Source organism: Echeneis naucrates, chromosome 18, assembly GCF_900963305.1.
Source record: "Echeneis naucrates chromosome 18, fEcheNa1.1, whole genome shotgun sequence".
NCBI classification, from domain to species: Eukaryota; Metazoa; Chordata; class Actinopteri; order Carangiformes; family Echeneidae; genus Echeneis; species Echeneis naucrates.
In genome coordinates this window covers 7,293,204-7,343,969 of record NC_042528.1, presented here as the reverse complement: position 1 = coordinate 7,343,969, position 50,766 = coordinate 7,293,204, and the positions used below count along the sequence as shown (strand labels likewise).

At 39.1% G+C, this 50,766-nt stretch overlaps 1 protein-coding gene across 2 annotated transcripts; it reads left to right on the top strand.

Annotated features, from left to right (window-relative positions):
* The first annotated feature begins 1,943 nt into the window (after nt 1-1,943).
* usp53a (ubiquitin specific peptidase 53a) lies at nt 1,944-30,547 on the top strand. Of its 2 annotated transcripts, none has more exons than XM_029526473.1 (17): nt 1,944-2,338; nt 9,464-10,111; nt 10,856-10,948; nt 11,116-11,250; nt 12,466-12,576; nt 13,437-13,519; nt 13,726-13,810; nt 14,031-14,177; nt 15,617-15,766; nt 18,029-18,167; nt 18,814-18,960; nt 19,899-20,045; nt 22,118-22,907; nt 23,718-23,785; nt 28,145-28,211; nt 28,315-29,030; nt 29,137-30,547. In XM_029526473.1, exons 2-17 carry the CDS (start codon nt 9,968-9,970, stop codon nt 29,211-29,213), a joined length of 3,099 nt encoding a protein of 1,032 aa, XP_029382333.1. In that variant the 5' UTR covers nt 1,944-2,338; nt 9,464-9,967; the 3' UTR covers nt 29,214-30,547. The 2 variants fall into 2 exon arrangements, with proteins under 2 accessions (XP_029382333.1, XP_029382332.1); XM_029526472.1 differs by having other exon boundaries at nt 28,312-29,030.
* The last annotated feature ends 20,219 nt before the right edge of the window (nt 30,548-50,766 follow it).

Below are 50,766 nucleotides of genomic sequence, written 5' to 3'. Positions count from 1 at the left end.
GAAAAAGATCTCATAATCACAAAAAAGAGAAGATAATTGAAAGGTTTTCATAAATTTTCAAAATTGCAAATACAAGCAAAGTCAGATATCAGGGGATAAAAAATAATTCATAGTGTCTAAAACCTGTGAGACACTATTTTGCAATGGTCATTCAAAGCCCACGCCAGCTGGACAGATATGTCAGTGCAACGATACAGTCATTTTTAGACTTTTGGCTCAGAGTCGGGCAGCAATGCTGACAAGGCAGAAATTGTCAGATCTAGCAGCTGGAGTGCAAACTGTCCACCAAGGTCAGAAAAAAAAACCTTAACAATTGTGGAACTTGTGGAAGACTTGATCTTTTTGAGTTGACTGATCAATAATTTATAAGGAGTTGGGAGTTCAGTTGGCTCTCTCAAAGAAAGGAGGCCTGCAGCCAGTTTGGGAATACTCGCCATCATTATGTTGAACTGCTTTCTGTAAGCTCAAAGCCCCACACTGATAACACAATACTTGTTATGTTAAACCTGTCAAAAAAGTTAAAGAAAGAAAAGGAAATCCTCCAAATGTCTTCAAGTTTGTTTCTGCAAGTCTTCAAATTTTATTTCCCAATATATGCGCTATCAGTAAATATGTGTTAAATCTTTGCACATCAAGATCATGAAGTTGATATCACTCAAAATCATTGCCTATTACACTGTAGAACATCATTTTCATGATTATTATATATTTTAACAGGAAGCATTATACGTCCCTCGAGGAAATGTGTGTGAAAGGAAATAGCATTGTCTCTCCAATGGACTCTTTCAAGTACTTCCTGGGGAAAGGCTGGCCCATGCTGATACATTGTGACCCTTCACTGCACACTGAACTAGTTTCTTCGGCCTTGATGATTGAATGTGCAGATTTTTTTTCTTACTTGAACACAGACTTGTTTGACTTTTGATCTGGTTAGGCTCATTATTGTGCTTGATTTTATACCTGAATTCACTGAATTCAAGGGTTTCACAGAAATTCTACCAAGAAGAAATAACACCAGCAGTATTTGGTGGAAATTGATTTGTGTAATGTTCAGAGTTTTGGCACAAGTTAAAACTATTTTTACCTCTAGATGTTGCTGAAAATAAACTAATGGATTTAAAAAATATAGTTTCTTACCCTGTAATCATATAACCTATATAATATGCCTTTTTGTGGAAGCCATCCAAACTACTTAATTTAATTAATGTAATTATTCCAAATGAAAATATGGTCAGCTTGAGCCATGAAACATAAGTGCACTCGCTGGGCTTCTACTTCTAAGAAAGGGAGATAAGCTTAATTGTAGCCTACACCCCTTTCCCTTGCTTTCTTTATATAACAGGATCAGGCAGATGGTGTTTGGGTAACAAGAGCCTTACATCACTTTCACCCTCTCTCAGTTGTTCATAATCATCATAGTCTTAAAATTGCCAACACATAGTTGAGGTATAACCATGTAGATAAATGTCTAACACCTCTGAAAGCACGCTCAGTCATTGCCCACCACATTTCTGCACAGATGTGCTGTTGCGCTTGTTGGCTTAATGGTATTTTTGCAGCCCTGGTTGCAGGAAATAAAGATTAAATCCGACATCTAAATGCATTTTAAGCCGCTGTCCCGTTTGTTTGAAAGACGGGCTACTTTGGGGGAAAAAAAAAAATTGAAAAGTGTGTGTGCGAGGCAGTTTTTCAGCGGGGAGATTTGTCAACAAACACTGTGCAGTGCCGTGCGCTGCAAACTGCACACCCCTGCATCATAAAACAACATTAACGAGCCTGCCAGCAGAGTTGGCGCTCTGCAAGTATTGTGTGTGTGTGTGTGTGTGTGTGTGTGGCAGTGGTGTACAGTAGCATGGCAGACTGCAGTAAATACAGCGTGGAAGAGGCGGGGTTTGACATCTCAGCTCTGAAAACATCTCTAATCCAGTATTTCAGGTGCCGAAGTCGACCGGGCGACCATTGCTCACTACCGCCGCGCAGCAGCCGACCGCAGCGGAGCGACACACGCCTCTCAGCCCGGAGTGGAAGGCAAGTGGACGGACACTGCCACTGCCGCTGCTGCTGTTGTTTTTACAAGTGGACTTTCTGAGAGAGACGAAAGAGGGAGTGAAGTTTCAATCGCGTGAAGAAAACACTTAATTTAATTTATTTATTTATTTGTTTGGGTTAGATTTTTTTAGGGGGGGCTGGTGTCTCAGTTTCAGCGGCTCTTTCAATGAGTTCATTTTAACAGCGACTCTTTCGGCGTCTCGGCCGAAACTCGCACCAGAATACTTCAACTTTTGTTCGGTCCATGCTGGAGGATATTATCACACTTTGGGTTATTATCAGCTGTCAGGTGAGTGGTTTTTTATCTCTTTTTGGTCACACAGCTCTTTAAACTCCACCAGTGTGTGTATGTGTGTGTTTACACGTTAGCAATTCGCGAGGCGGAAATGTAGCTTCACCTGGAGCACAGGTAAGTCGGAAACCAGGTAGGCCTAGCATTAGCCACTCCTCTAGCTTTAGCTGGCACACTTAATATGTTATAAAATACGGCACGAAACGCTTAAAACAGCAGGAAACTTGTTTTTAATCACGTTGACGGTTTATTTTGTCCGGCTGTAATGTTGGCATTTCCCGTTGAAAGTCGTCCACAGTCGCCTTGTTGTTGTTGTTGACAGCTAGCTGTCCAGCTACTTTCTCACGAAATCTGAAAAACACATGCAGCTAGCTGGGCTGAAATGGGACAAGTGTCTGAGTGCTTCTTATGGTTTCTGCTTTTCTTTTCACACAATATCCTTTTAATCTGCTGTAGTTTGGATTTAGTGGCTCATAAAGATGCCTTTCAAGGTACTTTTATTATGTGAAAACAATAGCTTTTCTCTATCTCCTACAGCGTTGTGTCACCTCAGAGTAAACAACCTGAAAGTTTTCTGCCAAGTTTCCTGTTATGTTTTGTTTTGGACTCAGAGGTTTGTTACTGGGTACATTTTTTTCCCTTTTCTATTTTGAACCAAACATTGTGAAATTTATAGGAACGGATTCAAAACCCATTGGCAGAGCCTGATTCAGTGCACCCTGTGAACTGGTTTCTCCCACTTTAATTCTTTCCAGTGATAAGACTGAGCAGCAGACCTCAGTCACACAAGCACAGTGATGGTGAAGCTGTGAGATCATCTGCCCCATAAACATCATGCACAGTCGTCCTTTATTTTCATGTGCATGGAACATATTCTGAAGGAAAGAGATGGTGATGTAAACATGGAGGCATGCTGAAGAACCAGTCCTGACGGTATAACTCCAGTCTGCTCTTTATTTGCAAGAGTATGGAGAAGAACGTAGTAGTGGTGCACTTTTATGAAGTGTTATATCCTTTTATTAAAATGTTTTTAAAACATATCCTGATTTGTTTTGGTTCAGTGTTGTGATGTTTGCAAGATTATGACAATTGAATAATTTAAAAGAATAAATTTTTGCTTTAAATTGAATGAATTCCCCGAATATATTTATACAAATTCACCGTCATCATCCTCAATATATATTGGCAAATGCCTGTCGGGGGACACTAAGGAAGCAATCTTAAGAGCAGAGAGGAGGATGTTATATTTCAGTCAGTTTCTATTCACTCTGAGATCCTGGAACATGTGCTTTTGTTCTTCCTCTTCCTCTGTTGGACACACGAAGGAATAATGGGTGACTCAGTGTGGTGTGGGTGACCTGTTCAGTTTCACAGAGTTGAATGTGGTGACCGTGTGTTGGAAAGCGGCAAGCCTTTGAGCAGGAAGCCCACACAGGAAACGACCAGTGCATTGATGCCTGAAGGTTTAAACCATGTCTGCAGTCTGTAGGGAATTTCATAGTCAAGTTCTACTGTTACTTTCGGGATGTAGCATGCAGGGATGGGTTTGTTGCATTTTTATCATGCAGAGGCTCCATTTTTTTTTTTTTTAGGCTCTTGTATTTCTTTCTGACTTTAATGTGTTTGCCCTGTCCCAACACTTAATTTGACAGCTCGGCAGAAGAATTTTGGAGAATCACATTGCATAAAATTTTAGAATATTAAAACAAGGAAATGTTTGTCATGATTTTCAAAAAGACATAAAAGGGGGAATTGCATATTTGAGTGGGTGACAGTCAGCTGTGAAGAATAAAAATGTGACTTCACTCCTACATTTAACAAACGAGTCACACTTCCAAGAACTTTGCATGATGATGCAAGAAATAGAGCAGGTTTTTTTAAACCCAAGAATAAAACTTAACCCCCCAAACAACAACAACAACTTAGTGACCACTTTTTAAATATCACTGTCCCACTGAATGTTTTCAGTTCACAGTAAAATTCAGACAGATACACCTTTTTGCCATTGTGTAGCTTTTGAAACTGAAATTACTAATTACAGCCACAAATCAGCATGTTTTATTACATTTTTGTTCTTTATCTTAAAAAGTCATCCAGGAAATTTTCCAATTTAGCTAAAATCAACAGTAAGTAATTGCTCATTTTAATTTTTTTGTGCATAGATCTTTGTATTTTAAAGTATTCATCTTTCTTTGTTACTTTAACAACAATTCACTTTAATATTAAATATAATTTGATTATGTTGTAAGGTCGGCGGCAGTTAAAGTTCAGGTGTGTTTTATATAAAAACCTTCTGCAGACTTCTCAATCAAGATAACAGGAGCTTTTTTTTCTCCAAAGATGAACAAAATTTTCTTCAAAAGTTTTTTTTGTTTAATGCAAGCCAAAGAGATGGAAAGAGAAAAAAATAAATCACGAGAAAAACGAGAGAGTGCTCTGCTATTTACTGAGTTTGGAGTTGCTGTCGAACCTAATCCCTAGTATGGAGAGCAATTTATCAACACTAAGTCCAATGTGAGAAGTAACAGGAGGGAAGACTCCACCTGCCTTGCAGGTGGATGATTCACCGGCTTGACGGAGAGATATATTGATCTGCATTGAGGACAAAAGGAAGATTGCACCTTACCTCACAGAATCTCAGAAGTTGCAACTGTGCTGTGCTGTTGGCACATTGGAATTTTTCAAGGGGAACGGGGATTAAGAATAATTTAAGGCCATGTATCCAGAGAGGACTGCCAACTTTGATGGGTTTTTGGAAGTGAAGCTGTAAACTAAATTGTTCAAACAAAGGTCTCATTGTATGCATCAAAAGCTCCTTTTCTCTTTGTGATGTTCCCACGGTGTATTCTTATTTTGACATTTTATAAACATTGAATTAAACATGACTAAATATTTCACTGTTTGATTCATCAGCTGCTCCTACCATTACCATATAAGGGAGATCAATTGAATCATTCTTAAATGAGGTGATCCATGAACAGATCACTTGTCAACCAACTACAGCATCTGTCCACATCTCACGGATTCTCTTGGTTTGTCAAAGCTGCTGATGCACAACACACATTTTGGCTGATTGCTCTGAGGTGCTAGCCTTAGCATTTTCCCAATGTCATTAGGGCTAAAGGATGGGCTGGTCAATCTTGGACTTTGATTGACAAGTCTTGAGAAATCATTTGTCTACAAAGGAAAGCTGGTCTTCCTGTGCTGGTGCTCCTGAAAGAAAAAGTAGTACAACTGTTTTTGTTCCATTTTCGGTCAGATTTCTATTACAGACTTCCATAACATAGGAACAGTGAGTATATTGCTGCTTGTCTTGTACATGCAGTTTATTACAGTACCAAAAAAAGTTTCAATGTTTCCGTTCATTTCTCATCTATTATACAAAGTCATTTTCAAGCTAAAGGGTTATGCAGGTAGATGCGGGCTGACAATGACGTAACAACTCAAGTAATTTCCAATTTTGTTGCTGTGGTACACTGGTACAGTGCTTTATTGAATCATTAGGTTACTTGTATTCAATTGGTCATGAACATATTAGTAACTTATGTAGTAAGACTGTAGCTGAACTGTGTGTGTGTCGTGTGTAGTTTGCTTTCCGATGGTAAAGACAGGGTCTTCCCTAGGAAGTAAAATTAATGTAATGGCTGGCCAGCTAAATTATAGAAATTATCTCTGGAAATTTGGTCTAATAGAGAATATGAAGTATTTCTCCTGTACTCTAATCACAAGAAACCATTGCTTTTAGATTTTTTTTATTTTAACATATATATATTTATGCTTCCAAATTTTTGTCCCATATAGAATTTTTCTGCTGTTTCTAGTGGTGCTTTTTGGCATGTTTAGATTACAGTTTTTTAACCTCTCTGAAATAACTTTTGTGTGTAATTTTTAATGTCAGTTCCACTCAGTGATTTCATCTTCTACAGCTGCTTTTGCTTTTGATCGGCCATCACTGCATGTGATTGAAGCCAGCTTCTTTCATGTGCATGAAAATATCACAGGATTGAAAACAACCAAGGTCATCTGAGTTATTTGTTATAGAGGTGATCACCAGTACACAGTTTACTAAAAGCAAGTAACTTAAAAATAACTTGCATGAATCCATTGCTTTGTAAGACCAGTGTTGAACAAAGAGCTGACTATTTTATGAAGATAATTTCATTTAGGATGTATGCTGATAAGCAGCTATATTGTTAATCTGGACACATGTGTGAAGATTAACCAGGCAAAGTAACATCAGCCATATGAAAACTGTGTAGTTTAATAAGCCTTAAAATGGAAGGGTGTCAACAATCATCTTGGCTCACATTATGTGGTGACATCAGCTTGGCTTCAGCACAATATTGTGACTAGTCTGTTGACTCATTTTCTCCACCTTGTTGTTGAAACAAAGAAGCGGATATTTCACGACTGCATTCAGTTGAAATTGATTATGTGGGATATGTTTTTTTTTTTTTTTTTTTTTTTAAGTTCATTTCAATATTATTTTCAGTTATAGGCTTAAATATGTAGTTATATGTAATGATAGTGTTTATTTTCATTTTATCATAAAAATTCTGAATATAAGCTCCAGCAACAATGTTTGGTGCAGACGATGTACATAATAGCCCTTTTTATCTTTAACGTTCACAAGTTAGATACAGTATGTGACACTTTAACCTCTCTGGATTATGCAGAAAATTTCAGTGGTGTCCTGCAGTGTAAACACGACATAGACAGGCAGAAATAATTTTTTAGCTCTCTTCAGCAATTGATGCAGCATTCGTATCACAACGACAAATTGGAATTGACAGTGAAAGTAATTTAATTGTATGAAAGAAACATGTTTAAAGGAGACCTGTGTAAAGAAGTTGTCTCGGAATATTTATGTCCTTTATTGGTCAGCAAGTGCCTATTTCATTTTAAGACAGCATAAGTGAGTTTGGCAGGGTTTTGTTTATTCTTTGTGTAATGCAATTAGATACCTAGGACCAGGGTTTGTTTTATGCATTTTTAATGTTGACTCTTGCTGTTGTCAGCAATGTCACATTGGTGGTTTCATTCTTCATGTTATCAAATTACTACTCAGGCATGAAAGGTGCAATTGTATTATCTTAAAAAATAATGATGAACATCCATCCATTTTCATCCGCTTATCCGGGGTCAGGTTGCGAGGTTAAGATCCACTATTTAATTTTAATTGTTGGCATCCCATCATTACTAGATGAAGACAATATCAATAATTAGAATCTAAGAGTCCTGATTATAGAAATGCATTCTGACTCCTGACTTGTTTCTCCAATCAAATAAATATTAGGTTATATCCCAGCACTCTAATAGTTGTCAGATAATGGGATGTTCACGTGTGCTAGAATATGGCTTCCAAAGGCATATCCCAGCATGTCACGGCTTGTGAAACCATAGCTAAAGGTGGGCTGTATAGATGGAGCATAGGCTTTTCTACTGACCCCTCCACCCATGAAACTAATCCGAAAACAGCAGCTCTTGACCAACTCTCAGCTTAAGTAACTCCCTCAGAATGCTTTTGTTATTAAGGCCACTGGCAAAGTACAGGAGCAGAGACATTAGCATGTGAAGTAACATCATGTGATGATGACTGTAAAGGATAAACTTCACCAGATTGCACCGTTAAGCTGCTGTAAAGTTACAAAGTTGCAACATCATCATCCCCTTGAGAATTCCTGAAATACAAAGATGTCAATGTGGTCCAACTGGTTTTGGCTGAGACTTTGTGTGGTTCTGGAACAACAGGGAATGTTCATTGTGTGCAAAGAAGTAGGGCAGTTTTTGTTTTTTTTGTTGTGTTTTTTTGCATGCCACTGAATCACAAAATGTTTGAGGTTTAGTCTTTAGTGTTATTTTGTTAGGTGTAAGGGATTTAAGGAAGATGAATCATCACAAATGATACAAGGAGCTATTGCTCATTGCAGCCCCTTTGTAGTTTTTTGGTGCTTGAGGTACGTCTGATTTTTTTTTTTTTTTTTTTTCTCTCCACAGCTTCACTCTTCCATAGTTTCACAACAAGCTTTGTTATCATTGAGAATGACACAATGGAATGTCCTCTAAAAAATCACAATAAATTTATAGGCTATGACAACATGTACCTCTTGGGTATTCAATAGTGTTACAACCAAGACACAGCCTCACTGCCTCCTTCACCACAAGCATATTCATCCATCAAACCCCTTCAAGTAGTCCTGGTGCAGTGCTGCTTTCACAGGCACATTCCCTGGAAATTTTGCTGGTGCCACTCACTGTGTTAAAGCTAATGTTTGTGGCTCTATTTATTAAGAAATGATAATACAAACAAAGACAATGCAGTGTAGATATAAAAAATAGACAAAAAACTACCTGATCGAGTAGCAGTTTTTCTTATTACTGACAAACATGCATTGTTGCTAAACAAGAAAATTCAAGGATTTTTGGCTCTGATGACATTCTACATGAATTTGTTGTGCTGTCTGGTATATGTAATGTTTAGTTATAAAACACACATTGTAACACTGCAGGTTGAGCAGTTAATATTTATGTATATGTAAACAGAGGCTGGTCTGCAGTTGTCAGTTCTGATAGCTGGGGAAGTCTGTTGTCACTTGTCACAACAGGTCTATACAAGTGATGTTGGCAGTTTATTTCTCTTGTGCACCAGTGGTTGTAAGTGAATGAAGTCAAGCTACACATCATATGTTTTTATTAGCACTTGAGTGGCACTGCTGTTATTTCTTTCAACTATTTGTGTTTGATGCATATGCATGAGCTAAATGTCAATACGCATTTATGCAAATTCTGCTTTTATTCAACACAAACAGTTTTTCCTTTGAAGTTTCAATGGTTTTTTTATTACCTTGATTGTTCAGGAAATTTAAGTAAAATTTCCTGAATGTTAATGTGCAACTGAGGCTCAGGCAAACTTAAGCTGACACACCTCCAGTGCAAAGGGTGTTTGTTAAAGTTAATGTATAAGCATTGTTGACACTACTTGTTTTAAAAAGTCCAGTTTGCCCTCTAACCGGGAATGCGTCATAGAAATATACTGAAATGTACTAGAAAAAGCATAAACTGTCAATAGGCTGCAGAATATCAGCTAAAATCTCATATAATTTCTCTTTTTCTCTAACATAGCCCACCTGTGTGTGCCAGCAGTCCAGCCTGGATAAAACTTTATTATGGACAAACCGCTTGATTGACCACAGCTGAATATCACAAACAACATCAGTACCACGTGGCACCTTCCTTTCTGAAGCTGCTTTGAAGCTTTTTGCTTAACCATCAAGACCACAGGATGACTGGGGTGTCCTCCCCTGTGGTCAGAACGGATTTCATCAGAAGCTTTACACAAATCCGAAACGAAGAGGTGGATTGTGATCTGTGCTGACTTTTAACTTTTAATCAGAAAGCCTTAAATTACTTGTGAAGGAGAAAAAAAAAAACAAAAAACAAAACTCCTATATGAGCTGTAGAAATGCCCTAGAAGCCCATGTGTAGCAAGAGTGCTGCTGCAGTTTGTGGAATAACGTAGCCCCAGACTGCTGGGAACTTCTTCAGGGGCTAAGGGATTGGATGCCAGCCCCAATCTGCCTTGTCATTTGACTGTCCTACCTGTCTGAAGGCAGACCCCACTATCCAATGGCATGGGTCAAATTCTTCAGGAAGCCGGGGGGCAATCTCGGGAAATCGTACCAGCCGGGGAGCATGCTGTCTCTGGCCCCAAACAAAGGACTGCTGAATGAGCCAGGTCAGAACAGCTGCTTCCTTAACAGTGCTGTGCAGGTAGGTCTGTCCTGGTACTCTTTTGTTGATTGTATCAGTTTGTCTTAAAATTAAAGCAAATGGTTTAAAAAAAAAAAAAAAAAAAATTCTGAGAAATAAATTAGCTTAAACCTGTGAGTGAATCGGTCATTTCAGAAAATATGATATCAAATGGTATTAAATTTCAAGGTACTCCTGCAATAACTTCTTTTGCAGCTTATTTTTTCTTGTTGAACCCTTCAAGCAGCAACAGTACAGATTCCACCCTCTGAAGTATGATCATCGTTTATTTTGAATTGTCAAAGCTTAGTCACTGTCTAAATCTGTCGTAGCTTCCCAGCAATTTATGAAGATACCGCTGTTGCTTTTGACTCGTGGGATTGTAGTTGGTCAGTTAGTTCATTATTGCAGTCAACCACACAGTGAGGTCACTCTTCCAGACTTTGACTCAGAGGCTGAGATAACAGTGGGTTAGGGTTTGAAGATTATAACCTTCATGTTCATCTTCCTGTTCTTCTCACCCACTCCTCATATTCATGACCTTGCCATATGTAACAAAGCACCCATGGATGTTCCCTTTACTTTCATAAAGAGATACCAACCCCTCAAAAAATATCTTATCCTTAATGTTATTTAGAAAGGGCAGCTGGTTTAAAAAGATGAACTTTGGCCTGGAGCTCCTCATGTCTGTTTCTTTTTGATGCCAATCTTCTTGCTGCTTTATTGTGGAAAAATTCCTCTTGATGACCTCTTTTCTTTGTGTAGGTACTATGGCATCTGGACATCTTCAGACGCAGCTTGAGGCAGCTACCTGGACACTTCTGTTTAGGAGAGTCATGCATCTTTTGTGCGTTAAAGGTAGGTGTAGTCAGCGTATTTAAGAGGAGCTAACAGTTTGTTTTATGGATGTGGTGACTCACTGGGACACCACATCCAGACTGTATTGAGTGGTGGGTTGGCAGGAATGCTTTTAATAAACATGTCCTATAGTGTATGTGCAAACATGTTCCTGTTTTCCTCTTCAGGGCATTTTCTCCCAGTTCCAGCACAGTCGGGAGCGAGCCCTGCCCTCTGACAACCTGCGTCACGCCTTGGCAGAGACCTTTAAGGACGAGCATCGCTTCCAGCTGGGCTTCATGGATGATGCCGCAGAGTGCTTTGTAAGTTCCTGTGGCAACCCTGTTGTCCTGAGGGAGCGACACTAGCGTATAGAGAGGGTTGTGTGTATGCATGTGTATTATCCTGCCACACAGTTCGAGTAATACACTGTAACAAACTGTTTGGCGAGGTCACTGAAAGAGCTTCTGTCCCTCCTTTCCCTTCCCATCAACCCATGCCACATTGCCGCTAAATATCATCATGACAGATTATATAAGCACAGAGTTGTGTTTGAACCTCTCTGTTTTGTACCAACATATTATGTCACATAATTTTTGTGCATTTTAAAAGTCAATAATTCATGCATCCTTCATAATTTCTAAATATCAGGTCTACATTTTATGCTCATTTTGGCACATGAAAGGGTTATTTAGCAATTTTTTTTTTTTTTTCATAGAAAGATACTGCAGCATTTTTATGAACCATGTTTTTTTGTTCATCATCTTTAATTAAATTATTTTCTTCTCCTGATGTTGAGAACCTCTGCCTAATGACGGTGTAAACAGATGCATGCTGATTTTTAGCCCACAATCGTTGTTAATCCACTTAGGCCCAATTAAGTCCAATTATGCATAAATGGATAAGCAAAGAAGAAAATCTAATGTCTCTGGATTTGGAAAGGACTTTAATATATGTGAACATTGGGTCACAAGTTTGCAAATAAGAAATCACCCAAAATCCTTCCACATAACAAAGTTAATTGCACAATCAACAACTTTGCTGTCTTTCTTTGTCTGCAAAATCAAAACTTTTGAATGACGCTTACATGCTAAAGGTTTTTGGGTTTTTTTTTTTATAGCCCGTCTTAATTCTTTATCCTGCACAGATCTTCACCATGTAATGTGCCAGCAGCAGAATGCCGGTGTAGAAATTATGTGGGGAGTTATTCATTGTCAGTTTAATAGGATGTGAAGTTGTGCCTATAACCTTTGCAGGCCTACGACACTGCCTTACTAATTTATAAAATTCACAAACACTCCATAGAAACAGGAGAGAGCTAAATTGGACAGTACTTTGCTCTTTAGATATGTTCCTTTTGATGTCAGGTTTACAGCATTCCTCTTAAATTGCAGTACAGTATCTGGCTGTACTACACTTTTGCTCTTTTGCTGGAGTAAAAATAACAAATAGCTCATGGTACCTTCAAATTGGCTGCTTTATAACAACGCGATGGGAATTGTTGTTTCATACCTGATAGATCTCCTATTCTTATGTAGGAGAACATACTGGAGAGGATCCACCTGCATATTGTGCCTGAGGAAACAGATGCCTGCACTTCAAAGTCTTGTATCACGCACCAGAAGTTTGCAATGTCACTTTATGAACAGGTCAGTAAACTGTTTGCATGAATCAAGGCCATGTATGTATACGCATTTTCTTTTTCAAGAAAAGGCAGTAATATAGATGTTTTAAGTTCCTACAGTGTTATTTCTTCTGCACATCTACATTAATGGGATAGCTTTACGAGCCAGTGCTAAGCAAAACATGCACACACGGACAAGAACATGAATCACTGTCTGAGACAGCAGAAATCCAATCCGTCATGTTTTGATACTGGGTCTCCCCAGTGGAATATTGAAGATGTTTCTGGTCCAATTCAACAGTGCTGCAGTAGCAATACCAGATAAATCACAGATGGTGTAAACATAAATTCCAGCACAACACAGGCACCACCCTGCCCTGTGGCTGTGTTGTCCATCACGAAGGCTGTCCCTGTTCCGAACCAGTTCTATCTCTGAATCAAACAGATAATACGCTTTTGGACTAAATCCCTTCCGGGCACAGATTTTGTTCCACCTTGTCTTCAGGGCAACCAAATCCTACAAATATTATCTAGCCTATTATCTTGCCTGTTTCATTGAGACATTGATAAGTTCTGAAATTACATAGAATCCTTATAATTAATCATTTGAATGAAAGGGAGAGAGACCACAGTTGATAAACTGCCACAAAAGCAGCAAATCCAGCATGTTCTAAGATCTTGCCCTAATTTATATAAAACTTATTTAGGAGTGTGGCAATTTGTAATTACCTTACTGTTAAGGAAAATGACATGCTGGGTTAACAGTTAGTCCTTGGCAGTGACGGTCTGCTGGAATTGCAATGTTTTATTTCCTTTATTACTTTTTCTTGTGTCTGTCACCTTCTTGGTCTCCATCTCTCTTTCGCTCTCTCTCTCCCTGTGCAGTCTGTGTGCCATAGCTGTGGGGCAACTTCCGACCCACTGCCGTTTACTGAGCTGGTACATTATGTCTCTACCACCGCACTCTGGTAAGGCATGGGCTGTTTGAAACTTTCTTTGCTCCCCTTTGACATTTGCACCACGCCACTGTTTTTGTTTTTACATTTCTGTCTGCTTATTTGTCTCAGGGATATAAATTTTACTTTTTAGCTGAAATTTCATGAAATTGTTTTTTTTTTTTTTTTTTTTTTATCCCTTCAAATTCATTAATCTCTCAGCATTCCTTCACTCTCAGTCAACAGATGCCTCAGCGCAGAGATGAGTCTTTTGGGGATTTGTTACAAGCAGCAAGTACGATAGGGGACCTTCGTAATTGTCCGGTGAGTTTTCAAAGTTCAGAAGTTGGTACAAAGTTTTTCGCTTTTAAATTATGTTTGTTGTAGTCTGGGGCAGTCCTCAGGGACTCCCTTGAATCTCAAACATCTAATTTTTGATACAAATTTTTATGGACCAACCAGTTTTGTAGTCTAAATGTAACCTGGGTGAGGTTGCTTTTTGGTGTTATCATAGGCTATTTCTTTTTCTTTGTAATTTTTCTAGAGCAACTGTGGCCAGAGGATTAATATTAGACGGGTGCTCATGAACTCTCCAGAGATAGTTACCATAGGCTTCGTCTGGGACTCTGACCAGTCTGACCTCACTGAGGATGTTATCCGCTCACTAGGACCTCATCTCAGTCTCTCTGCGGTGGGTATAATTTAATCAGCAGTTTATGTTCACTTTCTATCCAGTACTTTTTTGTGTACTCCAGCATTAGCGTTTTTTGAAAATAACAGTCGGCATCTTTGCAAAATGTATTCTTTGAATTGCCAAATTCAAGATTAAGGTTATTTCCAACATCTATTCTGAGCATTTATGGAACTTATTTTATTACTTATTATTATATTATTTATTGAACTTACCTATTATTTAACACTATATCAAAAGAGTCTCTCCAGACATGGTTATATTTTCAGTGACTTCTTGGACTGATACCATTCACAGCTGCTATTTAATGTTTTGCTTTTTTGGGTCAGTTTATTTTGGTGCAATCGAACATATGTAGGAAATAAAGTGGGGATTTATTTCTGTGTAAGTTGGAGCTGTTGCATAAGCAGTCAACGCCCAATACCCAGTTGGCCTGGACCACTGATCACAAAGCCCCTGCTGGCCTCGGTCAGCTTGTCAAAGAGCCCCTCCCCTCATGTCTGTGTTTTCATGAGTGGGTGTGTGCATGCCTGTCTGAGGGAACATGTGGGCAGAACAGAATTCACTGTGATGGGAAGAAAAAAAAAATATGTTGACGGCTGCTTTTATTGTACTGTAAATGGTCACACTTTCTTGATCATAAATGTGTAAGAGTGCGGTATTCTGTACTTTTCTTTCCATAAAATCCCATATATGTACGCATATGGTCAGGCTTTCACCTTTGGCACACAACTTACTAAATAACTCTCAGTAGCTGCTCCTGTCAGCCTGCTGTGTTTGGTGGCTGAGCTTCAGAGGCCGAAAAAAATAAATAAATAAATCAATCAGTGTAGTTCAGATCAGGGCACACCATGCCTCACACATTACATAACTTCTCTATTGAAGTATCCAGACTGTTTATTTGACAGCTCCCTCTCGTGCATTTCCAAAGCATACCATCATCAGAATTTGTCAGATCCCCTATACCCCTCTCCCACTAGTGTGCCACAAAGGCTTTGATTCATTACAGAGTGTTTCATGTGACTTTATTGGGTATTAAAGGGAGACCTTCACCCCCATCATTTTGCTTTGAAATCTATTGTCTCAAAGGGAGAGACAAAGAACTGGTTGTGCAGGATACATGGGTGGGCGAAACAAGGCTTGTCTTATCATCTCGGTTTATTTTCTCTCGCTGATATTTTCAAAAAGCAATAACATTGGAAAGCAGTCTAGATATTGAGGGCTGCCATCACAATGGCGATTTAAATCAGTCCTTATTTGTACTGGTTGCCAGTTCATTCCCTCGGATGTGAAGCTTTGAACAGATTAACTGAGTAACTGATTCCTCTATGTATCAACATCACTTACTTGCCTGCTTACTTTGTGTAGCAGGGATGCCAATAAGTAACAGGTATCTAGATTTATTTAGGTGTGTGTATTTATGTTTGTGTGGGACGCAGCTCTTCTACAGGGTGACAGATGAACATGCCAAAAAGGGTGAGCTGCTGCTCGTGGGGATGATCTGCTATTCAAGCCGCCACTACTGTACCTTCGCCTTCCACACCAAGTCTTCCAAATGGGTGTTCTTTGATGATGCAACAGTTAAAGAGGTGAGAAGGGTGTACAGCGGTGCTGAAATCTCTGTTCAGTTACTGTGGATAATATCAACAGAGTTTATCAACAATCATATTAGCCATCCTGTCAGTTTACAACAGTTAGTCATTACTCATTAGTCTTAATCTGCATTCTCTTGTCCTTCTTCCAAAATGTGCTGTTACAATCCCTGTTTAAAAAAAACATGTTTGTTATGATCAGAGGTGAAATTCAGTCTCTTATCTCTGATCACAAAATTATTTAATCAACCAGTAAATTTCCACGTAGATTGCCCCTCGTGCCTCTGAATTGATCGGCCAATGTGGCAGTGAACAGTGAGCAAAACCTTCACCCTCCCCTTCTGATTTCTGAATTCACAAATTCTGTCCTTACAAACTGTGGAATTCTAAGGATTTATTCACTTGTTAAAACTGAAAGTTCATACTGAGTTGCAAGGAGTTGGTGTTTTGTTTTGTGGTGTCTCGTCTGTGTCAGAAATGCGTTTATTTTATCTGTTATTTGCAGGGAAGTGGTTTTGTTTGTGTGTGTGTGTGTGTGTAAAGCATGTAGCTGATTAATCTTTTCATCCATTATTCCCTTTTTCTTGACGTTTGATTCATTGCTGTGGTGTGCACAAGTGAGCATACCTTTTGTCTCACACTCTTACACCTGGGGACTGATGTAGCGGCTGGCTGGTTCTGTGCCAGTCCATCAGCAGCTTGTGCTGTGTGTGCAGCCCCCCACTGCTGAGTGGAGGATGGAGAGCTACAGTAGTCAGCTCTTGCCAAGTCCATACCTATTGAAACCTGCCAGCATTTCTGTGACTGCCTAAGTCCTTGCCATTAAATGAAACCTGTAGTGTAAACTAATCATTTTTCAGTGCATACAAATTCTATAAGTGACAAAACACAGTTACATTTAAAAAGCACCAACAGTAATTGAGCCAATTCCATGGCCACTGAGAATACTTAGTGCAGTGGTATTTTTTAATGCATTCATGTTAAATGCAATAGCAGCAGTGATTTACTTAAATAGCAATAAGGTTATGTCATTGCATAGCATGTTATATATTTTGTTTGCATCAATAACCTGTTCAGGGGAAGATCATTAAAATGCTGTTATGCCCTCAGCACAGCTGTCGAGTTTTACTCTCAAGTTCATATCTTACAATTTATGTACAGGCTCCTGAGAACTGAGTGCCTTTGGAGCAACATTTAACATATAAAGGTGTTGGTGCTAGCATACATTCCTTTATGTCAAAACTATTTTCTTTTTTATTATTATTAATCTCTGCAACACTTGATCTTTCTTTTGTTTTGCTTGGTTCTCTCCTCTTCTATCGCTCATCTTTCTGTCTTTCCTTCCACCTTCTCATGCCCTGTCTTCCTGCATTATTTGCTTAATTGAGGGGCACACAAGCATCTGGTAGCCAGCCTGCCTTTACGGTGCTTCTGCCATAAAACACATCCTTATGCAGCTAGGTTTATGGGTTAGGTTTAGGGTTAGTGTATGGTTTGACCTCCAGTATGATTTATTAATTCACAAGTTAGACTGTGCACAATAAAGTTGGTGTTTTGTTTGGACTGGCTGACTTTTAGATCATTTTCTGTTTGACTGAGGGGAAATGACCCTCTGGTGATGCCAATCGACATGGGTATTAGTGAATATTGTTTCCAGTTGCAATAAGTTCTGCTATAAGCAGTCCTCTCTCTCTCCCTCTCCCTCCCTCCCTCCCTCTCCCTCCCTCAACCCAACTGGTTGAGGCAGATGGCCACCCTCCCTCAGCCTGGTTCTGCCTGAGGTTTCTGCCTCTTAACAGAAGTTTTTCCTTGCCACTGTTGTCCAGTGCTTGCGGCAGATCGGGGGATCTGTTGGGTCTCTTTAAATTATTTTATAAGACTTTGGTCTAGACCTGCTCTCTGTGTAAAGTGCCTTGATGTAACTTTGTTATGATTTGGGGCTATACAAATATATCTGATTTGATTTTGATTTACACAACAAAACTAGTTTTGATATCTTTAGGTAAAATGAAAACAGATGGCATCCCAAAAATTCTGCTTGCATTTTCTGTACAACCCATCTGATTTCTGGAAATAAATTGGACTGCCGTACCTTGATTTGTACAATGCACACTTCTAAGAGTGGAACATGTAAGGACCCATGAGGAAAAATCTCACAATGAAAACCTCCCTATCATGCAGAAGATTGCTGTAAAAAATCTTTTAGGTCTTCACATGCATAGATGCATTGGTCATTGTGCCTTGTTGTTTTGTCTGCAGATCGGCTCCAGGTGGAAAGATGTGGTCAGCAAATGTATCAAAGGTCATTTTCAGCCTCTGCTCCTCTTTTACTCCAACCCTAATGGGAGTGCCATCACTGCAGCTGATGCCTCAAGACAAACCAGTAGCCAAGTACAAGGTATGACATTGTTCACCATGGTTATAATTTTATTTGTTGCGCACATTTCCTAGAACAAGAAAACTGATGAGGAGTTGTTCAGGGTGAAATTTTACCCCCCATAAATACCCAGCTGTAATTAGTGTTTTACAAAGAACTGTGCAGATGAAAATTAAAAACATGGATAAACACAAGCAAACAAAAAGTAACTCTTGAGAGGATGTGTGAAAGTCCCCATCATATTAGTTGCCTTTGCAGGGTGTAATGAAAATTTGTTGATGACAGCAGCTGGACATCTCTCCTGGTTGGATTATATATCCCTGGATTTGTTTGGTTGGGGAGGTTTTTATCCCTCCAACTCTCCATGCTGGCCGTGCCCCAGGTCCAAGCTGTGGCAGCCATTCACAGCCCATCATAGCTGACAGGGCGCTGGACCAAACAGGATGATCCTCCAAAAACCATGAAGATCATTGTGTAGATTTTGTACTTGAAATTCTGTCCCTTACTTTCAGTTGCAGTTTATAATTTGTTTGTATATCATTCCAGTTCTGTCAATTAACCTAACAAATTAGGTCAGCTCTGTCTTTGCTCAAAGAAGAATTAATAGAAGTAGCTTGAAATTTAAAATTCTGCATTTTTTTTTTTTTTTTTACACCCTTGTCTGCAGGCTTTGAGTCTCCAATGCCATCCCCTAAGAAACTGGACCTCACGCGGGAGAATCTGAATGCCCTGGTGAACCAAGCCTCTTTAAAAAAGAAAACCCCTTCAACCTTCAGCAGGAGCAGTGCTCAGACCAGTGAAGGACGTGGACCAGGTAAGTGACAAAATGTAATGGGACTGGAGAAAATCCCTGCCTGATGCTTTAGATATTTTGACTTGTTTCTAGTGCAGATTAAAGTTTTTGTTGTTGAAAAACGTTCCAACATTACAAACAAGTATCAGACTAAACACAACTGTAGTTTAAACACAAAGTTTTTTGCTGAGAACGAGAAAACATGCAAACATAGAGATGAGTCACATCACATTGAAAGATGGCTTAATTTCTAAATATGTCTGTCCACAAACAGTTATGATGATCACAGATGTGGCAAAGCAGCTAGAAGAAGAGATAATTAAATGTCTTCACTTTAAAACTAAATCTGGCTATGTTAGTAATACAGAGTGGATTAGAGACCCTTGTTGAGAGGAGAGGTCATGAAGAGCTGCCTGTTCCCTACACTGAAAAAATGCACAAAAAGCTCCCTGAAGAAGAAGAAAAAAAACCTGCCAATGTTGATATTATCATGTGCTCCATTGTTATCTTTTGACTGCTTTAAATGTGATGTCCTTGAGATCTGTGCGTCAATGTTTCCCTCCACTTTAAAACTTGTAAGTTAAGCTGTGTTTAGAAAGCTGAAGTCATTACTATGAAAACAAAGCACTGAAGTCAAATTCTTAAGCTGTGGTTCATCATGTTGTTAACTGCCACACATACACTTTTTCAAGGAAGTTTTTCCTTGCCACTGTCGCCAAGTCCTTGCTCATCGGGGGATCTGTTGGGTCTCTTTCAATAATTTTATAAAGAGCATGGTCTGGACCTGCTCTGTATGTAAAGTGCCTTGATGTAACTTTATGATTTGGTGCTATACAAATAAATCTGATTTGATTTGATTCTCTGTTGGGTTGGAAAGTTCCACCTGATTCGATACAGTTGGCATCAATGCTATACTGTCTATATACATCTTTTTCTTCATTCATCTTTTTGTTCTGTAGTGAAAATTGCTGCAAGTGATCCCAAGAGCCGCATCAGGGAGATTTCTCGAGAAGTTGCCCACAGAGCAGGAGAGGTGTGGGGGATGCATCCATCCAGAAGAGAGCCTGATAGAAGTGGTCAACGGAGGCTGGAATCACGATACAGAGGTTGGTTCACAATTATACCGTATAGTATGTGGCTCTAAAGAAGACTGCACATGCAGACCAACACATGCACATTGGAATTGTCAGGCTTTATATTACAAAAGGCTAGCCCTGCACTTCCCCATCCCTTATGTAACCCTCAGTTCAGGAGCAATGTGTCAGAAAGGGGATTAAGTGCTGACGTCTGTTAGAGCCTGCTTTGATCCCACTCTCTCATATTCAGAGGCACTGGTTCCCCTCTCTGTGGACTGCATGAGCTTGTACAACAAACACGCAATAAAAATAAGCAGGCGGAACCAAATAGTGGTTACAATTGTATAATTTAATTAGAAGATGAATTTAACTCCCAGATTTTGAAACTCACTACTAACTTATAGAGTCAAATCCTACTTCTCCACCTTGTTCTTGACAATTGGGGTTTGTATCAGTTCCATCAGTAGGCTGATTGGTCAGCTCCTTTAAACTCCTTTAGTATGTAAGTACTGTCAATTAAGTATCAGTGAGGGGATTATAGAAAACAATTGAAACATTCCCAAATCCTCCATGTCAACAGCAGTAGCCTGTATTAGCATCAAGCTCACATCCCATTCCGATTGAATGCACTACACTAAGGGAGGCCAGTGTTGTTGATGTAATAAATAGCAGAGTAGGAAGTGACACTAGATTTAATGTTAACCAAGAGGACATGGTCATGCCTAGAGTAGCCCTTTGCTATATACAAAAAAGTCTTCCTGAAAATACTTTTTAAATTTTTACTTTTTAAATACTACTAAATAAATATATTTTGTGATATATCTTTAGATTTCGAGATAACCCATATACCATAAGATGACAGCACTGAGCTGGGAGCAGAAACTCTTTAAAATGTGGGATCCTATATGCAAGCAAAGCATAGACAGCATTGTTAAAAGGGATACAATTTTGGCAATTAATCAGCAAAATCTGAAGCAAAAGGGACTCCTCATGAATTTATATTATATGATTTGGTGGAGTGCAAAATTCACTTCATTTTTTCACTTAAAAACATGTCAATATAGATGTCTACTCCAAGTGCTAAAGACTTCAATACAGAGCATTACGTCCTGTGACTGAAGCAGTCTTTGATCATCACAATTTATTTTTAACTGAGCGCTGGTCTGTGCCATAAAAATAACTTTTTCGCCTTTTTCTGATTCCATTCACTTTGTCTTATTTTGAAAAGGAATTTCAATTACTTACAAAGATTGTTATGTGCTGAAGGGTTCTGGTAAGTAGGGGATTGTGAGAGCACCTATAGCTATGCAAGCAAATCCATTATGCAGGAAGGATGTCTCCCCTTCTATTTTAGAGTGTCCTTGGAATAGTGGCCGCATTTCCGTGTTCAGACATGTTACTTCGTATATTTAGGAGACATGCCCATGCATGCTTGTTAACACCATCATGCCTGATGCCTTTAGACTAGCTGGCTACCCTCTGAGTACACAACATGGTAGAAAATCACCCCACTACCCCACCACCATCTGCAAACACAAATGTCTGTAATCCTGTTTCCATTAAACCTTTCCTTCACTTTTCTGCCCATCCTGCTGTGTTTTTTAGTACAGCTTTGTGACTTGGTGTCATGTTGTCAGCGAAAGCAAATTATTGCTCTATTCTTGACATTATCTTCAGCATCAACTGCAGCAGGAAAGGTATAATATTCAGATGAAATGCAATGAAAACCTTTAGATCGGTTTAGTTTTGATATTTTTTTTCCCCTTCTCAAAAGTTATATTACTTGGTGTTGTATTATTCGTATTATTACTAGTACTATATCTTACTATTACTGTATTAAAAGCAAATTTGATCTATTTGAAATTTTTCAAAACAACTTGTAATTGAGGGGAATCTTGCCTTTTTTGGTGTTTATAGGTAAAAAAAAAAAAAAAATTACATTTTTTTTTTTTTTTTGGATTTGCTTACTTTGTATTTCCTATTTTGAGTTTTCAATAAAAATGGTTACACTATTAAAGTATACTATCAAATCTTTTTGGAATATTGTTTCTCATTCAAGTTCTTATCGTTTAACTTCTCACACATCTTTTACTTAATCTCAGATCCAGGTCAGGACAGGACCTATTCTCGCTCTGCCTCCCCTCCTGAGAATGGTTTCAAACAACACATGGATACTCGACTTTACAGTAGCCAAGGAAAGGGTCCTACTCGCACTGAGCGAGCACCCTATCATGGTGGTCGGTCCTCCCATGAACCAACTCGGTCCCACTCCAGAGTCCAAGTGCTTCCCAGTGTACCAAGCATAAGCAGTGGTCATCATAGTCGGAGAGTAGACCATCTGTCTAATGGGTATGATACTGACAGCAGCCAGGACTCACGAGAGCGCCCTGGAAGTGGAGCGAACAGCCGGAACAGGTCTAGCCGTCCATGGAAGCCAATGCGGGAGGCTCTAAATGTGGATAGTGTTTTAAGTGCCATTGGTGATGATTATTTGGCTAGTCAAGAGAGAAGGCAGCATAGCCCTCAGACGAGAACCAGCAGTCAGTCACCTTCCCGTGACCGAGAACGAGACAGAGATTTTACATGGGGTGGCCGGGAAGAACGTAAACCCAAGAGCCTGATGACCATCTATGAGGATGAGCAGAGAAATGAAACTGGGGGAAGCAGAAGCTCACTGGACTCAGATGGCCGGTTCAGTCGCAGTGACAAGGACAGGTCAAAGACAGCAGCAACTCTCAAAGTACGACATGACAACTGGAAGATCCAACGAACTGAATCTGGTTATGAAAGTAGTGACAGATTAAGTAATGGCTCAACAAATCTCGACTCACCTGTTGTTGAGAATCTTTCTTCCAAGGACCTGCACCCTATACCAGAGTTACACCTGTCAAGGTAAGATTACCAGTTCTGATCTATATCTTAAATCCAAATGAGCAAAAAGAACTAAGAACTGCAAAGTGTGCTGCAGAATGACACAAATGAACACAGTTTTTCCTTTGTGATGCCAGCTGCAGAATGTTGCTTTGTCATTCCATGGCATATTCATGTCAGGATTTGAGTCTCAAAAGTGCTGCCATCTCTAAATAATTAAACACTACAAACAAACTGTTCTAAGAATAGCAGGACCCATTTAACATAAATGCACACAAGGCAGATACACCAACCTTATTCTCTTGGGCTGTCATTTGTTGGCTTTGTAGTACAGGTCTTGTTTGGAGATTATGATCCCAACTAGCTCACAACTCCTGTACTCAGAGGAAGGAGCCAGCAAATAGCTGACTTCCTCATCTCAAGTGCATTATTCAAGCAGACCTCCTGACAGTATACTGCTAAAGTGCCCCTTAATTATTAATTGTTTACTCTACAATTATGATGTTCTGTGACTGGGCTTGATCCTGAAATCATCAAAAATATACGTTTGTGTACATATCTTTGTACATTTTTCAGGAGATACACAGCTTAGCACATATGAAAAAGGTGTCACAGTTTAATCCAAGGAAAAAGGAAAACTTTTTTAGTATTTTACTTTAACAGGAGCAAATTAGAATCAGATTTCACCCTTGTAAATCATTCATCCTAAAAATATATATTTAGACTGAGCTCATGAGGTTTATTTTAATTTATTTTATTTTAGTACTCTCAAGTATTAAGATTGACCCTAAGATGCATTCCATGAATAATTCAATTTATTTTGTGTTTTAGGGATCAGTTCACTCAGAAAAACAGCGATGATTTGAAGGCTGATATACTGCGCTCCACATTTTCCACTGGTAAGTAAATTATTCCCACTTTACCCTATGTCCTATTTCTGTACGCAAATAGCTTTGTTGAAGCAATGTCTGCTTATTCTTTGTGTTACTGGTAAACACTCATATACCAAAGTAGAGAGATATGAAAATGTAAAACGATTGAATATTGGTTATATTTATATTTACCCTTGGTGATTTCAGTCAGACATGAGTATGAACGTTCTACGTATGCAGGCATTGTTTTTCAGCTTCGCACGCATAAATCCAAAAGTAATATGCCTCCTTTCAGTTGCAAAGTGGAAATAAGTCACAAATTAAAGGATCAATCTTACATTAAGGTTTGGCCCTGACATTAAAGAAATTTCCACTGCTGAGTAGACTTCCGTGTGTTGTAAGGATCTGAAGCATTAAGATAGTACTCTGCAATTTCCTTGATTTATTGTTCTATCAGTAGTGTTAAGGTCACAGCCTGAGTGAAGGGATACTGTATTGAAATAAGTATGCTCCAGTTCCTCACTGACCGGCCTTGACCTTTTTTCCTGAGTAAAGTTTATGTTATGCAGCACAGTGGGAAATCTTCTTGGGCTTAAAGGAAACAGCAGCCCAAGCTGAGAACAGGCTTCGTCTCCCAAAATTCATGAAAACCTTCATGGGAAATTGTCAAAAGTTCACTTTTTTATTAATATTTTTTCTTATTTCACATTCCTTTTAAATCAAATTAATTATCTCATACAAGGCTAAGTGAATTACTGCTATGATGGTTTTTAATATTGATTGTATTTGTCCTTCCTTACACATTTAGTGAAAAGAAAAGAAAATCCCAAAGATCTTCTTACACCAAGTTGTAGATCCAAAACAATACAAAATCGGTTTGAAAATTAGAGAAAAACAAAACATGATGAGCTTCAGATAAAGTGCACTAATGGTTATTTATATCTACTAGACAGGATGGAGAGCGATTAGATGAAATTCTTCATCTAAAATATGCTTGCTTGTGATCCACATTAGCACAGAAGAAAAAAAGGCAAATATCCTTTAAAACAAAGAATTTCTCAAAAATTCTGTAATAATTCCCTCAACAGGGATATACAAAATTAATCCGGAAGAAGAGAGAGAGATGAGTGAGCATGTAGGGGCCACCCAGCTGTGCCCAGTCGGGCAGAAAATGCCATGACTGGGACTGTCAGAAGGTGGTATTTTAACACGAGGCAAGTGAAATGGCATGCTGTAGCACTGCAGTTTTTTTTTTTTTTTGAGGTCTCCGACAGCTTCAGATTAAGCCATAGGATAGATGCTAAAAGCAGCTGCAATTTTGCTTGTCTTTAGTTTAATTCACAACTAAAAAATAGCATTGACACAAGTATGGAGATTTGAGAAACAATGTTAAACACGTGTTACTGGGCTGTGAGCATCTGCACATGCAGAGTAACTCATGTGGAACAATCTCTGGCAAAGGAAGAAACACTTCAATGGCAGCTGCAGTATCCCAACTAATATCCCTTTAAAAAGGAAAAAAAAAAAAAAATATATATATATATATATAACTAAAGCTAAAAATGCATATGCCTATATTTATTAGTTATATATGTGTGTATGTGCGTTTTTGTTTACATTTCTCTGAAGGGTTTTCCCAGATATTCACTTTCTTCTGTAGTGTTTTCATAATTGACTCTACAAAGAGAGATTTTGTGCAAAGGTTTGGGTGCTTTTTGCCCCCTAGTGTCCTAAGGAGATATGACAGTCTACAGAGCACATGAAAAGCAAAAATGACATACTTAATCAGGTTCATTCACTTGTCTCCTCCTTCAATTGTATACTTCTTTTTTTATTTCAAAGTAACTGTGTCTTGTGCTAGTTTTCTAAAAATGTTCATCTGTTGCTATTTTAAAATCAGTAAGGGATATTTATGCTCTGCTGTCTGCAAATTGTATCGACAAGCTGCAGTAAATGTCTCAAAAGTCAATTTGGCCTGTGTTCAGCTTTGGTAGTCTGGTGTGAGCTGCAGTTTAGAGAAGCCTGAGCAGATTCCAGTAGTCCATTAAAGTCCAAAATCCTTTCTAAAGGCATGTTCATGTGTGAGGGCAGTTGCAAGGAATACTGCAGAGTTGACATTATAACCACAGGCATTCATTCTAATTGTTTGTTGCATCAAACAAGGAATGGGAAGTCTAGGTCGACCTCTTTTGCTCACCTTAATGGTCACCTTTGGATCCTGTTGTGGTACCAAAAAGGAAATGGTGGCAGAACATCCTGCTTTGAATTTGAAATGTCAGAAGTGTGACAAATTGGGGTGGCAATTCCAGACACTTCAGCCTTGGAAGGGTTTCATAGACCATAGAAACACAGTGCTCGCACAATGCCGCTCAGCTTAGTCGACTTATTCACACCATGTAACAAGCCAGCCACTGATGTGAAATGTTAATTCAGTGGAAGGAGGAAACATTCATATTATGTCATTGGTGTGGGAACAGTATGTCATTTACCACATCCACACACAGTGAAACAAAGGCTGTTCCAAATGACTTTTAATAAATGGAAATAACTTTTTGTAGTTCTGGCTTCTGGTGAATAAAATTAATGAAAACCTGACACTCTTCCAGGGTTCCAGACTAAACTGCAAATACATATGTTGGTCTTATTGAAGAAAAAAATTTAAGTACCCCAGAGCGCAGAACACAGAACTACAAAACTTGTTAGTCTCAGCACGAACTGAAATTTGTATCCTTTTTTTGTCATGTCGGTAGATTTTTAAAGACGTGGGGAAATTTAACTTTTATCATTTCTGAAAAAGTAGTTCGAGTTTGCTTTCATGATCTGAATTCCTCTGAGAGTTTCTCTTTCTGAGTTGGAAGAATAGAAATTCTGTCAAATTGCTTCTCTGTTCCCTACGTTTATTAGTACTGAATAACTTTTTAGTTAAGAACACAACCCACAAACAGGTGGTTCTCTTGAACTGTATCCAAGCAATCCTTTTGAAGTGGAAGGTAGACAGAGATGGGTCTCGATTTGGTTTGAGTCAGGAGAAGATCGTTATAGGTCCCAACAAATTGGCTGCTGATTGATCAGTTTTTGAAGTTTAGAAAAGCGTGTCTCTTCAGTGTCTTTAATGGTAATTAAAGTCATCTTGGAAATGAAAGGGAAAGAAGTTAAAGTGTGCAGGGTACAATAGCTAGTACATTGAATGCAGCTGAACCATGGTCTAATCCAGGCAATTACAGTACATGGATGGTTTCCCAGGCAAGTGCAGAAGGCCATGTAAACAGCAGGATACCTTGAATACATCTGTTTTCCCGGCTTTCACAGCAGCAGGAGGTCTGACAAAGTTCGCTTGAAATGAATGTTTTCCATATATCAGCCAAACCCTGACCCTGAAGAACTGACTGAATTTAGGTGGAGTTGTAGTTATGATTCAATACCTTGTCTGAAAGCTGTTTCGATTTCAACACTAGCAGATCTTGCAACCTCACGTGGCACTTTTTTTCTTCTGATATCGAGCTGCTTTCTCTTGGAAAGAGTATATGATAGAGATGTGGGAATTTTCCAAGGAAAAACATTGTAAACAGCCTTTTTTGTTTTGGAGAATGATATTTTTACAGATGCTTGCCAACATTGCAGTTTAGCAGCATCAAATTGTGAATTGCCACATGGACTTAGCAGCTTAAAAATTCAGTAGTGTTGTGGAGGGGATCTGGAGTCTGGAGTCTGACCCTGGTGTAATTGCATGCCAGCACAAAGGATTTAGCCACTAATGCTTTGAGAGAGCACAGGAGAAGAAGAGGGTGTGCTGACACATCACAGATGGTCCTCAGCCACTCACTCTCTTCCTTGTCCTGTTAGTCAGCTGTTGTCTGTCTCAGGCCGTGTAAATCACACCCACCCTGCAAACTTGGCTAAGCTCCACACCAGCCCCCCACCCAGGGATGTGACGCGACTGAGTTAATAGTTGAAATGTTTTTCTACTTTTAGTATCATATTTCCCACTTCCAAATCAGCAAGAGTTCATTTGGGGTCCTATTGTTTCATTAGTGCTGTTAGTGCAAAGCTCATAGGGCCTGGATATGAACCCAAATTCCCTTTGAGGGACCGTGTTCTTTGGTTGGATCAGACAGAGTGGTACACTTGGGGCCTGAGGGCGCTCTGCCAGACTAGCTGCTTTGATACTTCCTCTCCCAGCACCAGGCAGAGGGCCTCACAATGACCCCTGTTAGATAACATGCCTTTGCTTGAGAGGGGAAAAAAATATTGTAGCTGTTTTTAAATAAAAACCCATGACAGATGTTACCTACCTCGACTTTTTGACCATCTGGTTGCAATGACCATGAGTTTTACAAATTAGTGTCTGATTATGTAAAATGTTCAAGAGGCTTCATTATGTTCCAGGTGAACAAGGAAGAAAATCTCCTGATCTACAAGATGCAAACGTCCTGTCTGGTCACCCGATACAAAGGTAAAAATGCTTCAACTGTTAAAGTATCATTTTTCATTCAATGGGGCATAAGAGTAAGTAAAGCACTGATGTTTGTGTTTGTGATTTCACTCTGTAATAGAAGTAGAGCCTTTCGATACACTCCGGGGATCTTAGAAAAGAACAATGTTCTGGACAGCGAACAAGAGGAAAATGTGGATGGGAGTCCTGTGAGCCCTGTGCCTCCTTACTTGGCAAAGACCAGCAGTTCTGAGTGGAACAGCTCAGATGACCTTGCTGGACCCTTCTCTGAGCAAGAAGAGCCTGGCCACATAGATGCGGCTTTCATGCACAACAACCCCCCTCCAAAGACCTTTGGCACCAGTCACACTGACCCATCTGGCGTCCACTCCCAACCCTGGGAGGTGCCAACACAGACAAGCCCCCGCAATGAACCCAAAAATGGCTCATCTCCTCTCTTGAACAATACCCTCCGTCGGTGGATTGAGACACCTGCCGAGCACAGACTTTCATCTGGCGCCAGCTCCAAGTCGGGGTCATCGGACCAGGACAGGAACGATCTGTCGGCCAGTGAGAGCGATGAGAGGTTACCGAGTCCAAAGCCTGGATGCAATGACGGTACTAGCTCCCCTTCTCTGTCAGATATAGTTCTTCCCACCACCTTCTTTTCTGTGGATAACTGTATGACAGACACTTACCGGGCCAAATACCATAAGAGGCCTGCCTTGTACATGAAAGGAGAGGACCCTGCCTCATCAGGGGAGAGTGATGCTGAGGGGAGAGGGCTCGCTTTGCAAGATGTTCAGCCACCAGAGCCTTCCAAAAGTCGATCAGAATCAGGTATCTATCTGTGCAGTATAACATTTTTAACGCATACAATTTGTGTGACTGTTTCCTTCTTGTGTGAATATTTACATTGATTCAGTGTTCGACTTTTGTCTTGCAGGCTATTCTACCACTAAGACTACTGCAAAGTGGAATCCAGTTACTCCAAAAGGACTTGATGAACATGGTTTCCTATGATTTTTAGGAAAGCAACACTGGATCTCGACTGGATGCCAAAAGGAGTGGTTATGCACTAATGCTGTTCAGTTTGACTCCATTTAACTGGGGTGTGTATTTGCTTGTCAAAACAGAAAGTAGGACACAAACTGGATGCCGAAGAGATTGTGAAAAGAATGACAGGTGTCCTGAATAGCTCTCTGGCTGTTTTTGGCATGAACTACTTAAAGTTTTGATTGAACAGTGAATTTGCACAGTTGATCGCACCAGGAAGGTACAGAAAAGAAACTTGCCTGAAATATTTTGCTGTTAATCATGCTTGGGTTTAGAGAACTCAAAAGCATTGGATTAGGTTCGTAAAGAATGTCATAAAATGTAACTTTACCATACAAGAGATTAAAGGATTTATTTTCCATAAAGAAATAACCAATGCGTTCTCACTCTCTGTGGAATGCTTTTATTTGTTGGTTCAACTCCTCCCCTTTCAGTGTTATCAGGCTTGTTTCTGAATTTGATGTTACCTTTCATTGGATTCTAAACAACTCAAGGTTGCAGTCATTTTCAATTAATGTTTTGTTGATTTTGGAAAGCAAATCCACATACTGGATACTCCTTTGGCACAACTTCAAAATGAATACAGAGGATGTGTCTGCATATGAAGCTCAGAAACACCCAGATTGTTTTGACCGAGTGGACTCTTGTTGGTACGTGGTTTTTAATGACCTTGGCACATAACCAGCAAAGGTTTTTCTTCTGTGTCACTCTGACAACTAATGACCACTAATGGAGTGTATTCAGGGGCTATAACATGATGGGGATATATGTTAAATTGATTGGTTATTCAGTAAAAAATGATGTCACATCCCTATCTCCTCAAATGCACACCTCCACACACCCCATTAGCATGTGTTATGTTTTTGTACTGTATTTCTGGTTCTCTTTTCACACTCCCTACAGTTATATCTTCCCAGTTTTTGTTTTGAGCAAAAACAAGAAAAACAAGTTTTGAAGGTTTCTGCCTCACTTTCTCAAAGTAGTTCCTATTAGCAGCAAGTCTGCACTGGTTTGACGCGGACATGTCAGGATCTAAAAGCTTCATGTAGAAATAGAGAGGGCTTGCTTTTTATTGATATAATTAACATGTTGTAAACCTGAATTGTGGACCAGTTTTGGTTCAAAATGTTTCATAAATGCAGCAGACTAATGCAGTGCCTTTTTGTATTTTTCTATGTTAATACGAGATTAAATTGGAGCCATGATTTGTACAATTGTTTGATTTTAAAAAGTTTTTGTAACATTTCATTTTATTTTTATTGATTAATGGTGGTTAAATAAAAAAAAAAAAAACCATTAATGTGTCTAGCCATGTTATTCTAAGCAGCACCAAGTTTAGCATGAAGTAGTACTGACCATATGACTTAGGAAGAGGAAACCTGGTACTCAATATTTTAGTTTTAATCCAGGTAAGTCCTAAATAATCTTACTGAGTTAATATTTTATGCTGACAACACTGCAGGCCAGCATGGGGTGCTTTTATGCCAGGAAATATGGTGTTTTGCTGCCATCTGCTGTCCTGACTCCTGAAGATGCATTTCCAGTGGGGAAAAAGGGCTGACGACACTGAAATTAAGTGAAAACTTCAACACTCCCAAGCTGCTGTGCGCCTGTTTGATGTGGCAAAATCTGTAAGGGTTCATTATATTCTGAACGCTACTTTTGTTCTTTTAGTCTGTGTTTTACAAATCCAAATAGATACTTACAAATGATTGCAAGACATATCAGCTTTACTTCAATGAGCACTTGTATAATAGGGTATATTTGATATATTTGAAGATAATTGGCACTGCAATAATAGAATTATTTATTGATGAATGATTACTAACATCTGGTTATGGGGTGTTATGTTATTTAACTGGACTTTACAGATGTGTGACCCTCTGATACAAATTAATATTCAGCATATTACAGTGAATTTGTACTGTTCTGACATTCCAAAATGAAGGACATATCCTGTTTCTGTTAATTAGCTACTGTAATTTTGAATGAGTCTCTTTGCTAATGTGGAATATTTCCTCTACTACCCTGATAAATGACAGTAGATAAGAGAACAAACTTTTTTTTCCATCCTCAAGAGGGAAGTAGAGGACTGCCAACAAAATAAAAGGTTCCGTATAAGTCTGCATTACAATTTTGATTTCATTTCATTACCCCATCACCACCTAATCCCAATTTATGTACATTAGAAAATGTAATGCATCATTCTGTATGTAAGGAGGATTTCTGGAAACAATAAAGATGCTTTGTGGCAGGGATTCAGGATTTTCCCACCTTATTGTTAGAAATAGAGTCTTTAAGCATGATGGAATCAAACAGACGTTCATGCTGATACCAAAATATCATCGACATAACTGACAGGTCAAGAAACTATTCTTCACCCCACCTAATCTGCATTAAATAATGAATTCATTTCCGCTTGTTGAAACACACCTCACAAATGAAATGTTGATATTTTCTAAATGCCAGCCACAGACTGGAAAAGATTTCTTCCAATGATCAGTGGAAGAAAGATGCACATCGTGCAGCGTATTTAGAGAACCCTGAAGGTACTGTCATTCACTACTAGTATTCAGTTTTGGTATGTTTAGATGTTTGATGTTTGTGTGTGTGCGTGTCTTTGTGAAATGTCAGAGTGGGACTCAACTTGTCAGTGTGGGCTCCTCCTCTGCAGCTGCTGTACTTCATTAGGGGCCATCAGCTGCACTTAGTGCTCTACTGTCACAGTCAAACTGCTGTTTTCTCATTTCTCCTCCCTTTGCAATCCCTCTCCCTCAAACACACACACAAAAAAAAACTGCCCCTCATGCTGTCTCACATTCTTCATTCTCACACATCTTTTTTCACTGTCAACTTAATTCAAGCTTGCCAAATTTTACGCTGTCCTTACTCTGCACCCCCTTCCTCACACACACACACACACACACACACACTCACACTTCTGCTTCCCCCTTTCTTTGCTAATATCTGCCGTTGAATCAGAAAAATCCTTTCCTCATGTTTCAGAATACTCTTACACAGTTGATGTACTCAAAATGACCTGATCATGACATATCAAATCAAAGGAATGATTGCATTGCTTCACACCTGCTTTGTGTCATTATAAATGCTCTCAGAAATACATTGTGTATGATTTAAATCCGCATAAATCCACCAATGAATGTGATTTGGAGTGTGGAAACTGAGGCCTGACATGCGGCTGGAGTGAATTCCCTTTTCCATCGCTTCTGCTTGTGAGAGATTCATTTATGTTGTTGGGTTGAAATTTTCACGATTCGTCTGATAATCAACTCAACGCCAGATGCGTTGAGGTGTTACGGTCGTCAGTAAATAGGACTCCACAGCCGGTGCACCGTGAAGTTGCTTTGTTATGTTGATGCTGTGTTTCCAGCACACCAAGAAGCATTTTGATCTTATTTTATTTATTTTTTATATCTAATTTATTTTCCCCGAGTGCGATCGAGTTCATGGTTTGTTTTTTGTTTGTTTGTTTGTTTGTTTTTTTTGTGTGTGTTTTTACGGCATCAATTTTGTTTCGGGGAAATTTACAGGAAGTCTGTAAATGCAGCATTGGAAAACTAAAACTCCAGCCGCAGTGCTGCTGATTGGGAACACCTGGTGAGGCCGCCATTAGTGAAAACCAGCAGGACTCATTTTAATTTTACTGTCCACGGGAAAAGGACTTTCAACTCAAAGTTGGAATTTGATTACTCTTGATTAAGAACTTTTTCAACCACGGACCGACAAAACAAATTCGCCAAAGTGGTGAGTCAACTTTCACATTTCTTCATTCCTTAAAAAAACAAAAACTAAAACAAAGAAAAGAAAACAGCAACAAAAAACAAACACACAACAAGAATAAAACAGAAAACGGTGCAATTCAGTTTTACTTAAAGAAGTAAAACCTGCAATTACTGCTAACAGGTTTATTTAGATATTTGACTTTAGGCTTCGTGTAAGTAGCCATTGCGACCAGCTTTAGAAAAAAAATGGCGCAGTAACAATTTCTAAATCACTCGTTAAAATGTGAGAAATGCTTCATGAGATACACCTCCTGTGTGAAAGTACCAACAGCTCTGCAGTGGGCCGAGTGCGACTCTCATTGGGTCATTTTGGAGGATCTGAATTGTGGTATTGAACTGTTTTTTTTTTTTTTTTTATCTGCTCTGCTGCCTGCTCTTCAGATTCTGACGTGAAAGGAGGCTGATGTTGATTTAAAGCTATCACTGGATCAAATGTGCGTTCTGTGTTTGATCCAGGCGCATGTGGAGGTTTCCAGCAGTATTTGGTGATGATGGTTGCTCCTTAGGTCAAAAAAGGTTTTAACCTTAGGTTAAAAAAAAAAAAAATCTGAAGTAATGTTTGGGTCAGTATTTAAGAGTTGATCACCCGTTTTCTCAGTCCCAGATAACCACATGGCTGCAGTTTAGTGATTTTTTTTTTTTTTTTTTTTTTTTTTTTCATGGAAGTTCTTACTGAACTTGAATAGTATTAGATTTAAATATTTTTACACGTACCCTTAAACAATTAGTGTTAATTATTAGTGCTTTTATTCAGTTAACACAGTTCACGTTTGTTTCCTCTCACCTGTCTTCCTGAGCCCCCCCCCCCCCGGATTTATTCTTATCTTGTCTATTTCTTCTAGAGCAAACCATAGTGTGCCCAGATGTGTACACATGGTGTACACAAACATAGTTGCAAGCACACACATACCCCACAGGCTCCTGTTGTTGTCATCCTGACAAGCAGTAGGAACAGGATTATGGGCAGAGGCCCTCTTACTTGGGGCAGAAGAAAGTATGAAATCTGATTGCTTCGGAAGATTTAAAAAATAGGAGCCTGCAAGTTCGGTGGAACCCCAAATATGAGCAGTCTGATGAAGTATAGCAGCAGGGTGTTGTCTGTTCCGGGGATTTGCTAAATTTTCAGATCTGAGAGGGTGGTTTAAGAGAGGACACGGAAGAAGTTGCAGGGTGGCATAGGTGGCAATTGCTACTTTTCTTTTTTTCGCATCTCTTTTGCAAGTTTGTTTTTGTTAACTCAATGCATTTAACTTCCTAAAGACTGTTTTGTGATCTCACAATATTTTGGCAAAACAGCTTGAAACTAGACATCAGCATAGTTAGTTAGACTGATATTGTGATGTTTGCTGGCTTTTTAAAAGAGGGAAATGAATATCTTCACAAATGCAGCTCTAATATCAGAAAAGTTCAGACACATGGTATGTTTTCTGTAGTGTTTTAGTAAGTGAGCACTAGGGGGCATTAAAGCGTTGTTTTCGTGCCACCCCACCCTGAGGCTGTTTGGCAAAGACCACTTGCCAGTTTCCACCACTTTCCACTTTCTTGCTTCTTCTCGTTGCCTGCAAGAAACACAATAAGTGCATGGCGCATAGAAATGGCTGAACAAGACTGAAGGGGAAGGGTGGTCTTAAGGGAAATATAAAAACATAGCACACTTTTTGTTTTTGTTTTCCTGGCAGTGGAGGAGGTGTGCCACGCCAGGAGGATACACGCTGAGACTGGTGACTTAGTGCCAAATGAATGCCTTGTGGAAAGCCGAAAGAGGTTGCAGTTACATAGATGGTACGGTGTGAATGGTCGGAAACTTTGGCATGACATCCTTTGCAGCATGATTATTGTCACTTTGGTGTATGCCTTCCCATGTTTCTCTGCTCTGCCATCTCCTTTTCTTTGTAAATCAATTTGTATATCATGATTTCTCTTCTGTATGTGAAATTCTACCTGAGAGGGCCTTCTCATGACAAAATAATATTGGTCTGTTTCTGTTTGTTTTTGGTGCTTTCATGGGACTTGCTGTTTGTTTTTCTATATTTGCAACAAACTGCAATCGGCTTTCCTCACCTGCAACAAATCAATATCATGCAAGAAGGAAGCTTCGACTCTGTAATACACCAAATGCTATTACAAGGATTAGAATGATGGAAAAATTTACAGAACAAGAGCAAGACAGCACTGAACTTGAAATGTCTTTCTTTTAATGTGTTCCGTCAACTTTTTCCTTCTGACTTCTCGGTGTTTTTAATTGTAACTTAAAAAAATTGGTTTCCACGTTTTTAAAAACTAATTGAGACAACTGTTCATCTTTTCTTTTTTTGCTTTGATCATCAAGCTCTCTCAAGTTGTCCACAATAAATTGTCATGTAGACAAACACAAATGTCATGATTGAGGCATTTTGCGTCAAGGTAGATTGACTGTCTGACTTTAACTTTCATTCTTGTCATCCAGTTTAATATAAAAATAGCCTGAAATAGGATTATTACCCTTGTTTTTTTTTTTTTTTTTTTTGCTTTGTGTCTGTTAACAGGACAGTTAATAGTCGTATGATAAAGTTAGAGCTTCTTTTAGGATATAGTTCTACTTTAAATTAAATTAAAATTAAATACTTATGAAAATCATAAGGATTTAATCATTCTTATCGAATGCCTCTTTAAAAAGTACAGAGGCAGGAGTGACCAGGATTGAGTTTAATCATTAAAATGGCCATATATGGTGGAAATGCTCAGGTGCACATCTGTGGGTGCTCAATTCCTGTTCTCACTGGCCAAGATGATGTGCTAAACATGGGTTCAAGTAGACGCTTGCTGGATATGGGATTCACTGGCTTTTTCCTGAGAGCAGAAATGGGGCGTAACACATTGTATCCTTGTATGTTTAGAAGCCCTGCTTCTGCTGTCTCCCTGGAAACCATTACTGTGCTGCCACGGATTCAGGTGGAAACACAGGCATCTTCGTGTGCCAGTGAAACGAGAAAGCAAAGTAGGAATGGGGGGAGTGTTTGCAAATGGCTCTGATGTCTGCCGGCTTAAAAGTGTTGATAACCGTGGATTAGCTCTGCCTTCTCCCTCAAGCAGCTTTAACTGTGTGGTCTCTTTTTCTGCCACCTCCCTTTTTGTCTGTACATACACTGCAGAACTGTACGTGTACACAAAAACCATATGAGCAATGTTTTTGTGAGGATTGTTTTGATCTTTTACTCAGTTTTATAATTAGTTTTGTCTTTGTTTCATACATTCGCTTGGTGTTTTGAACTATACTTAAACCATAAACATTTTGGGCTGTCTCCTGCTTTGGAAGGACATTAATTGTTTGTTTTGAAGCAGTACAACAAAATGTCGTGCAAGAGTAAAACCTTGAATATGAGGTCAACAAGGTAATCTATCCTTCAGTCCTTTTAAAGCATGCTCAATTTTGCTAAGCATGAAATGGCTTTGCAAGTTTGTCATTTGTTTGATGCCAAGGAGGAAAAGCAACCTTATCTTTGACACTTGTTTAAACAGACCCTGGATGCAATTTGTAATCTCCAACATCCTCTCCTCATGTATTTGTGTGAACAGCTTTGGTTGCAAGGATCAGTTGATTGACTTTGTGCAAGCAAACACAATTAATGCTCTCAAAGACTTTTAGTTTAGAGTTGCTGTTTTCTGTGGTGGTGCTCTGTTGCATTCTGAAATGGGGTGCAGAATTCAGTGGATCTGTGCTGATCTTAGAAAATGTGCAAATCATTATTTACCCCAGCACTGTAAATATTTTCACTTGGTAGGCAGGTGGTTGTACAGTATGACGATTGTCCTATGTAGTGAGGTTATGGGTATGATTATTAGGTCATCCTTGAATTACATAAACCTGTGCAGAATTTCAAAATTGTAACAAAACATGAATACAACCCATAAAAAAACAACAACAACAAAAAAAAAAAACAAACTACACAATCAGAAGGTATGTTGAGCCAGTACACACAAACGCTGCCATGATTGATGTTGCCTATATACTTTGCTTGAGTTCTTTTGGGGAGTTAACTGTGTGACCGGAGTTGCTCCTTTCCAAATGGCACAAATCCCACTGCTCATCTCAAGTGCCTCCAGTAAAAGGGAGATACCCTTATAATCATGCACATCATAAACAACTTCATTTTCATTAAGTCTCTTTACGCTTTATGGTAAATTTAATTTAGACTATCTGATGATTAATGTTCTCAGCTGATTGTACTTAAGAGGAGCAGTGGGACAGCATGCATTCCTCTCAGCACAGTGAAGAAATGCACTGAAGAGGAGCCAGGTTTGAGCAATAATGTTACAGCATGTGATAAGGATGCACAATGAATATGTTTATATATCTTTAATAATTTCTCTTGTGAATTCTAATATTAATCATTATCAACCATGGGCAAGGAATTAAATATATTGATTTACTTTGACAACAGAAGCTAATATAGTCTATAGTTAGTTTTAATTGGAATTGGTTTAAAAAAAATATTTTTTTTTACTCTTTGAGGTCATAAATTGAAATTCCTTGTCATCTGTGCAACAAGCATCTAATTGTGCTCTGCTCATGGCCCCTTCCTGTCTAAATCCTACAGTAATAGTAATGTCATGCTTATTTCATAGTGAAAAGTACAAATAAATATTCTTTGACATTTGACAGAGGCATGCACACAGGCAAACATGTGCATATACAGAAATGGATCACAGCCCCCACTGCTGTCATTAATTCATTTTGGATTTCACAAATATGACCTGTGATTGCTGGTTGTCAGTGGGGGGTGGTAGGGGGGTCAGTCGGCAGCTGATACATGAAATGATTGGGAGAGTGCAGTGTGTTCTCATTATCTTGTCCCTTGCATTGTAATTATCACTCCTGCTCTTTCTGCAACACTGCTCCCATCTCTTCTCGCCATTGTAATCGTGATTGACTGGTGCGGCGGCCAAAACAACGCAGTCTGAAAAGGCATCAGCCACACATCTCATAACCGCCCTGCCATTTGATCTCCTCCTCCTCCTCCTCCTCCTTCACACTGACTGCTCCTCCATCTCTCCATCCCTCTGGGTTTTTCATGTTGAAGGAAAGAGGCAGTCAGATGATAAAACATACTTGTAGAAGAGTTCAACTTTGCAATTGTAATCAAACGTGTAAAAACAAGCAACTTCTTTTAGCATGTCAGTTTGATAACCCATGCATTCACTGGCACATCAGTTTCTACATTGTATACTTTTCTCAGTTTCTCAAAGTATATTCAAAACTGAGATTTATTCTGTTTCACAGAAACCCCGCAAGCGTAAGCATTTGAGGTGGTGGCATCGGATCCCAAGAAGAACCAGACGGGCTGCCATCTGCCTTGACCGGTTGGGTTTGGGGAGAGAGGCAGAGATTAAAAGAGAGATCAGTTGATGAGAATTCATTTATAAACACAAATGTGTAGTGTGCTCAGTTTCCCTCGAATAAAATTTTTGGCCCTCACTTTCCTTGGTGCTTTGAAATGCCAGACAGTCTTGCTTTGAGACAAGTTTGAATGATACACCTTGTCAGAGAGGGAAGTTCATCAGCAGCCACTGAGAGTGCCATCGATTGAGCCGCCCTGAGCCCCGACAGGTAATGGATTGGATTTATCCCTCTCTGGATAAGGCTTGTGCTCAAATGTGTACACACATGCACACAGGCACACATCAACACAAATTACAGTAGTACACTTTGAACATTTGTGTGTTTTACACACAACCATGTAACTACACATTACATCTACACACACTGCAAACATTACTCACAATGTTTGTTGACACACCACACTTCGACAACCTGTCTGAAAACTTGTGTGACATTCAGCAGACATTTAGACAGTTGGGATCAAAGGCAGTGATATATTTTCAGCAGCTGTATGGATAGGAAAAACAACAAGACAAGGAGAGAGTACTTTGATAGATATCAGGATATTTGTCAGGCATCTGTCTATGTGTATTTTGGGAGTGAGAGATGAGTATCATCAAATCCATATTTTGAGAAGGAAAAATGACTTGGAGTTGGTGGGGAAATGGCTTTGATGCAGAAGAGTCACAGTGGCTCAACTGTTTCTGGTGTTTTCATGACCAAGCTCTTTCAATCAAATATTAAACAAATCATCAATAAATCGTTTTGAGAGCCATTAAAGCATTTCAAGTCTCATTATGATAACAAGGGTAAACAGATTGGAAGATGTAAAACACTTGATTAAAGTGGAATTCTACGTGTTCTCTAAATTTTAGAGGCATTGCGTTATAAATGTGTCCAACCAAAGATGAGCGTACTACAGTTGAAGAGAAAACTAATTAGACTAATCTTTTTGCCAGGAGGCTCACCTATAATGGTTATAATCTTTGGGCTGTATTATGATTCAGAAAACGCTTAGTGGCAATCCATCTTCTCTTATGCCTCAAGGCACTTGTGTATGTTGTGTGGATGCATGCATAAGCGGAGTTTTGTGAGGTCTGAACACGCGTTGCACACCCACTGTTAATGAAGAAAATGCAGAACCTTGGGGAAGCCTCCTGTAGCGTTTATCAATGAGTTTTGTGTCATGTCGATGTCATAACGTGTGTACAACTTCTTTTGTATTCTGCGTTTGAAGAAATAAGTTTGCTTGAACTTTTAATAAACATTTTTTTTTTTTAACTTCAGGATGCTTTTTAAACAGATCCATGATGTTTTCAGAACACAGATGGCTGTGGTTAAAGTTGTACTTACTGGTTCACAACCTTGATGGCCCTTGCTAATGAGTCTGTGTGGCTGAAGCATCTGTCTGGATATCTAATGTAGCTCACCATGTGGAGAATGTCATCCGCCGTCTGGCCTCCAGCCACAGTGAAGTCTCTACCGGCAGGGTTAATTTTATAATTAGTCAAAGCATCTTGAGGTTCAGCTTACTTTGTGCTGACCATGACTTATCAAAAGTGCAATTTTTTTTTTACATTTTTTTTTTCTCAACGGGAGATTTTTTTTTATGTGTGACTAGAACCGTAAGAGAGATCAAAACGTTGTTATGGATCAGGTAGATTTGTGTTGCCTTACTTTTGTGGAAATGAAGAAATCCATTGGATAGTTGGAGGGGATCTGGAGGGGATAGTTAAAGTGGAATAAAGTACTGTTTTATCAGAGGACAAACATTTGTCATGTCAGAGCTGCAGGGTTGTGTTGTTTTACTAAACTTGTCATGATGTTGTGGATAATTAATAATCAATTATTATATCAATAATAATTCTAAGGTGTATTATGTAAACATGTTACTGTTGAAATGCATGGTACTGAAATAACTCACGTTCTTTGCTTGGAGTGAGATCCTGCAACTTACTACAGTTTGAGACTTTCCTTCACATAGCCAGCATACAGACTGTTCTCTTCCAGGGCTCTTGGAGTGACTGTTCACTCTATGAAAATCAAAAAAACTATGGGCAAATACAGGCAACTCGGCATAAAAGCTAATGAAGCACCCATGTACCCGTGGTTGCAAGGTAATGAGTGTACTGAGGTCTAAGGGAAAGGACATCTCCAAAGGATTTTCAGTGTGCCCACTTCCCAAGTGCTTAATCATGGTGCTTGATCATGAGCAGCCATTAGAAGCCTGAGAGTCAGCCCTACTCATACACTCCAAGGAATTATATGTGCATGATTGAAAGCAACATTCTTCTGCCTTGATATATGAGATCTTGCTAGGAGATGGAAAAAATGCCTACAAAAGCTTAGCTTATCATGTTATGAAGCATACAGGCTTGTTTGGAGTGAGTCCCCCCCCCCCCGAGATGCAATGCACCTGGTACTGGGTTGCTACTCATGATGCGACTCGCTCATGTTTAGAGGGCTGCAGAGCTAATGCCTCATTTCAAGATCTCAGCCAGTGCTGAGGGCTGTTCTGATTTCTGTTTCTATCTTCAAATTAAAACTCTTTATACCTCACTGTACAAAATTAGTTGTTTTACAGTGCCACAGAAATAATTTTGAATGCTAGCTATCCTTAAACAACGAGGATTCCTATTGTCCACCTGGACTTTTTGCTTAGTTTAACCGTAAATGGGCCCAAAAATGTCCTGTACTTTTTTCCAGAACACTTACATCCTTCAATATCTGGCAGAATCTGTGCTCGTCCCCCAGTTTTATTTATTTCAATAAATGTGTACAAATAAACAGGAACCCTTCTTTCCATTTTCCTGACCTCAGATTTTAGTGCCAAGGAGTGGTAAGAATTAGTTTGCTTTAAAAATAAATAAATAAAATATCCATGCCTACTGTTTCATGCCATCTTCTGATCTCTCTGTCCCTCTCTCCTTTTTGTATCACTGTGCCACTGTGTCACTGGGCACACCTGCTTCATCCAGCTGTCAATTACAGCACAGAATTACAGACTGGCACACAATTAGGGTCTGCCTCATGCACTGGCCAACGCTGGTAATGAGTTTCCCCAGTCATTGATCAAAGTCACAATCGCAGTCTCACCCAGAGTTTCCCAATTAATTTTCCCTTTTTTTTATCCATAGGGCATCTTTGTTGATCTGCCAGGGACTGTGTTTTTATATGCCAATACACTTGAGTTTTCTGCAAAAAAAAATAAAATTTTTGCGTTGGGGGATAAGTGTTCATGCCAAGTCTTGAAAGGAATTTACGTTCAATAAATTGTGTTCCTGAGTTCTGAGTTTGTAGAAAAGCTTATGAGGAAACTGGCAGATGTTTTTTCACTGTCGTTCTGACAAAATTCTTAAATGTCTACAAAAGTGCTATCACTGCATTATGTGAAAAGTATCTAAAAAGCTCAGGATTGCAGCTGCAGATGATATTTGCCTTTGTTTGGAGCAAATATCCACATATTCTACTCGTGTATTTTTCTGTATCCAACAAACTCATCAAAGTCCTCAGGCTGTTGCTGCAGATCATTTAATAGAGCTTTCATCTGAGAAGGGACTGCGTGTACCTCTACTTCTCATTATGCAAGTGTCAAGACTTGAGTAGTGGGCTTTCTGGCAAACAATGGAGGAATGACATTGCTTGTTTGTTTTCCCTTGGATGTGAAATGCACTGAAGCAGGATGGAAATAGGGGATGGGAGGGGTGGAGTGATAGCAAAAGAACAAGCTGAGCATGGTCGCACACAGTGTTCAAAGCCACCAGGCGCAGGTTTGTGTGACTGACAACCTGCTGCAGATGGGAACCTCCAAAACACACTTTTCTGTCTCAGTGAAATTGCCTCATTGATACTGAGACAGTATGTAGTGATCTTCTTTGCTGTATTCAGTCATGCAGTAATATTGCGCCCTGACTCTACTCTGTTTCAGCTTGGTTATTCTAATTAATCTAGGTGGGTTTTGTGATTAAAATATGGGAAACATCAAATGTTTGAGTTTGAAATGAGGACCCAAATCTAGCAAGATGGAAATCTTGTGGTGAGGACAAGGTAATGAATTAATTTTGGTTCATGGCTCAGTAGTGAGAAGAGCTAGGATGAGTAATGAGAAGAGGAAGCTGTGATAATGGAAATCTAAATGATTAAAGTGTGCATTTGTGTGGGGTGGAGGGCAGGGTGTTTGGGGACTTTGCAAGAGAGTAAGGGTAGTGTGATAATATGTGAAATTCTAGCAAAAGCAGTTCTCTAGAAGTGATGCTGTCATTTTTGGCAGTACTGCCTGCAACCATTGATCCATGCAGTACAAAAGATGATTTTTGTTTCAAATGCAACATTTACTGTCCTCAAAAGCTGCTGTTTCAAATGTAGCTTGAATTAATGGAAATGTAAAATATATTGGTTTAAGGGGGGGAGGAAAAAAAAAAAAAAAAAAAAAAGCTTGTGCAGGAGGCCATATCATCTGTGTCATATCATCTAAATGCGATCTGACTGTGATGAAGCGTTTGGCACCAGCATCAAAATGTCATCGCTGTATATAAGGTAGCAGGCAATGTGATTCAGTACGCATGCTCATTAAAAATAAGATTTCTGATAGCTTTTATTTGCCTTTAAAGTGTTATTCATCACTCAGGTTCCCAAGTAATATGTCCTGACCAGACAATGAGTTATGGCATATTAAATTAAATGATTTTAGTGGCACATGTCTAACTGGATATGACCTCAGCCACAGCCATACGCTGCTTGCGTATGCAGACCACGTATATACACACTGGCACATGTACGTAAACAGTTATACATAAATAAACATACAGTACCTCTGTTGGCAGGACAGAGTAGAAATTTCCCTAATGGAAAAGCTCATTGAGAAAAAATAACTGTAAAAGCAGCCAGTTCTCTGTCAAACTATTTTACAGTGTCAGCACAAACGCGGCAGTTTCTCTTCACTCTGCAATGAAATTTATGGCCATTGATGACTGATTGCATTTCTCCCCCTCACTGTACTCTGAGCCTTTTGAAAGTAACCCAGCAGCACATTAATTTCTCCAAAGTCATCATTTCAAGTGCAGTAACTTGCTGGAAAAATAAAAACTTGGATGAAGAGAATCTAATTTTAGCTGCTCTTATCATTGCCAGTGATTAAAAATGTTCCTAAATCAAACATTTAAAAAATTTATATTTTTGTACAGATGGACAGTTCGCAGAAATGTGTGGGTAGACTTTTGTTTCTTTGTAGTTTTATACACAATGTATGACGTGTCACTACTTTTGTCTTTATGGCATCAACCACTTTCATCTCAAATTAAAGGTCCAGTTATGCCATTATGCTTGCAGGAGTAAGAACAATCTAAGTGCCTCAGTGCATTCCCAAGAACATCAATATGCAGCATGCATATAGTGGAACCACTGAGGTAGAGCCAGTGGCTCAAAAGTGTGCCTCTGATTAAAGGTCTAATGTCTCATCATGTGCATGTCTGTTCCATTTCTTTTCTTGCCTTTCCTGTTGAAGGCAAGGAATGCTCAAGCAGAGATGGACAAAAAACTTGATGAAAAGACAATGATTAACCTGTCATGTTCAAGACAGGTATCCATTAGGCTTTTTAATCAAAGTCTATTTGGCATGAAATTGACATTTTCAACCCACCGTAATACCTCACGAGGAGCATTGAACTGGACTGATACTGCTTTGTACGTCAGTGCAATTGTGACTGCTCCAACCTGTACTTTCATTTGCTGTCTTCACGCATCAGTGCTTCTCAAAGACCCTTTGTTTTGCCAGTTTGCATTCAAAATAAATGTTTCTTGCCTCGATTTTTGTTTAAGGATCTTGGCGGTAGAGGCACATGAGTAAACAGACTGGTCCCTTGTATAGTCTCACTGATTATGAGACATGAGCAAGACAAGGTCATTGTCCCTCCTTTTTTTATTTTTTTATTTATGGAACATTTAGTGTGCAACTATAGCGGTGCCTTTTTAAGCAATGTTTTCATGTGTACTGGAGCAGTAATTTGCTTTCTTTGGTCATAGTCAAGTTATCCAGGATTGAAGCCGGAGTGCTTGTTCACTGTCCACGATTCCCCCTGTTCCCTTCACTGCTGTTATTTCTTCCCCTCCCTTGCTTCTCTCTTCTGCTATGTCTGTCTTTAAGTCACAGAAAGAGGGAGCACAGTTGTTTTGATGTAGGATTTGATAGATTTGTTTGCTGCTGCATTCATTTGCTCTGTATCAGGGAGGTGACGGGCCGTAAAATGAAAATTTGCGTTAGATTTTCAGCATGACTGTTTGGGGGCAAATGTGAAGGGACTCCTCATGCATTCTAGATACATATTTTTCTCTACTTTAAAGTGCATGTGTGTATACTGGGCCTGGCAATTAATATTGAGGTTTGTAAGGTTTGTACTTACTGTTTCGATATTTCTAAAAGACAAACTTATTTCTTATATTTTCAAAATAGCAATTATTGACCAAGAGGGCAGTGCTATGGTGATGAGAAACTTCCAGTTCCACCTATTTGGTTGCTCTTTTAAAGGAACCTCATGATTAAAAAGTGACGGTAATGGATAGAGTCCTGCTTTTCAGGTAATTAAATTAAATTAAAATGCATGCTGTCGTTGTGCGATGCCCACAATATTTAATTAAAATGAATGTGATGCAAACACCAAGAAGGATTTCCTTGTTGGAGAGAAAGTTGAAGGAGAGAAAGTCAAACAGCAGGCTTGCCTTTTGAGTGTAAACTACTTGTGTTCGCTGAATTATTTCCTAAAGGGGTATGACCTGGTGATGTTGGTGTATAATCCTGTGAGACTTTCCAAAAATCTTGGCTAAAATGTAAAATTGAAGTAGATCTTTAATTTTGTGGTAACTTTGAATGTACAAATAGACATGAGAGAAAAATACTGCAGATGTTTTACCAGTCCATTGTGCCAAATATATTCTATGGTGCATTCTGCTGGAAATGCAGCATACAAAAAAATAATTCAAGGCGGCTGGACAAACTAGTGGAAAGAGCCTGCTCTTTGATTGGAACCAGATTAGACTCAGTGGGGGCTGTGGTGAAGTGATGCACACAAAGGAAGGCGGAGACCATCTTAAAATACTCGAACCATCCACTTTGTCGTGGATCAGAGAAACTACAGCAGTGGACGGTTAATCTATCTACGATGTAGGACGGAAAGATGCAGAAAATCATGAACTCCACCTGCCATCAGACAACTCCTTAACTATTGAAAGATAAGCTACCAAACAGAAAAAGTTCCCTCTAGGGTTCAATAAAGTGTTTCTGATTCTCTTTCTTGTATAATGTCAACAGCCATAATGGCTTTGATCATGAGCAACCACTGAAGTGTTTCCTCTTTGTTCATGTGCAGTTGATGCGTGAGCTGAAGCCAAAGCAGGTCCGATTGCGCCACAAGGAAGGTGCTTGTGGGAGAGCGCGACACCCCATTGCTCTTTCCACCCGGTTACCCAGCTGGTGTCACAGAGCACATCGGATGATGGAGCACTCTCATTTCGAGTTGAGTGCTGAAGGTGAGAGCCAGCCATAGAGCCAGTTCTTTAACTCTGTCCGGTTTCTGCCACCTAGTTCAACAAGATAAACGGACTTTTGACACACACATCACACACTGGCCCTGCTTTGATAAACAAACACTTTTATTTTTTTTCCCATCTCTTAGAGATATTATGGATCATCAGTGGAATTCAAAAGCAGTGAAAAGCATAGCTTTAACAGGTTATGATGTAAAACAGCAATGCCATGAGTACCAATTCCACAGCAAGATTGAAAATAGGCAAAGCTATGCATGTAGATATATCAACACACACCCAAAACATTTCATAGCAATTATATAGTTAGGGGAATTCTGATGCTTGTCAAAAAACAAGTCTGTTCTCCATGGCAAGATGTGTAAACATGCTTTCATGACAGTTGTAACTGTTGGTGGGCTTTATGGAAGTCCAGGTGTGCTACAGACAGGCAAACCATGGGGGGCAATTAGAGAGGATCTCCACCACCTGGGTCCGCAAGTGAGATGTAAGCTTGAAAACATCCCAGGTGACAGTTCCTACAGAAATATTCAGTTGACAAAGTGTGGTTCATACATAATTAACTGCCCCGCTTTGTGGAAAAGTATGCTGGATACTTGATCTTGTATTGCCATCATAATGCCCATATCTGATTGGAAAAACTGTGTTCCGAAAAGGTGACATTCTGGTCAAACAACCATTATCAGCACAACTTGGACCATGTCATTTTACAGAGAATTAGACTGTTGGACAAATAACAATGACTAATCAGGAGACAAATGAGAACTGATGAGCAACACTAGGAATTAATAACAGAAAACAGTAGGCATCAACTACTGTCTTGTCTGTTTCGCTCTCTGTAATATACAACTGTGAGGTGAAAATTGACTTGTACTCTTACTTCCATGCCACATGAGTGCTTGTTGATGAGCTGTAAGGTCCAATTTATAAAGAGCATTTTTGCAGCCTTACTCGCCTTAGCACTGTGCAAGCAGTGCAGATAGACTTCTAAAATATCTGAATGATCAGTTTTTAAAAAAAAAAAAAACCATAATGGATAACAGGCTATGGTTTTGCCTACATAAAAATAGAATCAAGCCATTTAGATAAATAATACTTATCAGATTTTTTCCCCCATATTCTTATTGTGAGTGCACACATTTGATTAATACCCACAGGACTATACTAAATTGCACAGTCTATTCCTTTGCAGTTTCTCTCTGCCTTGGCTTATCACAACAAGATAGGTCAGTTTGGATTTGCTTGTAAAATAGAGACAATGATTGTAGCTCATTCTTTTCATATGAGCTAGCCAGGCTAGAATGGCTGGCTTTAGCAAACCAATGTGCGAACCCCAAGGGTTTCAAAATGAGGATTTGCCTTGAAGTTGATGTATTCAACAAGCGCATGTGGCAATCAACTTTTTTTTTTATATTTTACCACATCAGAAAGTATGGCTGTCTTTACCAATTGCATGTTATCTATACCATGGATTTTTACTGGTAATAAAGGAGGTGGATAATTTAAATGCAACACCCACATTGATATGAATTCTGAGTGTGTTTTGGACTGATTAACCATTGAGAACCCAAAATAACTGAAATGTAACAAGCTCCGTTGCTGGTTTGGCCGAATAACACCATTACCACCACTATTTACAATTATCCTTCTATTCAACTTTTGGATTTCCGTCGCTCTATTTTAACATTCTCTTTCCTCCTGGCTTGTAGCAGAAATGAATTTTCATGCATCATCTGACCAGTTGTATTGCAGTTGACGGAGTGAGGACAATGATGCAGATTCAAGTCACATAGTGCCTTTCCTGTACCTTTCTGCCAATTCCCTCCAATTCCTTATTCTACTGTCAGCTCATCCCTCTTTTTCTATCTCTATACCTCATTCTTTGGGTGGTTCCTTTCTAATATAACAACACTGCTGTAATGGTAGGGTGTCTCTATGGCAATATTATACCTCCCATAGTGTACATGTATTTGAAAAATTAGACCATATCTTGAAGAATTTGATTGGTGTATGTGTATTGATCCATTTTCTTGTCAGAATTTGCATCTGTCCATTTTCACTATGCATTTCTTACTATCAAGCATTAACATCTGGCCAGAATACAAAAACAAATGTGCTTTTGTACTTTTCAAAAACATGAGTGAAGCAGACGGTCCCCCCCTGTTTTTAAAGCATTATTAAAAAGACATTTCACAATTAGTAAGAACACAATGTAAACAACAAGCTCTGAGACTTCCACTTTATTTATTCCTATCAGACAAGTCTCCTTTGTTTTAATATTATTAACTTTAATTAGTTTCAAGTTTGGTGATAATGTGAAATTGCTATTTTTATTTATTTATTTATTTTTTTAAATCCGGGTAACTTAAACTATGAAAAGCCCCCCTCGCTCCTGTGCCATCAGAAAGAATGAGAACTGATATTGTTCCCTTTACAGCAAGTCAGCCTCCCATTTGATTGCTTCTCTCTTTTATTAGCTTGATGCCATTACTGGCATGGCTTCTTGGCTTTTATTATCCATTTTTATGCTGCAATATTGTCTTGGAATTGTTATCATAGCTGAGATTGTCTTGTTGTTTATGCGTGATTGATTTGTGGGTTGCTGATCTTGCCCTACACCCCTTGCAAGTACAGACTTGGGGGATTGGCAGGGTTACTTACTTCACTTTACAGATGATAGACATCTTTATTGGGAGAAGACATGCTTTCAAACCTTAAATTAAGACATTTATCTGGAACATGGCATCTTTCAGCCCAACACCCAGTATACCCAAATCCATCCATCCCAGGTCAGCTGACCATCCAAGTTCAGGTGGTTTGCCCTCTGTCACCCTGAAGGACAGTGCAGGGTACTGAGGAGAACAGGGAGTTTGTGCCATGAGAGGGTAGGCCAGGGAGATGTCATTCCCCTATCGTGTTGACCAACACTATCTCCATGTTCCTGACCTGGTTGGTTTTGCTCCAAGTGAAAATTTCAAACTTTTAAGCCAAAAAAATCTTACAATTGGTAAAATATAAAAAGTTTTTCTTGTATTTCTATTAATGTATGAAACACGATTTGAAAATGCTCATGGATCCCATTTGGGGGGTGCCAGCCTTGTTTACCCAGCGGCCCTAGTTTAAGTCTTTATGCATATCCTCCTGTATAATGAGGTTTTTGCCCAGTAGTGATGGCAGATGTCATTAATGCCAGCAAAGATGATGACTTGGAGTACTCACATTAGACCAAAAGTGCTTTGTGTTTTCTTAAGGACCTATCACTCTCTCCGCCTGCTGTGTATAATGGCACTTCAGTGCTTGATGACAAGACAATTTAATTTAGTCTTTTCAAATGTTTGGATGTACTCTGTTAAGGCTATACTTATCTCAGTGATACTTCTCTGGCCAGTCTGAAGTCCACAAGACCATGCATGCAATCCCTTCGACACACAAAGACACACTCACTCTTGCTCTCTCTTTTGCAGTTGGTTTCTCTAGTCACTGAGATTGCTTGCTCAGCAAAGGCACTGCCTTTCAGGCCAACTGATCCTGGAGCTCCGTAATCCTGTTGGTATTAGAGAAACCCTATGCAGCTCAAACAAACCCCCTAACAAGCTCATAAGTTAAATAAATATTAGCAGTTAGGGCAAATGGCTTACAGCTTTGAAATAGTATGCAGCTTTTAGATACTCTTTGGGCCAGAGGAGGATATGGTGGTTTTTAACCTCACTGACCAAAAAGTGCTAATAATTTTCAAATGAGGGCTGTTCTCAGTCTATTCACAATTTCAACTTTTAACGCAGCAGTTCCCTTCATCTTTATTGGCCAGCTAAATGGTCGTTTCCCTGAGCTTTAATTATTCATTCATATTAAAGTTTAAATCCACTGACTCTTGGGTTTGCAGCCTTTGAAATAAAGGTCATTAACATCAGATGACATTAGCTTAGCTGCCTGCAGATACTTTGTGCCTTTTTCTCTTGTGATGTTTGAAGTTTGCCATGTTTTTTTGACAAGAGGAGACTCTGTTTGGACAGTTTGACACGAGACTTGGTTTGTATTTAAATCTAAGTTCTCATTACAGAAGTCATTTATTCATATGGATATCTGAAAATGAGTCCTAAAACTTTTGGGAGATAATGGAGATAAAGTTTGACAAACAAAGATCAACACATTATGAAGACAACTGTTCCTATTCTGCCCTGCAACCAAAAGGAACTGGAATTTTTGTGGGAATGATTGATTCCTCATTTTCCTGTGAAATTTTTTTGCCAATTTATTATTCACGCTTGGTTGCTATTTTGCATTAGAGCCTCCGATGCACCAAAGATGATTGCTTACATGTGGTCAGCTGACTCATGCTTAAAGTTTAATTATCATTAGCCTCTTTGACATAACAGAAAGGGAGCTGTAGTGGCTGTCTTGACAGAATTAGCTGATTAGAAGCAGTATAAATGTTTGGCTTTTGTGTTTTAGTGGGAAGTGGTCAGCCAGTCCCTCCACCCTAATGCTGTCATTTCAGTCAAGCCAACAACCTGTGCCTGTGATGAGCCTTCCACAGAGACTGTAATTATGAATTTTGCTCACTGCTAGTAAACATTATGAATGATTTTAGGTCTGTAACATACATTTACAACACTAAAACAGGCAAAAACCAGTTCATAATTACATCCTAAGTTTCAGGGTTGAAATGACATCAAAAATGTACGAAGTAGGGTGAATAAATGGTCTGTAATGATCTTAAAATGCTCCAAAACGATTAAATAAAGACCGAATATGTAACCTGATAAAGTTGTCTTTGAAAGAAAATCTGATTTTGTTCACAGATGGTGTACTCAAAATGAGA

Coding starts and splice junctions, on each gene's coding strand:
- usp53a (XM_029526472.1), top strand. CDS start 9,968: ATGGCATGGGTCAAATTCTTCAGGAAGCCGGGGGGCAATCTCGGGAAA. Junction 12,577..13,436: donor CAATGTCACTTTATGAACAG/GTCAGTAAACTG, acceptor CTCCCTGTGCAG/TCTGTGTGCCATAGCTGTGG. Junction 20,046..22,117: donor GCTGGAATCACGATACAGAG/GTTGGTTCACAA, acceptor ACTTAATCTCAG/ATCCAGGTCAGGACAGGACC.